At 44.1% G+C, this 72,089-nt stretch overlaps 2 protein-coding genes and 1 long non-coding RNA gene across 6 annotated transcripts; 2 read left to right on the forward strand and 1 right to left on the reverse strand.

Moving 5' to 3' along the window:
* Window positions 1-993: 993 nt before the first annotated feature.
* Window positions 994-39,875, forward strand: LOC311017610 (PDZ domain-containing protein 4-like). Of its 4 annotated transcripts, none has more exons than XM_084016057.1 (17): window positions 994-1,121; window positions 18,659-18,712; window positions 21,976-22,078; window positions 22,983-23,232; window positions 23,308-23,392; window positions 24,941-25,039; window positions 25,307-25,369; window positions 27,479-27,580; window positions 31,512-31,957; window positions 32,456-32,654; window positions 33,398-33,830; window positions 34,017-34,449; window positions 34,569-34,639; window positions 35,542-35,891; window positions 36,437-36,577; window positions 37,234-37,346; window positions 39,412-39,875. In XM_084016057.1, exons 1-17 carry the CDS (start codon window positions 1,062-1,064, stop codon window positions 39,644-39,646), a joined length of 3,237 nt encoding a protein of 1,078 aa, XP_083872183.1. In that variant the 5' UTR covers window positions 994-1,061; the 3' UTR covers window positions 39,647-39,875. The 4 variants fall into 4 exon arrangements, with proteins under 4 accessions (XP_083872183.1, XP_083872185.1, XP_083872186.1 ...); XM_084016059.1 differs by having other exon boundaries at window positions 34,017-34,443; XM_084016060.1 differs by having other exon boundaries at window positions 32,468-32,654.
* Window positions 39,876-45,262: 5,387 nt separating this feature from the next.
* On the forward strand, window positions 45,263-49,802 carry LOC311017065 (polymeric immunoglobulin receptor-like). The gene is made up of 6 exons (XM_084015200.1): window positions 45,263-45,417; window positions 47,275-47,622; window positions 48,299-48,625; window positions 48,786-48,830; window positions 49,015-49,154; window positions 49,495-49,802. The coding sequence occupies exons 1-6, from the start codon at window positions 45,363-45,365 to the stop codon at window positions 49,567-49,569; spliced, it is 990 nt and encodes a 329-aa protein (XP_083871326.1). The 5' UTR covers window positions 45,263-45,362; the 3' UTR covers window positions 49,570-49,802.
* Window positions 49,803-51,462: 1,660 nt separating this feature from the next.
* Window positions 51,463-52,417, reverse strand: LOC311016874. Its single transcript, XR_014597544.1, has 3 exons — window positions 52,372-52,417; window positions 52,226-52,295; window positions 51,463-51,822 (listed from the first exon to the last, which is right to left on the reverse strand). It is a non-coding gene; the product is annotated as an uncharacterized lncRNA (long non-coding RNA).
* Window positions 52,418-72,089: the final 19,672 nt, after the last annotated feature.

Here is a 72,089-nt window from a genome sequence, read left to right on the forward strand (position 1 = left end):
CGTCACCATCAGGGACAATTCTACTGGTTTTCTAGGACGACGCCCACCAACCCAAAGAAACTGAACTGTTTCCACATTTCAACAGTTTGAAGCACAAACTGAAGAGCTTTCCTCCCTCCTCCTCCTCCTCCTCCTCCTCCTCCCTCCCCCTCCTCCTCTTCCTCCCCTGCAGGGCTGAAACAATCTGTCGCACATGAATAAAAATTAATTTTTCACCGTGATGAAAAGACAGAGCATCGCGCCTCCTCGCCGCCTGCGGGACGGCTGATAAAAGCTGTTTACTGCGAGGTGCCGTCTTCTTCATGAAACAAACAAACAACAACAACAACAAAGCTGAACGATGTCGTCCTCCCGCCTTTGTGTCCCGTTTCATCACAGTTTTTTTGCCTGCGATCGCAAAACGTTAAGAAACAAGGAGCTGGAGACGTCTTCAGAGTGACAGAGGAGAGGAGAGAAGACGACAGGAAGTGGTTGAACTCAGCTTGACACTCGGGAGGGTTTTTTAATCAGAAGGGACACTTTGATGTCCACGCTTTGAAAAAAAAGCATTCAATCAACTTAATGAAGCACATTTGAGGGTTTTCAGATGAAGTGGCTTAATCCTTTGTGGAAAATGAAATTCCCTTTCTGAGTAAATATATGCATATTGCCTAAGAAAAACACTGACAGGACATTCCCTTTAATGGAGGATAGTCCTTTTTGCAGAAGAACCAGCGAACACAGATAATCCTGCGTAACAGCAGGACACGTTTGAATTCCACTGGAACTTCTTCTTCATGTTTCTCTGAGGATTTAGGATCATCGTTTCGAAAGGACGAGCATGACTCTTCCTACATGAAGGATCTCTGCCAGCAGGGATTACACATCTCACCCAACCATTCCCTCAAAAAGTTGTCTGGTTTATCTTGGCTTTGGAAAAAGGAGAAAGCAGACGGCGAAGACGCACCTGAGGACGTCAGATTTGGAGTTTAAAGGTCAGATGGACAAGCTGGATTATTGATCCGGAGAGCGAGACGTTTCTCTGAAGGACCTGCAGACGAGAAGAAAACACAGACGGCATCATGGGCTGCAACATGTGTGTGGTGAAGCGGCCGGAGGAGCAGTACAGGATCATGTTCCAGGTAAGATTCACACCAATGGAATGGGTTTATTATATCATTATTATTATAATTATTATAAGGAAAGACGTCTGCCAGTCTTCGTCCATCAACATAAACTTCATATTGCTTTTTAAAAATGTTTCATATCATTTCTGTAAAACTAGAATATTTATTGTTTTATTACCTAAACTTTCTTTACCAAAAATGATGTCATGTCACGTTTTAAGGAACCATTGATGAGCTCTTCTTTCACTCTCTGAGTTGTCATGTTCAAGGAAGCTCGGATATCTGAGAACTGTTTCAAAGCTGAAACAGATGACCGGTTTCATTGTCATTGCTGATTATTTTCTTGATTCATTAGTGAATCATTTTGTCTTTAGAATGTTACAAAAGGCATTTGTGGTTTTGTTTTGTTTTTTTTTATTTTTTTTTATGGCACATAAACATATTTTTTATGCTTTTTTTCAGTTTCCTTGGGTGACGTGAAAGGCACTTAAATGGAATTTATTATTATCACTATTATTAAAACAATATAATCTTGGTCTTAAAACCAGATTTTGACTCGGGGCAACTCAAACAGAAACAGGGCCTCAGTGTTGCCTCAGGCCGCTGTCGTCTCCGTTTATGATCTCCAGAAGTGCAGACAGTTTTTACCAAACACTGGACCTGCCGTCTGGCTGCTTGTCAGCCTGAAGCGAACATGGCTGCAAAGAAAAGTCATGTTTGATCACTTAGTGCCTTAAAAAAACATGTAGTCGACTCTGCAAACGGCTCTTAAATATCAGACGTCACAGGAAGGAAGTAAATCACTGAGGTCATGTCCTTCTCCTTTCTGAGGTTATTCTGCAGTTACTTATTACGCATGCTTCTTTGTTAAATATTTTGGAGAAAATAATCTAGATGTTTTGCTAAGGCTAAATAAATAAATAAGATTTATACTGTGTGTTTAAGAGACACGGATGTTCACCCAAGAGAAGAGGAAGTGAATGCAAATTCAGCAGGGTTTGGTTTTGGGGAGAGAAACAAAGGTGTGTGTGTGTGTGTGTGTGTGTGTGTGTGTTTCATATTGTAGAGGAAACCACTGTGCCATTCATCACTGCAGGTCGGCGTAGTTACTCTGTGTAAAGGTCACGTTGTTGTATATCTGCTGGGATTCTTTTTGTCTGATGGAGGCTGGAAGTGTGTGTGTGCGTGTGTGTGTGTGTGTGTGTGTACTTTCATACATTTATGCACAATGCTTCGGTTCATGTCATAAAATACAAAGAGTAGCCATGTTGTAACACATTTCCTTCTATCAATCTGCATACAGTACACACATTTATTTTTTTATGATGTTTCCTTGGCTGACTGACTCCTTTGAGCAGATTAATAAATACAACCACATCGTATATCTGTGATAAAGTATTATTGCCAACTCTGACCTCATTTGTTCTATTATTATAATTATTACACCTAATATGTGTCTTTAATCCATTACTCACATCACACTTACTTGCTCACTAATGCAACATGATTGCTAAATCACAGATGAAATTTTTTACCAATAATCTTCAAAAACTAAAAAGCCTTCATCAAACCACCCCACAGCAAAGTCACATGACTTATTGACCCCTCAACATCCTCAATCCCCTCCCTGTAGGAGAAATACCGTAGTCCCCGTTTTATGCTGTAACTGGTGGAGCTGTCCATGGTGCTGAACTCTGGTTGGAAGCTATACAACTACGCTGTTCTATACTGTAACTGGTGGAGCTGTCCTTGGTGCTGAACTCTGGTTGGAAAAGCTATACAACCACACTGTTCTATACTGTAACTGTTGGAGCTGTCCGTGGTGCTGAACTCTGGTTGGAAGCTATACAACCACACTGTTCTATACTGTAACTGTTGGAGCTGTCTGTGGTGCTGAACTCTGGTTGGAAGCTATACAACCACACTGTTCTATACTGTAACTGGTGGAGCTGTCCTTGGTGCTGAACTCTGGTTGGAAGCTATACAACCACACTGTTCTATACTGTAACTGTTAGAGCTGTCTGTGGTGCTGAACTCTGATTGGAAGCTATACAACCACACTGTTCTATACTGTAACTAGTGGAGCTGTCCTTGGTGCTGAACTCTGGTTGGAAAAGCTATACAACCACACTGTTCTATACTGTAACTGTTGGAGCTGTCCGTGGTGCTGAACTCTGGTTGGAAGCTATACAACCACACTGTTCTATACTGTAACTGTTGGAGCTGTCTGTGGTGCTGAACTCTGATTGGAAGCTATACAACCATTCTATACTGTAACTGTTAGAGCTGTCCGTGGTGCTGAACTCTGATTGGAAGCTATACAACCACACTGTTCTATACTGTAACTGGTGGAGCTGTCCTTGGTGCTGAACTCTGGTTGGAAGCTATACAACCACACTGTTCTATACTGTAACTAGTGGAGCTGTCCTTGGTGCTGAACTCTGGTTGGAAAAGCTATACAACCACACTGTTCTATACTGTAACTGGTGGAGCTGTCCTTGGTGCTGAACTCTGGTTGGAAGCTATACAACCATACTGTTCTATACTATAACTGTTGGAGCTGTCCGTGGTGCTGAACTCTGATTGGAAGCTATACAACCACACTGTTCTATACTGTAACTGGTGGAGCTGTCCTTGGTGCTGAACTCTGATACCCCTTTTCCACCAACGCGAACCTAGTTCAAGAGCCGGGCCGGTGCCATGCTGGTTCGCAGTTGGTTCAACTTGCGAACCGTCTGAGAACCTGTTTGCGTTTCCACCGGCTAGAGAGCCCAGAGAACCACGTCATTACGTCACTGTATACGTCTGAGGTTTCCCCGCAGCGCTAATTTCAAGCATAGCAGACATGTCTCTTCAGAAAAAGTGTTTATTTTGGTAAATAATACAATAACAATAAAATACACAAAATACTAAAATCACAACATTTTTTAAAGTGTAGAACAGTGTATGATCAATAGATCGGAGTGTTTGATGTTTAGTCATCTGCAGGTTGGACCTCCGTTCAGTATCGCCGATGTCCGACAGCTCTACAAACACAAACCAGAGAACAGCGGTTTAATCACAGACGTGTCCACGGCGCCGTGAACACAGATGTTATGTTACGTTGGTAGTTGGTAACGTTTAGTGAGCCAACGGCAGTCAGAAAGTGGCATGCTAACGTTGTTGTTAGCAATATCACGCTAGCTGGCTAGCTAGCCGGTCAGCTTACATTACCCGAGGATGCATAGCCACTAGTTGCTGCTGTTACGAACGTAATCACTAGCTTGGTAAACTAAACAGAAATGTGTCGTCGGTTTGCAACGAGGTGAAACATTTTAAAAGTGAAACTTACCGGGAACAGTAACGTTAGTAAAACTCCGCAGCGGCGTATTTTCCCCCGTTGCCTCGAGCGTTAACCCCGCCCCCAGCCCCTAACGTAAGCCGGGCCCAGTTCCAGCCCAGCAAAGAGTTGGGGCCGCTCTGGAACCAGTTTTCCAGGCCGAGAGCCGGCTCTTTGTCTATGGAAACAGGAAGAACTGGTTCGCGATTGGGCACCGGCTCCGAACCGGCCCTCAAAATGCCTCGGTGGAAAAGGGGTATGATTGGAAGCTATACAACCACACTGTTCTATACTGTAACTGTTGGAGCTGTCCGTGGTGCTGAACTCTGGTTGGAACTGTTGAGATGCCTTTGAGACGCTGTGTAACTGTGTGAAACTGCAAAATGTTACTGTGTTAATGTTGCTGTAAAAACTAGCAAGAAGCCCATCTCTTTCTGAATTAATTCAAACAACTGCTGAGCAACAGCTGAGGTTTGAGTTTTCAGAGCTGAAACTGCTCGGCGTGGAAGGAAATGTGTCAAGGAGTCACGTGAATGTGTTAAACCTCCAACTGCACATGTTTATGGAGGAGCTGCAGGCCTGAGCTCCTCTCATACATAAAAACACACATTGTATCTCTGTCACAACTGAGAATCATCACAACGGAATATTTTACAAATTTAGGCAAATTAATTGAATTTGAATAAAGCTAAATCACCATTCTAGCGGAGTCCTATCACGCATCAGTGCATCTTTTAAATCTCTTCCTCTCACAAATACATGAAGATGGAAATGAATTTGTGGCCCAGAACGGGTCCAGGTCCGTGGTGTTGAGCTTGACAACAGCGTTTTTATGTGGTGACCTGACTCAATGCTACGCATCATGCATGAGGCTTTACATGGTGGAGAGACACTGATTTGTAAAAGGCTCATGCGCGCGCACACACACACACACACACACACACACACACACACACACACACACACACACAGGATTCATATTCATTATAAAGCTGTTGTGTCCTGATTGATCGGAGCGCCCAGGGAGTCAAAGCAACCCCCAACACACACATCTTCTCTCTCTCTCTCTCTCTCTCTCTCTCTCTCTCTCTCTCTCTCTCTCTCTCTCTCTCTCTCTCTCTCTCTCTCTCTCTCACACACACAGTTTGGAATTTAGATTAAAATATAACTATAACTATTAACTGCCCTACTTATTTCTAGAGGTTGTTGGGTTCATGTTGAAACCTAAAGGAAGAACTGCAGGCACAAGTACTACCACCATTAGTACTGTAGTAGTACTACTACTACAGTGTGTAACATTGAGGGGAATCCTTTGGTAGAAATATAATATTAATATGTTTTACAGATGAATGTTAGATGTTCAGTTTAAATTCCTGCCATGTATAGAATCTGATTTACTTTCAATAATGGACAAAAACTTTTTCCTGTTTATCAGCGTGACAAAGTGTCTCATATGTAAACACACACACACACAGACAGACACACACACACCACACACACACACACACACACACACACACACACACACACACACACACACACACACAACACACAGATGGCCTCCTCTCCCCGAACAGCAGTTATATAGTTATAGTCTCACTATGCCAGACTCTCTCTCTCTCTCTCTCTCTCTCTCTCTCTCTCTCACACACACAGTGAGTGACACACTATCATATGTTGCCAAGGTGACAGGGGGCATTCATTGTGTGTGTGTGTGTGTGTGTGTGTGTGTGTGTGTGTGTGTGTGTGTGTGTGTGTGTGTGTATGTGTGTGTGTGTGATTAATGAGGTCTGTAATGGATTCTGATGACCTCATGAGATTTGAAGAGGAGATGATAAGCAATCACGCACACACACACACACACACACACACACACACACACACACACACACACACACACACACACACACACACACACACACACACACACACTCGGAGGTTCATTCAGTCTGAACGTGAAGCTAATTTTAGACGTGGTGTTGCTCACCAAATCAATGGAAGGATGTCATTGGATGCAAACGTGTTGCGTTTGTGGGTTCGCCCCAGGCGTAGGAAACTGAGGTCAAATCAACTTGAGTGAAAAAAATCCCTGACACCATTAAAACAGGAGTCTGGGGAATTCTGGCAGGAGGACCAAAAACAGAGCAAAAAGAGAGAATATTGGATATTGATTATATTAATCAGGGGAAACAAACAGAGCTCTGAATCAATGTATCCATGACTTCTTGGTTACGTCTGGAATGACGATAAAATACGGAACACACCTGACTCTTTATGCGTTTACTTCCTCAATAAGGCCTAAATAATTATATTTAAGCAAGTGCTGCCATCCAGCAAACAGCAGAGCCGCTGGTTTGTCCCACGCTGCCTCTGAGTATTCAAACGCCTCTCTTCAGGCTCCGTCTGTCTGACTGAAAGTGAACAACTGCTGTGAAGCAAAGAAAACCTTCACGATCAAACGTCACGAATCAAACCAAGCAAATCAAAGACGAGTGTGTGTGTGTGTGGGCATACATGCGTGTTGAAGCTGACAGGTCTAGAGGTTTATTTCATTCCATTTATTTTCCTCCCTGCCTGGACCTGTCTGGACATCTCACACACACACACACACACACACACACACACACACACACACACACACACACACACACAGACACACCACATTGTTACACACAAAACAATCGTTCCTCTTTTCTCCATCTCTATTCAGGTCGTCCTTCGTCCTCCCCTGACTTCCCTGCTGCTCTTCAGTATCTCTGACTCTTCTTACTCTCCTGCCACCTCCTTATTTATTTCCTCTCTTTTCCTCTTTCATTTTCTCCATATCTCCCCATCGCAATCTCTCTCCCGCGGTTGTTGTTTTGTGATTTTTGCATTGACAGATTTTCTCACACCTTTTGTCCTGCTGCTGTAATAATAATAATAATGATAAAAACTCCAGCTCGTCCAAACCGGGAGAAGCCGCCGACTCTACATTGGCATCCACGATGAACAAACGAGTCCAGCTAACGGCTCACAGAAGAGGCCGTCCGAGGCCGTGACGTCTGGGGGAGTGCAAGAAGCATTTTCTAGATTTTTACTAGACTGACAGGCTGATCGATGGACTGCCAAACGAATGGGCAAATCAATCGGTAATTAAAGTAATTGTTGATTGCAGCTCTTCAAGGCAATGGACAGGGAGAAGAACACAACAAACACACAACAAACAACAAACAAATCACCTGATCTGACAACAGCATTACTGTTGATGCTCCTCATGTTCATCCTTCTGTCCATCAGTCCACCTCTCACCCTCATCTGGTTTGTCTCCTTCAGTATACCCCCCCCCCCCCCCCACACCCAACACCACCACCTCGTCTCCTCACTTTGCTCAATGGGATGCTGTTGCCGCGGTAACCGGGGCCATTAGGGAAGCTCTATTTATGCTTTCTCATACTGCAGCTGGCGGATCCGCTGTAATGAGCGCGCACACCACACCACACACACACACACACACACACACACACACACACACACACACACACACACACACACACACACACACACACACAATAGAGAGGGAGAAAGAGAGCTTTACTTTGTCGCCGGCGTCCTTTACAGACAGAGAGATGAAACCGAACTGAAGGTTTATTCAGTCATTTAGAGTCAACTTTCTTTTCTGGGGCAACAATTAAAAAATAAATAAATAAATAAAAACTGAAACCATCATGACCCGGTTCACAACAGACCTCAGCTATAAATCGTAACCCGAATGTCAAACACACAACACTTTAACAACAAAGCAATAGCTGGGATCGGCTGCACCCCCTGAACAGGATAAGTGGTTGATAATGGATGGAAGGATGGATGGCAGCCAAGAAAACACGACACACGACTGGAAGCACAACTTGATGCCTCATTTCAGACTAAAAATATGACGTCTCTCCGAAGTGATGCCGCTCAGCGCCATCAGTCGACCTGCGACCGACGGCTCACAGCCACAGACAGGAAACAGCCTTTGTGAGGAGCGTTCCTGACAGTCAAACAGAGGAGAGAATGAATAAAAACATGTTTGTCCCTTAAGGACTCGCACAGTTGTCAAAAACACATTAGTCTTAATGGGCCATCGGCTCATTAGACCATCAGCAGCCCAGATGAGGAGCACTCGGGAGTCGGACTCGGCTCGTTTGCATTCAGCTGAACACCAGGTGGTAACGTGTTGATGCAAATCCCATGATGCACTGCTGCTGCATTCGGGAGGAAATGCTGAAGGTCTAGTCCAGAGTAGAAAACTTGACTGAGAGGCAAAACGGAACCTGACGTTTTAGCTGAAGATTTACTTGATTGATTAAAAGTAATTTATAAAGTCAACGTGCTACAAACAAACTCTCGGTTCTGTTTTATAATCACAGTCAACTGAGTTTTGAGTCATTAGTCAGGGAAAAAAAAACACCTTTTGAACAAGTTTTGAAGCCTTGAGTTCAACTTCTTTTGCAACCAGCAAAGGGAGTGACCATATTTGGACTGTGGAGGAGCAACGGGTGGATCTGGATCCTTGTGAATTCTGTTAACAAAGTTAGCTCCATAACTCAAGGTCAACTTTACAGCTAAGTGTTAAACTCATGGGTAGCGTGGTAGCAAGAGTACATCAAGAGGGAAGTAGGCTCATTTTCACATAGACTTCTATACAACCAGAGAGGAGTCGCCACCTGGTGGCCAGCAGAGAGAATGACAGTTTAAGGCACTTCAAGGAGGTTGTCACCTGTTCATAACCATCTAAAAGCTCCTCATCGTTAAAACTATAATTGTAATCAGGTATTTCTTCTCCAACATTAGCGATTCATCCACATACTGAATATTTACGCAATTAAAATGATAGACTATATATTTATCATGTTTACAGGTATATTGTTGAAAGAAATACGGTCAAAGCAACCGGGGCCGGTATTTGCTGATATGATATATTATATTACACTATAAAGGAAATGCTATATGGGAGGACACGAGTCCACAAACACGATCTCCACATAAACATCTGCATGAGAATGAGACACCGTCAGACTCCATCATCAGTAACGGCGGTTGGGGGGGGAGGGGGTCAGGGTGCAGTCGTGAATGTTAAAACACACCAGCGGGGGATAATCTGTGTGTTAGCATTCCGACTTTAGACCTCAGGCATCATTACAGCCGCCAACGACATATGGAATATAGACACATGAATGGATGCAGGAATTCATGGAAATCACAGGAAAATATTGCAGGTTGATGATTATCAGGGAGCTCCTGCCCACGAGCAAGGCACTAAACTGCTGTGATAAATGTCAAGTTAATAAAAGGCCCTTTTTATGAAAAACAAACTTTCCTAACCCTAACCCACTAACAAAAAAAAACAAAACACATGCCGGTGATTCATGTTTATACTCTGTGGATTTACATAATAGGCACATGAATGAAATAAGCCGTGGAATAAATGTGCTCTATAATATCTCATGTCGCAGCTGAAAGCCAATAACGGGCAATTGAAATGATTCATGCGTTCTTATTTACATGCTTTGTTGGCGTCTCCTGGATATAAAATGGTAATCACTTTGTGTGATGTTATGATGTCGAGGGGGCGGCAAATATTACCGAATGACTAAATCTGAATAATATCAATGTTTGATGGACAGACTGTATGAAAAAGAAAATAGCAGCAGGTTTTTTTGATTGGCTGCTACAGCTGTGCCCCTGAGATCTTAGATACACTATATTTGTTTTTTATTAAGAACACAAAGCAATGTAATTTCTTCTTTTTTTTTCTGCACCACAAATAAATGCAAACCAAGACGACTAACTTTATTACTCCTCTTACCTTTCACAATAAAAGCCCTAGACATTACCAGAGGAAACTCAATTCACTAAAAGGACTTTGCTGCAGCTTAGACTATAGAAGAGTTTAGTTTCACACAGGACACGAACAGCGGTCTCCTTTATGAAAGTCCTGTTTCGTTTGAACCTCCCACCTCCCCACGTTCTCATTATGTCTCTTGCTCTACCCATAATGCAGCGGGTGGGTGCGTCGCATACAAACATACGCAATAAATGTGCGACGGTGTCGGTTGCCAAGGAAACCTGATCACGCTGACTATTCAATGCCTTGCCAGTGAGAATGGGGTTGCATGTAACAGGAAGCTGCTTTTATTTCAGCGAGCTGAGAGAAACAGCTGGATTTCAAGTGGAGGACGCTGATTTCATACACATCACATTCAATGTGCTCGTCGGAGGAATTGTTGTGGATAGTAGTTGCTCTGAGTCAGAGATACCTGCGAGGCAGAAAAATTTACATGCGTTTGTATTATGAATCATAACAAAGACTGTTTTTAGGAAAAACCCTGGTGGTGAATGTGCGATGAGGCGTTTGAGGTGTGTGCGTTCTTTTCTCCGTTCTCTCTCTACAGCGGCTGCACGTCACACATGAAAACCTTCCCGTCTTCAAAATCCTTTTTTTTTTTTTAAATAAGAAAGAAAATAACCCCTTTATTGGGACGCTGATATATATTACTGGAGTTATCCAAACGTTTTTTTGAGAGGGTTGATTATAATTATTATAATTTCATAGTCTCGGCCAGTTTCTGATGACAGTCAGCTGGAAGAAACAAGTGAGGTATTTAATGATCCTCGTGTCCTGCTCCAGTTGGCTCTATTCCATTAAGATTATCTTCAGTTGATCAAACAGAATCATCACAGCTGGACGGTTAAAAAAATATGGAGGCGTTCAGCTCTCTGATTGGTTGTTTTTGGTTCGCTGCCTGTTGAGATCGTCCTCCTGTCGGCCTGATGTCGCTGAATCCTAAACGGAAGAACCAAATGTTGTCTCCCAGGTCTGTGGTCCCCCCAGAGGTCTAGATAGTAGCTCACATGAGTCCAGAGACCAGACTATGTGGAGAACCCAGAGACTATTAGCATAGCCTAGCATCCATCAACCAGACTCAAACCAGCGTTTTAAAAGTAGTTAGCTTGTGGTCTTGCAGACAGACCTAACAAAGCATGATTTCACACTTTTTACTGATCACCATCATTATAGAGTTATTTCAGCATCCTTTTTCATCTGGTTATTGATATTAAATCACAGATAAATGCTTTATTCTGGTTCCTCCAGCTGTGGTAAACCAGCCCACGTGAGTCTTGCTAGATCCAGTGAATCCAGTTTGGTGAAATCCACCGGGCACCTCTGGATGATGTCATGAATCCAGACAGGATGGGGTCTGGTTTCCTGTACAAATTTCAGCCAAAAAATCAAATAGTGAATCAGTGTCAAGATGTTTTAAAAGAATATGTGTCAGGCTTTGTATCCTCTCTTTTAGATATTTTGCAGTATTTCAGCTTTTCTTAATTCCCCCCCCCCCCCGCCCGTATCCATGGTATCCAAGGTCCTCAGAGGATGGTAGATGAGCAGACATGGTCTTTCTATCCGACACACACACTGTCCCAGGGGCCGCCTGGTCTTTGTAGTTTCCAGTAATCGTCACGCTTCAATCCTCAGTTTGACTCCCATCAGACTGTGAAAGTCCAGAGGACTGATGAAGGGGGTGAAGGGGTGAGTGGAAACAGAGAGAGCAGAGATCTCTCTCTAATGGTCCAGACGTTCCTCTTTTCTCCTACTTTCATCTTCCCTCTCTGGTGGTTTTGCATTCTCACCCCCTCCTCCCTCTGTTTTCTACCCTTTTGTTCTCGGTTTCTTCCCATTTCATCCGACTAGATCCAACCGTCCTCTCTTCCTCTCTCTGACCCCCCCCCCCCCCCCCCCCCTCTAGCTCCCCCTCTCTCGGGTATGATTATAGCATCTCTGCTTTCCCCTCGGCATGCTGGGAATGAAAAATGGATCTCTAGTCCGATGTCTTTCTCAATTCAATTTTATTTATTTATATGGCACCTTTCATGCAGGGAAATGCAACACAAAGTGCCGTACAGAAAATACAAAATTAGAAAATAAAAACAAAACAACAACAACAACAATAGAAACAACAACATCAGAAAGAAAGACCCGACCCCCCACCCGGAACACACTCGCACACTCACACTAACATGCACGCAACTCGGGTATGGACACCACACACACACACACACACACACCCACGCACTGCATTGGCTAAAACTGTAGAGACATGGCTCGGCACCGGTGAGTGAAAGGCCATCCACACCATGAGGGACTCTGGTTCCCGTCAGTCGACGGTAAAAGAGATAAAATAATGTAAAATAGAACAAGATAGCAGTAATAAAAATAAATAGCAAAAACTAGACAAAAAGCTAAATAGGATAGAATAAAATCAGTATAAACTACTAAAATAAGCAAACTTAAAATAATGGATTAAAAGTTGGGGAATAAAATAGCAGACTTAAAATAATAGAAAGTTAATTAATTAAAAGCCAGACTAAAAAGATGAGTCTTGAGCCGTTTTTTAAAAACATCAACATTCTCTGCGGCCCTGAGGTTCTGCGGCAGGCTGTTCCACAGTCGGGGACCATAATAACTAAAAGCCGCCTCCCCGTGTGTTTTCAATCTGACTTGTGGAAAGGTTAAAAGGCCGGTGCCAGAGGACCTCAGGGTCCGTGAGGGTTGATATAATAGGAGTAGGTCAGATAAATAAGAGGGCCCAAGACCATTAAGACATTTAAAAACAAGTAAAAGAATCTTAAAATCGATCCTGAAGCGGACAGGGAGCCAATGCAGCGACTTTAAAACTGGTGTAATGTGCTCCCGCCCTCTGGTCCTCGTCAGCACGCGTGCGGCTGAGTTGTGCGGCTGAGTTTTGCAGCAGTTGGAGAGTATGGATGCTGTTTTTAGGAAGACCAGAGAGCAGGGCATTACAATAGTCTAGACGACTGGAAATAAAAGCATGCATCAGCACCTCTGTACTGGCCTGTGAGAGAAACGGGCGGACTCTGGCTATATTCTTCAGGTGGTAAAAACCTACCTTTGTTACATTTTTAATGTGTGGAATAAAACTGAGCTCAGAGTCTAAAATCACGCCCAGGTTTCTCAGAGATTTCGATGATTTAAAATGATTTAATTTTGGTAAAAGTTTCTCTCTCTGGCCTTCAGGACCTATGACTAAAACCTCTGTTTTGTCCTGGTTGAGTTGTAGAAAGTTTGCTGCCATCCATGACTGGATATCTAAAATGGAATTAAAAAGGGCATCTAAAGGCCCTGTGTCATCAGGAGACACAGCGATGTACAGTTGTGTATCGTCAGCATAGCTGTGGAAGCTGATGCCGTGCCTCCTGATGACATCACCCAGGGGAAGCATGTAGAGATTAAAAGGGTTGGGCCTAAAATTGACCCCTGGGGAACCCCGCACTTAAGGTTGTGTGTTTTGGAGGAACAGGTATCCAGACTTACGAAGAAGCTTCGGTCAGTGAGGTAAGAGGAGAACCAATTTAAAACTGCACCAGAGAGACCAACCAGGTTCCTCAAACGGTTTATTAAAATGTGATGGTCCACTGTATCAAAGGCGGCGGTTAGATCTAGCAGAACCAAGACTGTGAGTTTATGATTATCTAAATTGAACCTGATGTCATTTAAAATCTTTAAAAGGGCTGTCTCTGTGCTGTGGTTTGTCCTAAAACCAGACTGATACTTCTCCAATGTATTGTTTAAATATAAAAAGTTATTTATCTGTGTAAAAACCAGTTTTTCTAAAATTTTGCTTAAAAATGGTAAGTTGGATACTGGACGGTAATTATTAAAAATGGTGGGGTCTATGCCACTCTTCTTCAGAAGGGGCTTCACCACCGCCGTTTTAAAGGATGTGGGGAAGACACCCGTCTGAAGAGAGCAGTTCACCATATATAAAAGCTGTTCCTCAAAAACGTCATAAAACGTTTTAAAAAAGCGTGTGGGAATTGGGTCTAAAAGGCAGGTTGTGGGCTTCACTCGGGAGAAGACTCGACCAAGTGTCAACCAGGGCAAAAGAGTCCAGAGTCTCCTCAGGTGGAAGCATTGATCCAGGAATGTCGGAGGTTGAGATTTGGTGAGATAAAAGACTGGATCTAATGTTTTTACTTCTGAAGTGGTCAGCAAACGCCTCACAAATGGAGTCTGTTGGTGTTATTGGTGACCTGTTCCGGTCACCGTTGGTTAAAAACTCAATTGTGGAGAATAAAAATTTGGGGTTATTTTTATTTTCGGATATTAGATTTTTAAAATGTGAAATTCTTGCCAGTTTGATGGTTTTATTGTATGTTTTGAGGTGTTGACGAAATATTTCGTAGTGTACTGTCAGCTTTGATTTTCTCCATCTCCTCTCAGCACTCCTGCACGTTCTTTTCAGTTTTTTGATTTCTTCATTTCTCCATGGTGGCATTGGTCTTGTTTTTATAGTTTTAATTAAAAGAGGAGCCACTGAGTCAAGTGTTGACCTTAGTTTGTGAATAAAATTGTCAATGATAAAATCACATGGTGCTGGTAAAATTTGTGCAGGAGTGTTCTTTAAAATCTGGATAAAATTTGCTGCCACTTCAGAAGTAAGATGGCGTTTCCTCACTGTTCTCACAGGGTCCTCCAGCTGGTTAAAACTGGTGATATTAAAAAACACACAAAAATGGTCTGACACGGCCAGATCCACGACAGAGGGCGCACCCACAGACAGGCCATAGGTTATGACCAGGTCCAGGGTGCGCCCCCTGTCGTGGGTTGGCTGGCAGACATGCTGTTTAAAATCCACGCAGTGAAGGAGGTTTAAAAATTCTCTAGATGCTAGGTCTGAGGTCTTATCAATTCTCCACAGTGTGTGTGAGTGAGTGCGTGCATATGTATGTGTGTGTGTGTGTGTTGATGGATGCGGAGGAAGTGTGTGTGTGTGTGTGTGTGTGCGTGTGTGTGTGTGTGTGTGTTGATAGATGCGGTGGAAGTGTGTGTGTGTGTGTGTGTGTGTGTGTGTGTGTGTGTGTGTGTGTTGATAGATGCGGTGGAAGTGTGTGTGTGTGTGTGTGTGTGTGTGTGTGTGTGTGTGTGTGTGTGTGTGTGTGTGTTTGTGTGTGTGTGTGTGTGTGTGTGTGTGTGTGTGTGTGTGTGTGTGTGTGTGTGTGTGTGTTGATGGAATCAGTAAATAGTTGATGAGTGGGGAGGAGCGGCGTGTTGAAGCCCAGCAGGTGATACTGATGAAGCCTCCGACACACTGAACACATGGCGACGACACGGGACACGAAAAGTAAAATCACCATCAGATCCGTACGTTCACGCGCCGCAGTAATTGCCACCGTTTAACGCCTGTGAGTCGTATCTATAGACTCAGCGGGCCTGTAAGCTGAAGACACGCCTCCTGTTCCCGTCCGGCTTTCAACTCGTCAATACTTTCATTTGAATCCATTCTGCTGCCGGTTTACGGGTCAAGTCTCAGTTCGAGCCGCCAGCGAGCTTCCTGGTGTTTACGATTTATGTCCGTCCCTTCCTGTGCGTGTTCGGTACCAGGATGTAACGCTACTCACGCTAGCAATTGGTGTTCCATAAGGGTCTATTCAAGGCACACTCTTGTTTAGCCCGTACATACATCTACCTTCAATCTGCGCTAATATTCAGATGTATGCCGATGACACCGTTGTCTATGTACATGGCAAACCTTATTTCAGAGAGTTTGATCATCAATGGCATGGAGAGGAAAATATGTTTGAATTTGTTGATATAAAAGATAATTCAAGGAAGTTGTATCGTGTTGAGACGAGAGTTGTAGTTCACTGAGTCGTTTCACATGAAACACATTTAGGTTTTCAATATAAAAACAGAAAGAATCACTGTGGACTCGAGGAGAAACGTTGAGGGATCATCAGAATTCCTAGGATTCATCTTGCTCCCATAAAATGTAAATGTTAAAAAATACACATTAACATGAATAGAACCTATACCAAGCATAAATCTTCCTGTTTGTTTAATATTATGTTAAATTATAAATTGTGATGTAGAAATGCCAAAATATAATTAAAATATGAATCAACAATTATTATTTAAATGGTTTAGTATGGTTTCCATCATCATTACAAAGTACTGTTATACATGGAGCTATAGGCTGCACTACACATTATTATTGGCCCGCTTTAATAAGCAACACAGTTTTATATTATATGTAGTAGGGGGTCCCTCCACCGGGTCTCTATAGGCCTTGGGGGTCCCTCCACCGGGTCTCTGTAGGCCTTGCCTTGTTGTTGAAAGGTGCTATACAAATTAAATTGCCTTGCCTTGGGGGTCCTCAGCCTGAAAGGCCTCTGATCTAAATAAACAGGCTCCCGGGATTCACAGGGGTATAATAGGTAATAAAGAAAAAGTTTAATTGACATGTGATTCAATACACTTGCAACTAACATGTTCAATGGATTAGATATCAACTCGCTGGCACTGATCAATACTGACTGAAGTAGTCAGGATCACAATGATAACACTGGTCTGGTCTCGATAACAATCAATATTCCACCAGTAATGCAGTCTCACCTCAAATTTATCACTTATCATTTAAATAACTCGCAGTTATGTGTTGTTTTTTTTAGAACTGATTGAAAATGATCAATAATCCATATCGATAGAAAAGACAACAGGCTCCTCCAACAGGAAGCTCCACTGGATGGAATCCAGCTCTTTTGTGGAAGGCAGCAGTCGAGTTATTCATTTCACACTTGGCTTAGCTGTGATTTCTGTCGGGCTAATGTGGCGGAGCCCAGCCGGGACTCGTACCGCCGTCGCCGTCGGTCGCCGTCCCTGTGCACGTGCACGGGTTTAATGAGCAGCAGCGCCGCAGGGAGACGTTGTCATTATCATCACACAGTCACAAAGATGCTGGAGTTGTGAATATTCAAATGAGCTAGTCCATTATAAATGCACCCGTTTTGACGACACCCGTGTTATTACCGTCAATTAGACCAGAGTTGAAGACGGATGTAAAGTCCCAGTGAGACAGAAGCGTCTTTAACTTTCTCCATGGAAACTGATTTTTTGAGCCAGTTTACAGTCACAAGAGGGATTTGAATCCTTCGCATTTGATTGGACCGCTAAAAAAGAGGGCGGGTTTGGAATGTAGCACAATACGGAGCAATGGAAGATCGTGGTTCTTCCAGGCCGCGACAACAGCGATTTAGAAATGTCTAATTCTGTTACTCTTAGAACCAACATCTCATGTTGCTTCTGGGTAAAAAAAAAAAAATGTGACGGCCAAAAACCAACATAGTGAAGTCAAAAACCAAGATGATGACCATCAAAACCCAGAAAAGTGAAGACCAGAAACCAAGATGGCAACCACCAGAAACCAAGATGGCGTCGGCCGAAATGCCAAACCCAATACTTCAAACTGTAGTGCACAAACCAATCGATGACGTCACCATGACTTGAATCTGAAAAAGGCTTTAAAAGATCATGTTTTTCTAAATAAAAGAAATGACTCGTCATTCATATTTAGTCCCGCCTCTAAAGACTCTGATCGGTTGTTTTTTTAACCAGGAACAAGCAGCGTATTTAAAAACGAGCACATAATGGCAGTAAACCCTAGTGAAGTATGTTCTCACACACACACACACACACACACACACACACACACACACACACACACACACACACACACACACACACACACACACACACACACACACACACACACACACACACACACACACACAGCCTGACAACAGAGGCCATGTAAAGCATAACAATCAGCTTTGAAACAACAAGAGGAGGGAAGGTGTGTTGGACAGAGCCAGACTGTGTGTGTGTGTGTGTGTGTGTGTGTGTGTGTGTGCGTGTCCCTCCTGCATGTCCGTCTGCAGGCGTTTCTATGATGTGATCATGTCGAGACATCAAGGTGATGATACACAGAACTCATAAATAATTAGCTCCACGTTCATTTGCAAGCAGGCCTTTCTTTCCCCCCCCATTCTCACAGCTGTATTATTCATGCTAATGAACTAACGCTACGATGCGCTGTTATGAGCTGTTGATTGAGGACGGGAGTGAAACCCTGCAGCATCTGCTCTGCCTGCACACGTGCCCTTGAGCAGAACACTAGCTGGGTTTTATACCGTATCTAAATGAGCAGAGAATCAATTCAAAATCTGGTGGTTTGACTTAAAAAGCAGTAAAAACAATGTGATTGTGGGCCTTTTTCCATTCTGCTTTTACTGGTTACGTTTAGGCAACAAAACCCCTCTTTTGGGGAAAAACTTAGTGGTTGAAAAACAATCCTGTACATTGGTCATGTGTATTACAATGCTGAATGTCTCTCTCTCTCTCTCTCTCTAGCAGAAAGGCTGGAGTGACTCCCTGCGGCCGATGGACCGACACGGGAACGTGAAGGTAGAACACACTGATGTTTCCATCCATCAGCCCTCAATGATCCTCCTCTTCCTCTCCCCCTTCCTCTCCACCGACTCCCGTCTCCCACATCCCTCCTATCACTCATCTTTAATAAGGTTCCACTCCCATAAAGCCGAGGATGGATAGACGGCGTTTCCTCCCCGACTGTCACCGATGCAGCTTTTAATCAGAGATTTATCTCGGGAAGCTTTGATCGAGTGTGAAGTCTCTTACAGAAACCACTCGGCCGTTTTTCATGTAAATCTCCATTTAAAGCGCTCCGTCGTTGCCTCTTGTCTAAATGATATCGCCGACATAACCTCACTAACGGCCGTTCTTCTCAGAGTACACAGTTCACATCTTTCATCTCGCCGCTGCTGGAAAGATAAATACAAACTGGAGATGAGAACTTTTGGAACTCATCATCCGCGTTGGCCTGAAATCTGAATGCAACCAGTCAAGAAGGAGGCATCTTCTACTAGCATGTAAAAGGCCGTATAGTAATTATGACGGAGCAAAGGAGGAAGTCAGCCGACATACTCGATTGACAGGAAGTTGTCTAGTGTGAAGCCATGAAAGGTCGCAGGTTCAGGGAATAAAACCACATAGTTAGATTTAAGCAATAAAACCACTTAGTTAAGTTTATCCTCACTAGAAAATAATCATAGTTATTCAGAAAAAAACGTCACTAATGTAACAAAAAAAAAGTCTGTGACACAGTCAGGACTACAGCTCAGGACTTCAGGTCAGGACTACGGCTCAGGACTTCAGGTCAGGACTACAGGTCAGGACTACGGCTCAGGACTTCAGGTCAGGACTACGGCTCAGGACTTCAGGTCAGGACTACAGGTCAGGACTACGGCTCAGGACTACAGGTCAGGACTACAGGTCAGGACTACGGCTCAGGACTACAAGTCAGGACTACAGGTCAGGACTACGGCTCAGGACTTCAGGTCAGGACTACAGGTCAGGACTACGGCTCAGGACTACAGGTCAGGACTACAGGTCAGGACTACGGCTCAGGACTTCAGGTCAGGACTACAGGTCAGGACTACGGCTCAGGACTACAGGTCAGGACTACAGGTCAGGACTACGGCTCAGGACTACAAGTCAGGACTACAGGTCAGGACTACGGCTCAGGACTTCAGGTCAGGACTATGGCTCAGGACTACGGCTCAGGACTACAGGTCAGGACTACAGGTCAGGACTTCAGGTCAGGACTATGGCTCAGGACTACGGCTCAGGACTACAGGTCAGAACTTCAGGTCAGGATCATGGGTCAGGAAGACGGCTCAGGACTACAGCTCAGGAATACGGCTCAGGACCAGTGTTTGGAATAACGCCGTTTCAAAGAACGCCGTTAGGTAACGCCGTTCTTTTTTCAGTAACGGGGTAATCTAACTAATTACTGTTTCCGTCGTTACAACGCCGTTATCGTTACTGAACGTTAAATGCGGTGCGTTACTATGAATTGAATTTGTCGGTTAAAAAAAAAGAAATCAGGATCGTGTTCTGCTTGCGCGCCGCTCGTGCCTGGTCTTGGCAGCCTGTTGTCCGTGGAGAAACGTGCAAACTTGCAGCGAGCTGGAGCTCCGGAGTTGGGGCTGCTGCTGGTCTGAGCGGCGCGCGAGGGCCACGCGGGCCCCGGTGCCCCGCCGTTCTGGTGTTGGACGGGAATCCGGTGCAGCTGTGGAGCGCGGATGGTGAAGACGGTGGTGATGGTGATGATGAACGGCCCGGCGGCTCGTGGAGGCACCGGGGTCTCGCCGTCATTATGTCTACTGCTGTGCGCTCTGACCCTGTTTTGTGATATATGACAGACACAGCGTCTCCCACTGTATAATTTCTCCTCAAGTTTTAATTATTCCCGCATGCGAGGTGCGGAGAATGCGATCTCAATTATTATACACAAGACTACGCTACGCGACTATAGGAGTAGACTACAAGACTACAATTTGCCATCTCATTACAAGAAAAATCCAAATTCTTTGACATAAAGCAACTTTTTTTTTTTTACAGTAACGCAAATAGTTACTTTCCCTGGTAACTAGTTACTTTTATTATAAAGTAATTCAGTTACTAACTCAGTTACTTTTTGGAACAAGTAGTGAGTAACTATAACTAATTACTTTTTTAAAGTAACGTTCCCAACACTGCTCAGGACAACGGCTTAGGAACACGGCTCAGGACTACAGCTCAGGAAGACAGCTCAGGATCATGGCTCAGGACTTCAGGTCAGGACTACGGCTCAGGACAAAGGGTATCCTGGCCGTCAGGATTGATGATGTAATAACGGGACCTCAGATGTTCAGACGTGACGAAGCAACAAACAGAACATCAAGGCTCAGAAACAAACGCTGCTATTTAAATAACGTTCCTTCCTTTCCTCAGACTAGAAACCACAGACGCTGAATTATGCAGCTCCCTTCATTCATTATTATCACCCTTTGACCTTGAATTTATTTTCTCCCCCTCCGTATTACTTTCACGTTTTTAATCATAATCCCCAGATGCCTGGATTCTGAACTGTGCTTTGATCCATTAATCATCATTTATTCTTCAGGTGCATTATTCCTGATATGCTTTTAGTCCTGCATCTGCTGCAGGAAACATTGGAACACGTTTCATTTTCACGGCCTGCTAGAATCTGATCTTTACAGCAAGACCTCAGAGCTGCTGAACAGATCTGCATTAAACCCGCTGTTGACATTCATAGTCACAAAGAATGAATCCTAATGATTTTTGTTGCCTCAAGCAACACCTTCAGGAATATAAATCCACTACAGAAGGAATGACTGAATGGGATATGCAGATTAGCATGAAATTAACTGAACACACCCGTGCTCCCCAGATGAAGAACCGCCCATGTCTATCAACTTTAACTCATAATCTAATATACTCAAATTATAAGGTATCTCACAGCCTAATAAACGGAGTGTTTGGACATTTTTGGGATAATTGGATGAGCCATGAACTTTCATCTCTTCATCATCTATACTACGAATATCTAAATCCCCGTTCTTTGCTCTGTCATCTATTTTACTTTGATTTATATTATTTATGTTCATCTTTTGGATCTTTTTATTCGGACTGTATAGAAGTCTATGAGAAAATTAGCCTACTTCTCTCTGCTGGCCACTAGGGGGCGACTCCTCTCTGAATGTATAGATATCCATAGTTCACAAAGTGATGAGGTGACTTCATGCCACTTAGAATATACATCCTGCTTATAAATAATGTTAAATCTGATCCCTCCTTTTCAGGTCAGAGGACGGAGGCCGTCTCAGCTCCCGCTAGACAGACCGCAAAACTCCCAGGAGCCTTTGCACCAACCCGGGTCGGTCCGCCGGAGTCACAGGAGGAAAGGTGAGCACACCTTTTATCATTCAGTCGGCGCGTCGACCTCCTTACTTTCCTCCTTTGAGCTGCTTTTTTCCCCATCTTTTATCATCTTCATCCTCTTCCTCGCCTTTCCCACGTTCTTGCGGCATTACATCTAATATTTCTTCTTCATCCCGTCGAGCTTCAGCTCCTCTTCCTCGTCATGTTTTCTCATCTCTCATCTCTTCCCGTCATCTCTCCTGACATTTCCTCTCATCTTCTTCAGTAATCAAATCGTTATCGTTTGACTTTTACCATCTTTTCTGATGTAACTGCTGCATTTTTTTTATCACTCTGCTTATCAGTTTCCATATCAGTCATAAGCCATCTGCATCCTCTCCTACCTTCATTTATTCAAGCTGCTGAGATAAACACACACACACACACACACACACACACACACACACACACACACACACACACACACACACACACACACACACACACACAGTAAATCATCATGTCACTAGAGGCAGCACTATGTTGAATTTCACCAAGCTGGATTCACTAGCAGGAAACACATCTGCTGGTTTACTACAGCTGGAGGAACCCAGAACTAACTATTTAGCTGAGATTTGCTGTGTGTTGCCGTAGCGACCCACAGGCCTGAGAAAGTCACGTTATCGTCTGTTCACGGGATTAAAAGAATATTCATGCTTCTCGACTGTGTGCAATACTCTTTTGATTATTTTTATTACATTGTTATGCAACAAACTATTCTTTGTATATGAAAACGTAGAAGTAAAACAGATTTACAGAGTAATTTTGATATTAAATGCTGAAAAATAATCTTTGAGAGCTAAAAAAAACGTATTTGTTTTTATTTGACTGCGTCTTCACAGTGTAAACTCAGTTAGGTCCTGCATGCTTTTAACCCTCCTCCTCTCAGGTACTTTAGTGTGCAGTGGTAATGGCACCGGCAGCAGCTCCGTCTACTCCGTTGCCATGGTGGCGATCCCTGACTGCGTCGACAACGCCACGCAGACGGACATCAGCTTCCAGAACATCGTGGCGCCGGGGAAGAGCAGAGGTCACCACCACCATCACCACGGCCGGGGTGGAGGCTCCTCCTCCCCTCCGCCGCCTCCGCCCTCTCCGCCCCTCCCCCACCTCTTGGGACCATATGGAATCAACGAGTTGTAAGTCGTGACCAGAATAATGACATGAGGTTAGATAATGGGGACTGACGGGGACCTCTAACTTCTCCCTTCCAGCTGCGTGTTCGAGTACAACGACCCCGATGACTACTTTGACGTGTCCAACCACGAGGTGGACCGACAGGACGACCTGGAGTACGAGGTGAGACCTGACTCGATCAGTAACATGCCTGCAGGAAAAGTGAGGAATGAATGAGAAGAAGGTAGGAAAGACAGACATGGATGGAAAGGGGCTGAGAACGGGAGGACAGAAATACTTCTTCTACAGTAAAACAATCCTCCTCCAGCCTTCAGAAACAATTCTGGAACAAATTGACTTGTCCAGGCCGTCGTGTTTGGTTGGAGGAAATCTGGATTGTGAGTGACGATCAGAGCGGCCTCCACCTTCTCAGGTCAGTTAATACGTCTAATGGAGCGCCGTGTTGAGTCGGAGGGTTCAGGCTTCGCCGCTTTGAGACAAACGCCGGACGTTTGTCCATTAAAGAAGTCAGTGAAGTGGAAACATTCGTGTTCTTTCTGGCTCGTGTAGCAAAGAGACTTCCTCTGCTCTTCATCCTCCACCTTCTCCTGCTGTGTCTCTCTCTCTCTCTCCTCATCATCATTCACTGCCCTTATCTCCAACCATCATTATATCCCTCTAAATTATTTCCTAATGTCCTTCCTCTTTTATTCCTTGAATTACATCCTTCATTTGCTTCCTAAATCACCTCATTTCCTCTGTCCGTTGTCCTCCAGCTGCTACAATGTGGGTTGTAACTGGTCTTTGGTAGCCCCGGTGAAAGGTGGTCTTTGGTAGCCCTGCTGTAAGGTGGTCTTTGGTAGCCCTGGTTTACAGTGGCCTTTGGTAGCCCTGGTGTAAGGTGGTCTTTGGTAGCCCTGGTGTAAGGTGGTCTTTGGTAGCCCTGGTTTACAGTGGCCTTTGGTAGCCCTGGTGTAAGGTGGTCTTTGGTAGCCCTGCTGTAAGGTGGTCTTTGGTAGCCCTGGTTTACAGTGGCCTTTGGTAGCCCTGGTGTAAGGTGGTCTTTGGTAGCCCTGGTGTAAGGTGGTCTTTGGTAGCCCTGGTTTACAGTGGCCTTTGGTAGCCCTGGTGTAAGGTGGTCTTTGGTAGCCCTGGTGTAAGGTGGTCTTTGGTAGCCCTGGTGTAAACTGCTCTTTTGTAGCCCTGGTTTACAGTGGCCTTTGGTAGCCCTGGTGTAAGGTGGTCTTTGGTAGCCCTGGTGTAAGGTGGTCTTTGGTAGCCCTGGTTTACAGTGGCCTTTGGTAGCCCCGGTGTAAGGTGGTCTTTGGTAGCCCTGGTGTAAGGTGGTCTTTGGTAGCCCTGGTGTAAGGTGGTCTTTGGAAGCCCCGGTGTAAGGTGCACTTTGGTAGCCCTGGTGTAAGGTGGTCTTTGGTAGCCCTGGTGTAAGGTGGTCTTTGGAAGCCCCGGTGTAAGGTGGTCTTTGGAAGCCCCGGTGTAAGGTGGTCTTTGGTAGCCCTAAGATAGACGAAGCCAAAAACCAAGATGCGAATGGCTAAAAATGCCGAACTCAAGGTTTCAAATCTGTAGTCCACAAACAGGGTGTCGTCATGGTGACTACGTCCACTCCTTCTATACAGTAAAGTCTAAGAGCAGTCACTACAAGGTGAACTCTGCCGAGACCACTTTCTGGTCTGAAGACCACCTAAAGACCTGCGGTTCTCTCTCCTCCAGGAGGTGGAGCTGTACAAGTCCAGCCAGCAGGAGAAGCTGGGTCTGACCGTCTGCTACAGGACGGACGACGAGGAGGATCTCGGGATTTACGTCGGAGAGGTGATGCCCGTCTACGCTTCATCCCTTCATTCTGCTTCTTCACTCGCTCATTTACAATCATTTTGAAAAAAAGGCATTTATGTTTGACTATTATACGACTTATAAATGGTTTTACTTATTCTACTTATTCCATTTCTTAATCATCCTTCTCATTTATTTATTACCTCCATCTATGAATCACTTAATTCATCCTCATTAATAATTCATCCGTTTCTTCATCCCTGAAGTGCTTTGTTTATATTCCTCATTCTCCCTCTTCACCTTCAGGTTAATCCCAACAGCATAGCAGCCAAGAACGGACGCATCAGAGAGGGCGACCGGATCCTACAGGTACGAAGGCTCTGATTTAGGGCTGAACCAATAAGACTCCAGAAAACTCCAGGTTACTGATATAGACACAATGTTATTGGTACTATCTGAATAAGATGTCTCATTCACACTCGCATGGTCAGAATTTTCTGCTCTGCTCCAAAAGAACTCCTGAGGAGGTCCAAGTACGGTTGCTTTCAGGGGGTCCAAGTACTTTGCCGCTGGATTTTGGCCCTCTAGACTTGCCGTTAGTAATGCCCCTGTCCGATTAGCTGCTGTTGTCGGCCGAGATTCAGTAAAAATATGCCGAAGAGGTTGCACTGTGATGCATTCAGGCTCTATTCCATGACAAATAGTATTAAATTATAATGTTATGACGATGTGTTCAAATGCACATATTCATTCTTAAGAAGATTTGTTTTCTTTCCCGTCATTGGGTCCAAACTTTTCCAGTTTGTCGTACAAACTCCTCCTCCCCCATGTTTGGACCCTCTGTCTCCTCCTTGAGCTTCTCCTTCCAGACAAACTTTAGACTTTTAAATCAAAACTTTATTGATCGTGACCCTTCAGACCTTGAATACATTTTCTGCAGAATGAGAACAGAAACGTGTTCTCTGCTAAACAAACTGGCTCCACGAGGGTCAGAGATAGTTTCAAGTCAATCTATGTAGATTTATACCTGGAGCCCCGTGGGACAGTTTTTGTCCAATCAGAGCGAGTCGTCGGCAGCCCAGTTACTGCTGTCCTAAAAATAGCCTGAGAGGGAGTTGGAGGGGGGGTTACGCTGCTCAGCTCCGCTCCTCAGACGATAGAAACCAGCGTTTACAAAGACCAGTCCAGATATACATCACAATGAACTCCACGAACCGCGAGACATTCTGATTGGACGGCCACGATGACGTCACTTCCATCTGACGGCACGCATTCGCAACTTGTGCTGCTATGTGTGCTTGAGCCCAACTTGGCCCCGCCCACATCCCAAACACATATCGTCTCATTCTGAAGAAAACAGAAAAAAAACAATTTAAATGTTGTTTTGTAATTTCAGAACTACTCGCAACTTTAACCCTGATTTTCCACCGCCAACCTTTAAACGTGTAACAGTACACGTGTTCCTAGCGGAACATCCTGTCGGGTCGCACACGCAAAACAGAGATTCAGTTTTACCCGTAAAAGTTTTGGCAACCAGATGTCGTTAGCTGTAGCATGCTAGTTTGTTTAGTCCAGTTAGCATTCTAGCTGGTTTAACCCAGTTAGCATGCAAGCTGGTTTAGCCCAGTTAGCATGCTAGCTGGTTTAGCCCAGTTAGCCGAGTTAATGAAGCTCAGTGGACGAGGATTTGTGTCAAACTATGTTGCACTTAAAGTGAAGTCAGGTTCATGTGTGGACACACTCCAGACATTTACTTTACAATGACATCTGAATACATTCAGATTCATGTTGATGAGCCGAACGGAATGAAAACAGATGGCGACAAAAGTCCCAGATCATCGGCGTTGGTGCTCTCGAATGCTCGAGCATCATGGGAACTCTCAGTTTATAAACAGATATCACACATTCCATGTTACAAAATGGTCATCATTTCAACCTTTCCAAATGATCTGTCATGAATAAATTAGTCACTGCAACAAGCCGTTGATTGTTACTAACAATGAAGCACTTCATATTGTCACGTCTCACAATACATTTTTTAATTAATTTAGATAAAATTTAAAAAAATGACCCTCTGACTGATGACCTCACAAAAACCCTGTCAGAGGGAAAAAAAGAAAAAGGGTAAAGTTGTAGAAGGAGACGAGAATAGACCGGCCGCACCTGGCATCGCCATGGTTACCGGGCAGTGGATGAATGATGTCAGCACCGGTTCCCATGACAGCCGTTGCCACAAAGATAAAGCAGGGGCCTTTTTTTTTGGCCAGTTGTGGTATCTCCCTGCTAGTCTGAGGAACAAACCCGTCATCATGGCACATTGCAACCCAGACTAGACGGTGAAGACATGTTTTATCATTATGAGGCCGGTTGGTGGCGGGTGGTTATTGTGATGAACCAGAACAATTATGGGGTTTTTGTTCCCATTTGTATGATGAAAACAGAGTGAGGACTTGGCGTCTCCTTGTCTCCCCTTCCCAGATTAACGGCGTGGACATTCAGAACCGAGAGGAGGCGGTGGCCATTTTGACCCGAGAGGACAGCATCAACTTCTCCCTGCTGCTGGCCAGGCCCGACATCGAGGTGACGTCACACCACACAACATGACACCAACTTGAATTTGACGTAACCGTGGAAACAACATTTTCGCCCCTCCCCAACACGGCCCCTAATGCCGATGCTCGAAGCTCTAGCTTCTCAGCTAGCAGCATATTTTGGGACGTGTCAGGGACGGCTTCTCAGTTTTCCACTCATTACGTGCATGGTGCCTTTTCAAAATAAAACTTCCTTCTTCACAGGAAGTGAGGTTTAAGCAACAAAGCCACTTAGTTTACAACACTAATGACTGATGTGTCAGCTTTACTCTTATTTTCACATCGGACACCAACAGCAGTCTCCTTGACTAAAGTTATTTCCCCCCTATGTGGACTAGTGTCTTTTCATAATAAACTTCCATGTTGACAGGAAACATACGGTTTCCACTTGTTACATGCATAGTGTCTTTTCAAAATAAACGTCCATGTTGACAGGAAATGTACGGTTTCCACTTGTTACTTGCGTGGTGAAGCCAATCTTCCCGCTGATGGTCTCGTTTGCTTATGTGGGTCACATTGAGGCGTTGGTGTTACATTGAGACTGTTTCATAAGCAGTTAAAAGTTCATCATAGTGACTTAAATAGATTGTAAAATAAAAGAATTCTAAATAGCTGTCGGTGATTTTAGACTAAAAGATTAATCTAAACAGTCACTTGTGATGGATTTCTTCATTTTACGGTCCAGAAATAGTCCCCACATCCATAACTGCAGGTCTAACAGAGTCTCTGCCGTTTCATCACTCAGCTCGCCTGCAGCTTTCTTCCCTAACCTACTTTCTCCTCACGCTGCCGCCGCCACTGCAGCCGTGGGCGGCCGGCAGAACGTTGCGTTTGTTCACCTCCTTCTGCCCTTTTCTTACCCCAGAACATGTATGAAGCACTAACAGCTAGTTTGTTTCCCCCATGCTTTGAGTTTTGATTGAATTTGGAGACCTGTTGACCTTTCCGCCACCCTAAACTTAACGATTGGTTCTCCCGACCTGACAGCCGTAAACGCATTCAGACTCCGAGTATTGACATTGGTGACCTCACAGCGTTTCTCTAAAGGCCACCATCTGGACACACGTTATCTCCACTCAGTGTAATGTTGACTATGAAGCAAAACTTACAGGGAAGAGGTAGAAAAGAAGTGCAGATCCGTCGCCTCAAGAGATCCGAGCAAACACAATGTGTTCAAACAGGCAAACACAGGACTTTCACCCAGCACACCAGTGTCCGTGTCCCATGTAAAACTGGTCAAAAAATAGTTATTGTATGTATGTTAACGTGAGCAGCTTAAGTTACGTAGTAAAATAATTACACATGTTTCGACAACCTTAATGATCCATTAAATAAAACATCCCACCCATTTCATGAGGAAAAGTCTCAAAAAACCCTCTTTTTAGAGACGTCAAACATTGAATGGAGTCATCCAGAGGATAACAGGAAGGTTAAACAACATGTTGAAGTCGATCAGGTCTCGTCTGCGACTAAAGAGGGTCAGAACAAAACTCAGTTGGTTCCCCAAAAAAGGCTGAAACCACTGTTACGGCCTTGAGCCGACCGCATTGTCTCCCCTCCCTCTGCATGCCTTACCCCTCCTGTTTTCCCTAAAGCAGCTCAAGTGGGCGGGTCCTTCCGTCCCCGGAGTAGCCCTAGCGGCTGTGAGGTGCGGGGCCCAGCCAATCAGAGATCGACAGCGCCGTGGAGGCGTATAAAACCCTGACGCGCCTTACACTCGCTGGCAGACACCTGTAGGATATCAAGGCGTGTAGTCGCATCTGTTTGAAAGAAAGAGTTGGCATTTGTGTGTGTTCCCAGAATTGGGCCAGGGTAAGATATCTGTCGGTACTGATATTGTTCACTTGCACTCATTTAGGTTTGTCACTGTTTAGCCACACTAGGTTTAGGGGGTGCTGATCACTTGTACTTATGTTTCGTTATGCTAGAGTAGCCAGTTAGGGTTTTGTTTTAGGACTATTCGGGTTTAGTTATTAGATATGTAGCTCTATTCTATTTTGAGGAGTTCTCTTTTGGTTATAATTGTTTCTTTGCTTTGACAGCACCTAGCGGCCCTTTTCTGTTTGTTACCTGTTATTCCTTGACGGGTTATAATAAAACAATACAATTACAAACCCAATCCACCGGGTTGTGTGTGTTACTTCCCTTTTTCCCCCTTAACGAGTAGGGGTCGTAACACCACAAAAAAGGGAAGAAAAGGAAAACATCATGTACATTTCTGAGGAATCGTTTATCGTGCAACGTAAACGTGGATGACCCATCGTGTATCTCAAAAATGCAGCCTGACGTTAGCATAGGCTCCGCCCTCTCTTTGATATTAACCGTACGTAATAAATCACGCCTTGATGATCTCGCTCTCGTTAGAAGAGCAAATGCAAAATCTCTCCTCCTGTAGCTTTAATAGTTAGAAACCGGACACATTCGTAGTCAGCCGTTCTCAAACGGAGGAGATAAATGCTGCTAGCATAACAGCAGGAGTGTGTGTGTGTGTGTGTGTGTGTGTGTGTGTGTGTGTGTGTGTGTGTGTGTGTCCAACATCTGCTGACAGAGGAGAAACTGCCGTATTCAAAAAACACACACATGCATATTTACTGATGAACGCAAGCAATCACATGACAACCAGACAAATGAGCCGCCACTCAGACAACTGGGAGAACAAATTGGGAAGCGATGGGCGAGCTGCTATGATGATGATGATGGAGAGAGAGGGAGAGAGAGAGAGAGAGAGAGAGATTGTTTTTTCATAATAAAAAAAACAACAGTTATATCAAATAACCAAACTGCCATTTAAAGGGTTAAAATCCTCAAAATGATTGAATGTTAGGTAGTTTGGAGTTGAAGTTGTTTAAGAAATTTATGCAACAAAAAGCAGAAAAAAATAGTAATCTGTGAAGTTTTTATGGCAGTTTTTGTGAAGTGGACACTTTTGCCCTTAATGACTCGGGGTAGTAAATTAAAGAAACGCCTGAAGGTTAATGAACTAAATTTTACTGAAGATGAAGAAAAAATATATCTTTTTTCTAAAATGTAGATGTTATTCACTGTTATCCACTCCCATACGAGCGGATATTAAAACAATTCCGTTAAGAATATTAATGAACATCCTAGGGGCAGATCGATGTTCAGAACGCTCTCTAATGCTTATTTTTATTGTGGCATTTTTAAACAAAACATTTTATTAACAACCTGCCTTCTGTAAATACATGGAGGGGGAGGGGAAAGGTGTGGGAGATGGATGAAGTGATGAAGAGGAGGAGATTTATCAAAATGTGACCTACTTTTTTCTGTCAAGGTCACACACACACACAGGCTATAGTTTCATTATTAATAAAACGGCCCAGTCATTTCCTGAAACAGTTGGTCGCTGTAGCAAAATGAAATACTGTGGAAAAGGGGAACGCTAAAAGATGCTGTGACGCTGAACTGCTGATGTGTGAGAAGGTGAAGTCGTGGTCATATTTGCTGCTTCTTCTCGTCAGTTAACACTTTTCAAAACTGCGACCCGAAAAAAAATTATTATCTGGAAACCAAGCAACTTGTTTATCGGCTATGACAACAAGTGAAAGCTACGGCTAGCATCTTAGCCCAACAATCAATAAACACCCATAAGATGACAATTTGGCCTCATATGAATAAAACCAACAATAACCATAAACATCATCATCCTAAGGACCTTAACGAGGCGTTGTCACACGTTGTGATGGATTCATCAGAAACATAAATGAACGTTGATTCATGGGAAGTTAGCTAGCATAGATGCTGCTTGTTAACATCGTAATAAACAAGCATATTTGCCACTTTTTTCCTCTGAATATTGCCCCCCTCTCTCGGCCAGGTTTTTGTTTTTCTACGCCGTCGTACTGATGTGATGGAATCGTAACAATGTTTGTAAGTAAGCCATCACTTTTGCTTCCTTCCAGAATGACAACCCTGTCGATCCAGAGGAGGACCTGCAGCCGCCTCTGGACGGAGGAGGCTTCCACCCTGCCGGCTATTACCGCCTCTGCCGAGGAGGAGAAGGAGGAGGAGGCCCAGCCTGCCCGGAGGGAGAAGGAGGCCCAGAGGTTGCGGGGGGTGACATGGATGTGGAGGAGGAGGAGGAAGAGGAGGAGGATGGGGAGGAAGGAGAGAGAGGAGAGAAGGAGGACTGGGACCCACCGGTACCCCTCCCCCCTCTGCTCAACCTGGCTCCCCTGCTGTCCAACAGCCAGGAGCTGGACAGCGGAGTGGGCCGCACCGACGACAGCACCCGCTACGAGGAGTCCTCCGAACACGACCTGCTGGGGGACCAGACCAGCGCCTGCAACACCAACACCACCAACACGCCAGGCAGCACCCGGAAGTTCAGACCGGGACCCAGCCCCAGGTACGGTCCACACCAAACGCTGAAATCCTTAATGGGGGAAACCAAATGTTGTCACCTGGGTCTGTGGACCCCCTGAGGTCTAAATAGTAGCTCACATTAGTCCAGAGACCAGACCAGACTATGTGGAGGAACCAGAGACTGTCTGTGGTCCAAACAACAAGGTCTCTGCTGTATTTATGTCTAGATGACCTTATTTGGAGTGTTGATGGAGCAGCTACAATGTTAGCGTAGCCTAGCACCATCAACCAGACTCCATTTAGAAAACCAGCGTTTTAACAGTAGTTATCTTGTGGTCTTGCAGACAGACCTAACAAAGCATGACTTCACACTTTTTACTGATCACCATCATTATGGAGTTATTTCACCATCCTTTTCATCTGGTTATTGATATTAAATCACAGATTAATACTTTATTCTGGGAGAGAACTTTCAGCTTCATGTGCATTTTGATGTTTTATTTTACTGCTGCAAACCCCCCTCCTCGTGTCCTACACACAGGCCCAGTCCGAGACCCAGTCCGAGACCCAGCCCCGGCCTCGGGCCCAGCCCCGGCCACGGCCGAGGAGACACCACCCCTCCTTTCCTCCACGTGCGAGACCTTCAGCTGAGCTCTGACTCCCTCCCCAGCCTGGACTGGGCAGCTGGAGGAGGACCAGGAGGGGCGGCGTACAGCCCCCACCACCATCACCACCACAAGGTACACCAAAAAGGATGCAAGGATGCCCTTATTCTGCTTTTCACTTACTGACAAATATTGCGTTGGTGTTTGATGTTTGGACACTTTGTTCTACAGCTGCAGCACTGAGAAAACCCTCCATTATCTGGAGTGGTGCACTTCAGTCGGGGCTGTCAGTCGTCTCATAGCAACAAGAGATGTGACCGGTGCTTTCTCTGCATCACCCGTTTGATATCAGCTGACTGAGTGGGCGTCTTCTGCCTCATAGATATTACATAGATGGTAGCTTCAGACCATATCACATAACAAACATACATATTTTAACCTAAACCACAATCTTTTACTAAATCTAAAAGGTTCTCTATACGGCATTCAGAGTATTACGCCCCCCCCGTGTAAACACTGTTGCTGCCGTTTGCGCTGTTAGCTGCATGCTGTTGGACTAACTGGATCAAACTCAGGACTTTCAACCAGGAGACCAGTGTTGTTGAGTTATTTTAAACCCAACCAGGATGTACTAATAATCACAGTAATAATAATAATGAAATATAATGATTGTAGTAATAATAATAATAATAATTATTATTATTATTATTATTATTATTATAATAAACATTGAAGAGGGGAGGGGGAAAAAGTGGATCAAAATATCAAATCATACTAATAAAAATGTTAATTCTTAAGATAACTGGATAGCTATGAAAGAACCTCCTTGGCTTGATATTGATTTCCGGCTGCTAATGCGTGTGACCTCTGACCTGCAGCAGCACCACCACCACCACTACCACCCGGCTCTGACGATGATGATGCCCGGCCTGACAGAGGAGGAGTGCCAGCGCTACCAGGAGCTGCTGGAGGTCAAGTGCCAGTACGAGAAACGCAACGAAGCGCAGAAGTCGAACGCTGAAGCCGAGGCGCAAGACCGGGAGGAGAGACACAAGGCAGAGCGAGGAGAAGTAGGAGGAGATTCTTCTTCTTCTTCAATGGCGGTGGTGGTGGACGTGAACTGCAACGCAACGCCGAGCGAGCACGAGATGGCGCTGCTGGAGGAGGAGCTACGCCACCTGGAGTTCAAGTGCCGCAACATTCTCCGAGCGCAAAAGATGCAGCAGCTGAGAGAGCGATGTCTGAAAGCCTGGATGATGGAGGAGGAGACAGTGGCGGCCGGAGCGGGACGGCCGGGCCCTCCTGACGCAGGTAACCATGGTAACGTTGGCGGCCACGTTTCGGTTCTGCAACCCCGCAAGATGTGAATGTGATTATTTGTGCTTTGTTTTTAAAATATTGTTTTATTCTTCTGTTTCACTGCTTAATGGACGGTCCATCTCTTCATTCAGATTTTAAGAAAATGGAGATATAATAAATAAATATGTGTACTTGTAGGTGTGAATAATGACGAGGACGACGACGACAACGACCCTCATCGTCACGAATTGTCCGCCATCAATGAGCTCCCGGAGCGAGAACGCTCGGACGACAAAGACAGCACCAGCGCCTACAACACCGGCGGGGAGAGCTGCCGGAGCACGCCGTTGGTCAGCACAGAGCAGATCCCGCCCCTCCAGGAAGAGGAAGACGACAGAGGGAGGCGATTGATGTCGCCGGCACCTCTTCTCCTCCCCCTCAGCGGTCGCCTCCCGCCTTTGAACTCCCCTCTCACCCCACGGCGCCACGGCCGCGACCGGGACAGAGAGCGCCGCCACTCCAACCTCAGCTGCTCCTTTTCCCCGAGCGCCTACAGGAAGTACGATGGAACGGCCAATGGAAATGTGGCACACGGCTCAAGCTCCACCCCCTCTACGCCCTCCAAGTTCAGGTCCCTCTTCGTTGGTTTTGCTTTCAACACATGTTGATAGTGTAAACTTTGTAAAGCTGCATGTATATATATGTTAAGAATAACTTTGGCTATCATGCTGGGTTTGTCACCACCATCAGGTCTCTGACCAGAGAGGCGGGATCGTCTTCCAGAAGAGGCGTGGCTGACGGAGGCCGGGGCTCCAGAGCAGGTACAAAGCTCCTCTAAAGGTGCTTTCAACCGGAGTCCTTCAGGGGCCTAGACTACCATTACTGGTGCTCAGGAGGGTTTTGGACCTGGGGTCAAGTCTAAGCAGGGTGAAATGGTATTTAGCCACTTTGCTGTCTACTGTTGGAAACTACCAACAGAAATTAAATCTGCCCTGACTGTAGCTTCTTTCAAAAACAAACTGGAAACCCACTTATTTTCTATTGCTTTTAATTCATCTTGTCCTTTTTTAGTTACTTACATGAACCTTTTTGGGTTTTTTTCTGTAGGTTTAAGCTGTTTTACTATTGTTGGTTTTATTTATTATCCATCCATCCATCCATCCATCATCTACCGCTTATCCTGTATTCAGGGTTGCAGGGGGGCTGGAGCCGATCCCAGCTGTCATTGGGCGAAGGCCGGGTACACCCTGGACAGGTCGCCAGTCTATCACAGGGCCGACATGTAGAGACAAACAACCATTCACACTCACATTCACACCTACAGGACATTTAGAGTCATCGATGAACCTATCCCCATCCTGCATGTCTTTGGACTGTGGGAGGAAGCAGGAGAACCCAGAGAGAACCCACGCACTTTGAATGTCAACAGTGGATGATATTGTGCTATATAAATAGCACAATATCATCCACTGTTGACATCCAGAGAGAACCCACGCACTTTGAATGTCAACAGTGGATGATATTGTGCTATATAAATAGATTTGACTTTTTTCCGGCTTCCTCCAACAGTCCAAAGACAGGATTGATGACTCTTGGTTGGTTTATCATAAAAATAACAAGATTTATATAATGCTTCTTGGTGACTTATGTTGACTATTTGCTAATAAAATATTAAATGTAATAATAATAATGATGACTCTTTTAACTATTGCTATCATCACAGGTGGTGCCGCCGACAGGCCCGGAGGTGGAAGTGCAGAGTCCAGTCCCTACTTCACCAGAAGACACCACGGCCACAACAAACCGTTAGAGCGCTACCAGAGTTGCATGACGCTGCCCTCCGAGGGCCTGGTGGACCCGCTGGACCGCGTGAGGGACAGAGCGAGGGCCGAGGGCGAGGAGAGGGGGATGGGCACAGGCAGTAGTGGACCCGGCCGCCCCAGGAGCGTGAGCAGCGCTCCCTGTGGTGGTCTCGGGGACCACCAGACGGGCGCCTCGCGGTTAGGACTGGTGCTGCCGCTTGGGCTGACGCACTCGTCGCCGACGGCCTCGCCACAACGCATGGAGTGGAAGGTAAGTGGAAGTCAGCAAGGCGTGTCATCAACTGAGTCACCGTCCCGGTTCTATGGACCGGATCAAGTCCGGTTGTAGAACCGGACTTTCTACAATTAATTGTAGAAATGTTTAAAGTTTTCCTTTTGATGTCTTTCCTAGTAGTAAATACAGAATCTATGCTATCACGAAGGCTTTGGCAGGAAGCCCGTCTTGTTCTGTGGTGTTTAACTTCAGTCTCCTGGTCCACTAGTGCCTCTACTGGCTATATGTGGTAGCTCTACGTACTCCGAGTATGACTCAAACACTCACTATAGCTGTCCACAAGACCGAGTCCATGGGACTGATGCCACGGGACCGAGTCCACAAGACCGAGTCCACGAGACCTAGTCCATGAGACAGAGTCCACAGCAATACAGCAGCACTCGGTGTCCACTCATAGCTCATTTGCCGAAACGAAGGCCGGGTTTATCAAAATCAAAGCCATTTCCTAAATCCAGGTCCGGGACTTAAAGGACACAGGTATTGATCCTCTAGACTCGATCGCTCCTCTTTGTGTTGTCAAGGTAAAGATCCGGAGCGACGGCACTCGCTACGTGGCCAAGCGGCCGGTCAGGGACCGACTCCTGAAGGCCAGAGCCATGAAGATCAGAGAGGAACGCAGCGGCATGACGACGGACGACGACGCCGCCAGCGAGATGAAACAGGTAGAGTCCCTCGCCGTCACCATGGCGATGGCAGCAGCAGCGAGGAGGAAGAAGCGTCGTTTCTGGGTTTATAATCACTGCTGCATTCATGTGCATGTTTAAATCCCTGTGTGGTGTTATGTCTCTTTGCTTTTCTCTTTTTCTTCTGGCTCTGAGTCTTTGTGTCTCTTTGCAGCTGTTATATATATATATATAAATAATTCTTTGTTTTATGTCACCTTATAATTTTAGTCTCGTTTTTGTTTTTGTTAGTGGTTGTTTTTAAATGACATATTGTAGGTGAAGGCCACAAGCCCCCTGACGCTTAGATTTTTATTGTGTGTGTGTGTGTGTGTGTGTGTGTGTGTGTGTGTGTATATATATATATATATATATATATAATTATTTTTTTATGTTACACTTTCAGGCCCTTGGCCTGGTTCAGTGTTTCTACTCAACCTTTCAGTTTGTCTTCATAACTTCCTGCCAATCACAGCTGCCACTAACTGATACTCAGCGGTAACACAAAGAAATAAATATATTCTGTTGCCCATTTTAACTGAACTATTCACCTCTGACCTTTATTTTGATCTCCCCCTTTCCGAGTTCCTCATTCGACTATCTACATCTCACTTTGTCCTCGTTGCTGCTCACCTGTGCGACACTGTTCCCGACAGGGCCGATACTGGAGCAAGGAGGAGAGGAAGCAGCAGCTGCTGAGGGCCAGAGAATACCGACGGAGAAGAGAGTTCATGATGCAGAGCCGCCTGGACTACCTCAAAGGAGACCGGTACGGTACAGGGTCCCGCCTCAAGGAGAACCCCCCCTAATGCCAGCCTCACTAACCCCCCGCAGCGTGGAAAAACGACTGTTGCATCCATTTGAAGTCGTTTCTGTGACACATAGTAACTGGTGCAATTACAATTAGTGGTGTTCGTACAGATGAGACATGTTTAAAACATTTCTATTGCTTTAAAATGCTTTTGTTTGTCACTTAAGCCTGATCATGATTTTTATGTCAAGTGGAAAATGCAATGATAAGAAAAGATTATGATGACGATTTTATCCTGTGGGTAATGGGGGCGGGACTAGATAAGCCTTGGCTTCTCCCGCTTTCCCTTTCGGCCATGTGTATTTTACTATGTGAACAAAGATGTGTGATGATGATTTAACGGACATGCCCGAAATAAACAAATAAATAAATAAATAAATCATAACTTTAAACCCATCAAATACATTTCTTTAAAAAAGCCCAAAGAGGGCCGTGTGAAACCATCAAAATAGGTACATTCAAAATAGAAATCACATAATAATCTTCATATCTGCATCATATAACCATGGATAACATGTTGAAACAGTATCACAGCCCACAGAGTGCAGTCAGACAACCAAATGCACAAATTCTCACGATTTAATACAGCTCATGTATGAGCGGACACAAATAACAGGGCTCCTAAACCTTCTCTAAAGTCAAATTCAAGCACTTTTCAAGCATTTCAAGGTGCATTTCCAGCACCTTCCAGCTTTGGTAAACTACATATTGGTATCCAATCCAATCCTCAGTGTTCATCACATTTAATGAGATGTTATTGTATAAACAACCAACATGATGTTTGGAGACAGCTTTTTACAGAAGGACCACAAATGAAAGGAAAACTAATTCCACTAACAGATCCACAGAAATATAATCACCAACTATTTTCATCATCTGTTCATCATCAAAAGTCATTTTTCATAAAGAAATGTCAGAAAATGCTGTTTTCAGTCCCTCAAATATGGAGATCGTCTTTCCTCTGTTCTATCATAGATGTCATCACATACAACACACATTTCAAGCACTTTATTCTAAATCCAAGCACTTTTCAAACCTTGAAAACCCCACACTAAAACTCAAGTGTTTTCAAGGACTTCCAGCACCCTACCAACCCTGAATGAAGCTTTTGTATCTGTGTTTTTGACCATAAAATGGCAGCGTTGCCCACTTTTCATCTGCCAGCCCAACTTAATCCAAGCAACACTGCCCTCAAACACTCCGCCTGTGCTCACCAGCACGTCATGAAGATTAAAAGTCAACAACTGAATCCTCTTACCTTCCTCTGCTGATAAGAAGCCGTGCAGAGTGAAATGTCCTCGTTAATCCAACCAATCATCCGCCCTGTGAATTCATGGGGGGGACACAGTAAACAGTGAACTACCTCTCGTGTGTTGGTGCTTGTGTTCACCCTGAGACCATTAATCAGCAGCATGAGCTTCACCTGTGAGGGCTGAAAGGAACAACACAGTCGTTCTGTTAGTGTTATCAAAGAGTCATTTTCTTTTTATCCGAGGCTGCGAGAGGAAACCCGTAGGAGCCATAAACTTACTGAGCACAACATAGGATTATTTCTCTTCATAAAGCCATGCAGAAATCTGCAAATGTAGCAAGAATACTTTCAACTTGATATGAACAGAAGTCAAGTGTGAACAGTTTGCTTGCTGCCTAACAATGAAAAAAATTTGATATATTTACTTCAAACTATTCAATGTGCATTGAATTAAGACGTATGAAGACCTCAAGTCTTGAACGTTATACATTTTTCATTTTGTGCATTAAAGATAAAAACTCATAGTAACATGATGTTGCCTATATGGATATTGTGTGTACATATGTTTTGCAGCTTTGTAGGAATTAGTCAACATTAAAAAAATGTATTTGAGTCAATGTAAAATACGGAGCCGAAATATATTTTTATTATTAAGACGAGTTATTATCATGTTCACCAGGACACTAGAGCTAAAATTTGAACTTAAAGTGTAACAGCACCCCAGGTGAAATACAGACTGTGTTTTAAATCAGTTTTTGGTTTTATATCCAGGGACGCTTCATCATCAGCTGGAGGCGCTGAAGACCCCCGTTCATCCCAGCTTTACCCGCGACACGACTCCCCGAGCAACAACATCCTGCTGCTGAGCCAGAAGAAGATCACAAAGAAGAGGAACCGCCGCATCCTCGACAACTGGATCACCATCCAGGAGCTGCTGGCTCACGGCTCGAGGTCGCCAGACGGGAAGAAAATATACAACCCTCTGCTGTCCGTGACAACGGTGTGACAAACACACGACAGGACGCACTTGGAACTATAAAATCAAAATGTTTAGCTTTCCTTGATTAAAAAAAAATGTTGAAAAGAGTGAGAAAACTAAAGTCTACAGGGATGAAACATTTTTATATATATGGCAAAGATCTGCTTCCCTGAACTGAACCGGTACGTGCAGAATGACAGAAAGAGGAAGTAAAAGGAAACGAGATGACGATAAAATGTCGTCAAATAGGCCTGAAAAATAAGTAGAGAGGAGCTGTTTAATTTAAACCTTCAATGATCAGAACTTCTTTGATATAAAAAAGAAAAACTGTTCCCTTTCAGTCCTGGTAGCCTTCCTTCAGACTACGGGAACAAAAGCTCTCCTCCTGGGCCATGTTAGCATCATTGCTAAGCTAATATTAGCATTCAGCAAAGTGTAACGTGTGACACGGATCTCAAGACGCAGGAAACCCCAAGACGATCTGGCCGTCGACCAATGGGAGCACAGAACAGCTGTTAACAATGGAAGAAGCGACAGAGGAACGCGTAGTGAAACGGAGGAAACATTTCCTGTAACTATGGCGACAGCAGCCCCGCCTCTTGACGATGGCGAACGGAGTGAAGAAAGAAAAGAGCCATGATTGGTCTCAAGTCACGACGTGGTCCGAACCAGGAGTTAGCGTGTTCAGGCAGAACGTAAGGTGACTTTATATCCGCCACAGTTGGATATAAAGTCGAAGGAAAGACACGAATGGACGTGAAGAGACAGCGAAGACACGTCTGTATGATTTCAAAAATAAGCTAAAAAATTGTGCTTAGCCCAGACTGGTTGGAAACACAGCAGAAAGAAACCCCCTGAGCACACACACGCATGGTTGGTTGCTGGTTAGCTCACCGCTAACATTCAGCGTTGTGTGTTCTATCCTAAGGGGCTTTTGAGCAAGACAACGAAACGCCAACATCGCCTCTTCTGGTTGAACTCCACATTGACTGCAGTGTGATAGGAGAATAATCCAGTTTCACGGTGTGAAGATCGGAAGAAGAATATTGGTTTGAACAGAAACATTTCTGGGGGTTCGGAGAAAGTCGATTGATATTTCTTTTGCAGGTTTTCACGTCTAAGTGACTTTATCCATCTGAGGACAACGAATGTACAATAAAACGTGAGTCGGTGACGCTGGTGCAGAAACATATTGACAAAATAGTTAAAAGTATTATTGACTCACACAGTGAGCGATTGTATGAGAGATAGAGGTGAAGTCCAGCCCCGTCCTGCATCCACCATGGGACCTTATTTTGGAAAAAAGTAGAGACACACATCTGTTTGATCCTGAATTGTGCCATGAAATACACATATGATGTATGATTCAAAAAGATAATGTTTTAAGTCTCAGTGTGTCGTAGGTTTCTCGTCGTATCTCCCACGGCGTACGTCACCAACACGACCGTTAGCTCGTTAGCCGTTAACTTAGCTACGTTCCTTCACCGTTATCTTAGCTGATGTGTTTTATCCAGCGACTCTTTTTATCAGCTGGGAAGAGAAAGAAGGAGCTGTTGGGAATGTGAGTGAGCCTTGAATTGACCCTTGTGGAACACCAATTGTTAGTGTGAACAGAGAGAGGGACGCCACTTACCTCCCTGTTGGTGGATTTAAACGGTCTGACACTTCAACAGTTAGACCACGAAATAAGGTCCCATGGTGGTCCACATGGAGGGGGGGGGGGGGGGGACACTTCACCTCTATTGACTAGAGCTGTGATGCAATGTCAGCAAATTAACTGAAATGTCATGCTACAACGTTTTGCTGCAGTTGTCATATTGCCTTTTAATTTACAGGTGCATCATTTGTAAATCACTTTCCCAGAATGCCTTTTGAGAATCTCGAAGGGGGGGTTGGGGACACGTTACATTTTTAGTTACTATTTCCTTCTCCTGTGAGAGGAGAAATTGGTCTCTGTCTCTTCTTGGAGGATTTCTTCCCATGTGAACGATTCTTTTTTAATTGTTTTAATATATATATAGATTGTTCATATTAAGTCTATAATACTGTGTTGATCATGAGGGTTTTTTCACGGCGTGGTTGTGTCCATCGTTGTCTTGGACCTGTATTAAAATGAGATATTAACGATATGAAATGCATGAATTAAGTATTGAACATTGTGGATTATTGGACATAATTATTGAATCTAGAGTGGTGTAGTAAATTAAAATGAAGTTTAAACAGATGTGTGATGTCTTCATTGGCCTTTCTTTGAGTCACATAACAAGTGAGTCAGCACATTTACGTTGTATGAAAGCTAGATAACAGGAAGTGAAGGATCGGGACCAACACCCAGAGGAAGGAAGTCAAACTTTACTCTTACCCTTCCACTTTCTGTATCTCCATTCTCAAAGTTCTCATGCCCGATGTTGATCCGTTTTCTGACACGGCCATCATCAGTCGGAGTTGTTTTGGTAGATCTCTTAACTCTGGCAGCATCATGCACCAGTGACGTTGACTTGACCGACATACCGATCCATTCCGTTTCACACAAGCTTTGATATTGGTTCAGTCATTTTTTGCAAGAGCAACAAACAGCTAGCAAATGGTCTGTGTTTTTAATGAGTCCAGTGAGCTCCTCCAGAGCTAAAGTATAGACTGGCTTCACCGCTGGGTCACCTACCATCAAATTTATTTTTGAGGTTTTATGCAGAGTTTTCTTTTGCGGGGAATCAGCCATGTTAATGACAGAGCTCGAAGTTCCATCCAAACAAGTTTCCTCCCGACACTATTTTGCTGCCGCACCACAGCGGCTTCTGAAGCTTAGCACCCAAAGATGATTTGCTGAAAGAAATACAAATGAGCCAGAGCGTTTTTTCCCAGATCCCAGAGATGCGATCACTGTAGCCAGACCCTTCTACTGTGGAGACAGGGTTGGCAAAGCCAGACTAAATGAAAGCAGGCAAAAGGAGAATCATCACATCAAGCATAGCGTTAGTTCTGGCAGGCCACGACGTCAAGCTCTAAATCAGCAGCAACAGCGTAGCTGTCAAAACCGAGGAAATCAGCTGACGGCTCAGCTGACTCCCCGTGCTCGCTTCCTATTGGGAAATTGCATTCAGAGCGCGCTATTTAAACTGCTCTAGCCTGACCTCCCTCGTTACCTCTGCCAGCGTTTTCAACCCACCTCCACCCCAGCTCCTCCTGTCATCCGTTATGTACCTTACCATTGTTCTTGTTGGTTGCTCTGCTCTGTCTGGGGTTTTTCTTTGCTGCTACGCTCCCTGCTTATGCCGTTCATGATGGCTCATGAAGGGCAGGAATGTGCTCTTCCTGCCTCAGGCTTTCCACGCAAGCGCGTGGAAGAGCAGGGAGTCCCAGAACAGTACCATACCGCCAAATGAAACTTGTGCAAATAAATAAAGATTATTTTTGACAAAGTGGTCCTGACTGAAATAGATTTAACATCTAACATAGAAAAAGACTAAAAGATTCCCACAAAACTGCAAACAAACTGGAACTTCCAGGAAATAGCCACAGCCTAGGTCAACATGATCAGAAAACGTGATTATCAAGCCATTCAGAGTTGGCTTCCCTCTCCTATGTCACATTCTGGCTCATCACAATATACCAGTCGGCAACCTCCAGTCGTGAATCCAAAGCTGGCATACTTAAAGCTGCACATTCTCTCCGCTGGCCATCAGGGGGTGATTGTATAGAAGTCTATGAGAAAATCTAGCGCTCGACATTTTTGGGAATCCATGATGGATTAAAATGTAGCACATTTGTCATCTGAACATTCATTTGGTGAACTCCAGGGTTAGGGTTAGGGACAAAAATCTGTGTGACGCCCCATAATCTGTATTATCAAGAAAAAAGTAGGCGGACGGAGCAGTGAAGAGCAAAAGTGTTTCTTGAGAAAAGGGAACTGGGACAAATCCTGGAAAAAAATTACAAATAAAATAAATAAGGTCAAATAACAGAAGAAAGTCAATAAGAGGAAGCAAAACAACATGTAGGCCAAGAGACTTTGACTTTGACTGAGAGACTCAGCTGTTTGTCTCCACCCATCATTTACACTTTAAGGGATACTTCTGGTCATATTCTTAATGTCTTACCAAAACCAAGAATTCATTATTTCCAGACTAAATGTGTTAGAAGCTTTAAACAATGAATGGCAGCATCTAAACGTCTTGCCGTTACATGTTCGGTTGCCAGAATCGATATTCCAACAGACTCAACTTCTAGAGAATCCAGACAGTATCATTTCAGAGCAACAGGTGTTTCAGTGACCGTGCTAACTGGTGACTTTCAGCTCGTAGTAACTTCAGTAAATAGTCGGTGTAGATCATAAACAGATGGATTCAAAACTGATTGATGTTCAGTATGTCCAACAGTCGCGTAGCTACGAGCAACCACAGTCCACAGACGCATTCAGCGCCACCAGTTAACACGGTCACTGCTTCAACCTAAACACCGCTTTGACGACTACTCGACTGTTATCGACCATTTTCAAACTCAATCAAGTCAAACCTCTGAGTCTCTTGGTGTTTGATGTTCTGTACTTGATCCACGGACGTAATTTGGGGGGGGGGGGGACACAGGGGACATGTCCCCTGCACTTTTTCAAAAGGCCGTTTTAGTCCCCTGCACTTTTTACGGTCCAAAAAACGATGTTACGCTTTAGTAAACAAAGCGTAACAACAAGTAAACAACAAGCTCCTCGATCGGCTCTGCCGTTTCTTGTGTGATTGGCCGTCCCCGCTGTCACTCCATCTTGCTTGCACACCGGTCTGCTAGTCTGCGGTCAGGAGTCCTACAGGAGTCCGCTACTGTACGTTAGTTCACGTCAGCTCGAAGGATTGTAATATCAGAGGTTTCATTTACATTAAAGTTTGAATCGGTGTCCGTATGCGTATGTGCGTGTGTGCGCACGTGCATGTGTGTGTGTGTTTGGTAATTAGACGCAGCCAGGATGTCTAAAAAAAGAGAGAAGTGGACATAAGAGACTTCTTTAGAAGTAAAAGTGTAAGTTACTCAAAGAAATGCGTTACACCCATCCTGCAACACCGGTTCCCAATAAAGCAGCATAAGCACTTCAAGATCCTCCTCATCATTTACAAAGCTCTCAATAATCTGATCAATAAAATGTATTATTATTATTGTTGTTATGGATTAGAATTGGGTGATAATTTTTTGCTACATGCTTTACAGTCAAACCAAAAAAGGGAACAGTAAACTTAAAAGCAATAGAAAACTAGAAGAACTACTAGAAAACACAGTGAACTGAAAGAGTTTTATTAAAAATACTTGTGTCCCCCCCCCCCACCTCTGAAATGAAAATTTCGTCCTTGACGTGATCTCTGATCAAGTGACATTAAGCTTGCGTCAACCCTTATTGCTGCAAATAACATTGACCTTCTTGATCTAATTTGCAACAGAAGATTCATTTTGAGAGAAATTTATTGATGACGATTGCAACTTTTGGCGATGTTTGTCTCCGAAATGTTTTCAATTGATGTGTCTGCCAAGTGGATCAGCGCAGTGTTTCACACACTGACCTGTGACCTGTGACCTGAAGGATTCTAGGACTCAGAAACGGGATTTTGGGTAGAGAGGAAAAAAAACTTGCTGGGCATTTTTCTTTTCGTCAGAACCAAAGCAAAAAAAAGAGGAAGTGGCACCGATCATCAATATAAAGCAACTTCAGCTTCCCGACCTGATCAGACCAGACAGAGAGTGGAAGGAAGGAGTGAAGTCCATCATGGTCAGATTCACAATGAACGTCCACCATGTTCTCCTTTTCTGCTTTGTATCAGGTGAGAACTGATTACCTGTCTCTCTGCTTTTACACATCCTTGGTGTAATTGTTGCCCAAATGTTCAGTGTTTCTCAGATGCTGTATACTCGGATGTCTCTTTCTGTGATGCCTTCTGTTGTTTCTGCTGCAACATTTCCACGATCAAGTTTATTGTAATTAAACCTCAACCCAATTTAATCTTAAAGATATACTGCACACTTTTTCTGCACTGTTTTATGAAACACAGCAATGCTGGTGATTTTTTTTCAAATACATTATTTTATATTTACATTATTATTGGGTTATATTTGATAAACAAGTACATTTGTTATGTCGTTGGTGTTAGTAACGTACAGAAGTTATCGGAACATGGGTGTTGAATGCCAAACTTTGAACAGCATTCGCATATGTGTTCCTCTGGTCCAGGTGCTTGATAGTCTGTAAGCACACTGAAGTGGGTCTAGTGAGTCAGCGTGATTAAAGATCTGACTCACCGTTAGAAGCACTTCATGACAGTGGAGGTGAGTCCTACTTGGTGGTACTCACATAGGAGGGACCTTCTGGGCACCTCTCTAAAGGTGACGAAGGTTCATAAACCTTTACAGAACGTTGGGGATGTTTGTAAAACGTCTTCTTTTAATTATGAAAGTGTTGCGGTTCAAAGTTCCTAATATGCCTTTTTGCTTCTTTTTTTTTTTTTTTCTGGTCACATTGCATCATTACAAAGAGGACATTTGGGACCTTAAGAGACGATTTCACATTTTCCCAGAATGCTTCGCTGTTGCTCATATGCAAACGTCTTATTGAGGACTTAATTGTAGTGTTTGCATCTTTGTCATATCTCAACGTTTTTGATATGGCTTTAGGGGGATGTTCCATTTTGATTATTTTGTGGTCACATTGCAATGCTGCAAAGAGGACAATTGAGACATTAAAATTATGATTCCCCTGTTATTCACATAGGGATATTTCATTCAGAGCTGCATCTCAGTTGGTAGGCCTACACAGTATGATCCCTACCACGCTGAAGCTGTACTTCCATTTTCCTGTTATGGTAACATAGAACATAACTTGCATTGCCTCTTTATGTTCTATGTCTTTATAGTCAGTTGGACTATTTGGGTGGGTTTTGTTTGCACATTGAGTTGCATTATTTTTTGTATGGTCTCCATTTTGAATTCCATGGTTTATGTTAGATTGTTAGATTTTCATCTTGTTAATGGTCAAATTAGTCTGTCTATTGACTGTGATTATTTTAGAAGTAGAATTTCTTCAGGTCCCTGATGGTGCTACTAGAGTGCTCCTGCATGGTCCTCCCGCAGGCCTGGGGGAGCACTGCACAGATCCAAGGTTTCACAGCTGAACTTTATTGTATTATAATTACTGGGATGTGTCTCTTGTCTGCATACACCCTGAGGAAGGCGCAAGCCGACACACGTTGGTGTTTTTTTTTTTATTACCCACTAAAATAAAGGGTTTTTAACTTTTTCAAACTCACCTGAGTGCCTGTACTTTTTTCTTTTTGTTAAATTACCCTTAGCAAGAGACCAGTAGCCCTCCTGTGATCCTTTATAGAACATAACTGTTTGGGAATATATATGTATATCTGTTTTAATAAAAAGAACATTGACATCCCTGCACCCTTTAAAAACTCCACATCATTAATGTCCAGGAGCGTCCCATTATAATAGTCCCGGAACATTCCCAGAATGTCTTAAATGTTCTTTGAAAGTCCACTGAATATTCCCACAACCCTTCAAAGAGCTCCACATTGCGAGCGTGCTGGAACAGTCTGAGAACCTTGCAAGTGAAGTTTCTATCTGTGTATTTAGTAAGTGCATTATCCCTTCCTAATCTTTGTTCTTATTCCCAACAGCACTGTATCATGGAAACACTCGGCTCGTCAGTGCAAAAGTCTTCATTTTTACAGGAGTTGAAGGAGGAAGTGGTACACTAAATTGCCACCCAGCTGTGGTTGGAAACACAAAGTTCTTCTGCAAAAATGAATGTAAAGCTGAGGATATTATCATTAAAACAGAAGGTGTCAGCAGTCACACTGGCAGATACAGCATGACATACAGGAACGATACTTCTGGATTCGGAATTCTGTCTGTGACCATCAGAAATCTGAGCAAGTCTGACTCAGGATACTACAAGTGTGGTTTGGGCAAAAATTTGGTTCCAGATTCATACCAGGATCTTGACATCAGAGTTTCAGTTGAAGGTGAGTTTCTAAAGTCATTAAAGGTGCAATGTATAAGATCTGGCTGGAATTGTTATTTCAAACATTTAATAAATGAACAGACGTCTATGTATTGTGTTGCAGAGATATCTATTGAAATTAGTATGCTAATATTTTATCTTCCCCGCCACCGGGAGGCGGCTTCCTCAGGATTCAGGGACGAGCATAGGCTCCAGTAGACTTAGCTGTAGAGACTATTTAGCCAGCGCATTGGATTTTAAGTTGAAGTGATATGAAAAATGCCTTTTTAATCCATTTCCATCAAACCCAAATATTTAAAAATATGCACTGAAAAAAGTGACCATTTTCTGAGTACTTTTATATCAAAATCCAATATAAACATGACGGGCTTACATCAGCCAGCACCAACCAATTTCAACCAATAACATCAAGACATCCATTCATCCATCCATCAATCTGTAACTTTAAGCAGCACAGAATTAGATAAGTTACTCTTTTCAGGCACCTCCCAATGTCATGTCCCGCCTGCCTTTCCTGTTTCACTTGGTAATACCATACCATATGGAAGGTAGGCGCTCGTGAAGTGCAGCTCAATGAGCTCCCAATGTGGATCCCTGTTAATGTGAAGCATGAACTCTCAGACTGCAGCATTTTCCATGAAGTACAGACAATAACTAACGATTCTTCATCTTTTCAGAGGCGCCGTTGGATAAAAATTCTGGATTTGCCATGACAAACGTTGAAGGAGAAGTGATCACTCGTGGATGCACCAATACTGTCTTTGGAAAGCACAAGTTCTTCTGTAAGGGTGAATGTACGAAACAAGAAGACATTCTCATTGAAACAGACGGCATCAGAGCGCAGAGCGGCAGATACACCATTGAATATATCGCAGGATCAATATACGGACTGTATATGACCATCAATCAGGCGACCAAGTCGGACACCGGACGGTACAAGTGTGGTTACGGCAGAGCTTTGGCTCCAGATTCACAAAACGCATTTCCAATTATTGTCATAGATGGTGAGTTTTTGCTTTGTTGAATGTCATGGAAGTATCTTCATAATCCACGTACAGCACCTTCTGTTAACATTAGAGAGGAAGTTAACCCCAGACTTTTGGCTTAAGTGTCAGCACAAGCCGACACAATAATCCTAAATGGTTTTCTTTCACACGTTTTTAGACCCACAAGGAGAAGTGGAGCAAGCAGTGAACAACCAGCTTTCAGGTACAGGAGGAAACCCTCTGTCCCTCTGCTGACTTTAAGTCAGTTGTGGTGGATTTGCCAGCACTTCATTTTCACATTAATTTGACTATATGTTGAATTGTTTTCTTAAAAATGGTGTATGTGAGGACGTTTACACGATGTAAAGCACATCAGGTTCCAATCACGTCTGTCTCTTCCTTCCCAGCCACCAGCGATCCCCCTCCCCATGCAGGTTACTTCTTGCCTCTGGTTGTTTGCGTGTCCCTTATTGGTGTGATGCTGTTGGTTATTTTTCTGCTGCTCCTCTACGTGAGGAAGACGAGGAGGATGGACAACAGTGCCACGGTGACTTTCTCAGAAATAGACTAAAGCAGGTTCTCATCTTTAATCGGCAGCTCTTGATTTAAATGTCTAAGATTATACGTGTCCCTCTAAAAACATCTGGTACTTAACATTCAGCGATGATGGTTGCATGCTGCCCTCTGCTGCATAACACTTGAACACACACGCTTTGGCTCCTGTGTTGTGGTTGGATTTAAATGTGGCACAGAAAATTCAATTCACAATGCAAAGCAATGCATCTGGTTAAGCAACAAGTTTTTCATTTAGTACATAAAAATATGCCCCATGGGTTCGACCATGGCATGTAATCTGATCTGTTGTCACTTGCCTGTTATATTTTCAGTTCCCTGTCATCTATAACAAGTTCGCTCCGGCCTCCACCTGTGACGACAACACCCACGAGACCAGCGATTATTAGGGGCCAAGCTGCTGCACAGATCACGTTTCCGTTTTGGATCCTTCTCCATAGAATCAGTGGCCGATGCTTGTGGATTGTAGAAGTGGCAGCATCAGTAAGGACACAGCGGTGGGAAGGGGGGGCTTTCATTCAAGATATGATAATGTATTAATCTGTGTGATCAGTTGGCCTAGTCTGCTCATAATATGTGTGTTAACATCTCATCTGCATTATTTACAGCAGGTAAAGTAATAGAACAATAAACAATATTTTTGATTTAACTGTTTTTTGTTTTGTTTAAAATGCATTAAAGAGACAGTGTGTAGGAATTACTCCCAAAATCCTGGTGAAATTGTATTTTGCATTCAAACGAATAGTGCTCTCTAGCGCGTCGCTTTGTTGCAACTACGGTAGCTGTTATGTACCAAGAAGCTATGACAACATGTCATCCAATACCACTTCAAGTAATTACTCCTGGAGCAAGATAGTGATTTATGTTGCCATGTTGATATTGGTTTAGTTTTGGTAGCCTTCCATTAGTAGCCTATAGCATCGGCTAACAACAACAACAACACACAACAAACACAAACAAATGTAACTAAAGCGCTTATATTGCTCTACAACACTGACTGTTAAAGGCAAGAGGTCATCCACCACGGGCAGAAAACAAAGCTCGGTAAAAGTCGCTCTCTGGGAGCTCCAGGGAGAACAGCGGGACGTGGGTGCGCCAGTATCCGAGATCTGTGCCCCACAGGCGAAAAAAAAGTCAGTCAAAGTCACTGTCCACTCCAGGGGGGAGAGCCGGTTCCGTGCACGCACCCTACGTGTCTGGAAGCGCCTCTCGCTGATGTGATCTCCTTTCATTCACGCTGGCTCTGAACGAAATCGGTCCAATGTAAATACAAATAAGAAATTCTTTGCTTACGAGGATAAATCAGATTATTGGCAGAGGTAATTATACACTTATGAGGACCTATTTATGAATGAAGATATTGATTTTAGCTAATAAATTACTTAAAATGTTACACACTGTCCCTTTAAAACCTCTGTGTAATGCTGTGCCGTGTGAAAAATAATATGATTTTGAAATGGCAGTAGAGGACCAAGAAGGCCTTGGTGCCAAGAACAGAGATATGGGAGAACCTGAGACTTTTAGAGATGCTTGTCCCGCCCCTTCCTGTGTCCACCATGGTAGCTAATTTTTCAGGCAGAAATATGTCAACTGTGAGAACAAGTGAGAAAATACTGAAGACTCCCAGGGAAATATATATTTTTTAAATTAATAAGATTAAAAAATATGTTTATCGATCATATCTGCCAATATTAAAGGGACAAAATTGAACATCGTAAACTGAACAGTATTCAGGTTCAAATCCAAACATTAGCATTTTTGCCTCAAATTACAGTAGGTTTGGTCTGGATCCTTGCTGGCTGGTTGGAGGCCGTGGTAGATGGGGTCTCCACATGTGGAGGACGAAGCCATGTTCTCATAGATGGTAGACTCCTGGAACAGAGAAAACATCAAACCTGAACTAGAGAAAACATAAAACCTAATCAGAGAAAACATCAAACCTGAACCAGAGAAATCATCAAACCTGAACCAGAGAAATCATCAAACCTGAACCAGAGAAAACATCAAACCTGAACCAGAGAAAACATCAAACCTGAACCAGAGAAAACATCAAACCTGAACTAGAGAAAACATAAAACCTGAACCAGATGTAGCACCCACAGTAAATAACTCAAGGCCAGGACTAGTACCCGCAATACAGCATCACAATAGACCCGCAATCAGAAAGCTAGGCTACGCTCTGGGAGGGAGTAAACGAGAGGCTGAGGTTTGCTTTTTAGAAGAAATATATTTCACACCAACCATAAGACAACCAACAACAGTAATAGTGCAAATATTGTACAGTGGAAAAATGTATGTACACTTATTATGGACGGCCAACTCCAATTAATCAATAGCTACTATCCATTGCATATAGACAAAAATTCAATAAGACAAGACCCCCAATGTTCTGCTCGCTACTAACAGGTCACAACCCGGCTGCCCACCCACAGTTCATGAACAACCCACGTCTGGGTTGAAGTTGAATCCAGGGGGAGGTATAGGTGAGGGAGTGTATGGGACAAAGTGTGTGTGTGAGAGTTGGGGTGAGAGTTCGATGTAGGCTACAGAGAGCCCCCTACCGGCCTGGCAGGAGGGGGGGCTGCAATCTTTTCCAGCGGTAGGCTCTAGGCCTGCTCCTTAGCTCGCCATCATTCCAGAACCTGGCCTGAAGAACAGGACCACAGTTCATACGTACAATATACATCAATAAATAGTAATCCAGTGTGCACATAATTTAATCCAAACTAGTAGCACTAGGGTAAATTACTTCAAATATTCATGATTCAGCAATAGGAAAATAAATAAACATCATTTGCAAATCATAAACGACATTTACAATATAATTTAGCCATGATCCAACCACATATCATCAGTACAAATGCCATGATTCAAAATCTTAAAACCACATTAATTACATTGCAGCAATACACTAACACAATTCATTCATTCCAGGACTCAGCTTTAGTTTTGGAGAAACCAGACATGTTTAGCAACCCAGCGCTAACCGCGTCTATTAAAATGAATGGCGTTGGCTAGGCTAATGCTACAAACAATTGGACTCACCAGTCTCCGCGCAAGCTACGCTCACTCATTCAGACATCCGCACGGCAAATCTCGGCCCGGCAAGAGGCTCCTATAAATTAACAGATCGCTTAACTGTCAGCCATCATAAAAATGAGAAAGCAGCGGTTGAAATAGTTTTACCCGACCTGTAGCGCGTCTCTCCTGCAGCTTCCCCACCGCTCTTACCGAGACTGAACACCGCGGTTCTATACTTAAACGCGGTTGGTCGCGCCCACCAACCAGCGTCACAACCGATTGGTCCACATGGACCACGCGAGAACTGGCCCTAAAGTCGCGAGATTTTGACTTGACTTAACGGGGAGGGAAAAAAAGGAATAACCTGTCACCTGGGTTACACAGAGAAAACATCAAACCTGAACCAGAGAAATCATCAAACCTAATCAGAGAAAACATCAAACCTGAACTAGAGAAAACATAAAACCTAATCAGAGAAAACATCAAACCTGAACCAGAGAAATCATCAAACCTGAACTAGAGAAAACATCAAACCTGAACCAGAGAAATCATCAAACCTGAACCAGAGAAATCATCAAACCTGAACCAGAGAAAACATCAAACCTGAACCAGAGAAATCATCAAACCTGAACTAGAGAAAACATCAAACCTGATCCAGAGAAAACATCAGACCTGAACCAGAGAAAACATCAAACCTGAACTAGAGAAAACATAAAACCTGAACCAGAGAAAAAAATCAAACCTGAACTAGAGAAATCATCAAACCTGAACTAGAGAGAACATCAGACCTGAACCAGAGAAAACATCAGACCTGAACCAGAGAAAATGTCAATCCTGAACCAGAGAAAATGTCAATCCTGAACCCATAGGCGTAATTTATGGGGGGGATGGGTGGGTTGTAACCCACCCAATAATCCAAACCAACCGCCACAACTCACCCAATATGATATCAGAATTATTGATATTGAATGTTAAGCATTATAATCACAACAGTGTGGTAGATTTTCTCAATTTACCAGTAAAAAATAGTGACGTTTGTCTGTGCCCCCTCCCGCTCTGAGATTTGGTTTCGCCCATCTTGCCGGACCTGCGCTTCTCTACTGTCTCTCCCCGCATCAGCAGTGGTATGAAGAAAGCATGCGGAAAAAAGCAAAAGAATAAAAGAATCTTCCCAACAGGAGGTAGCTACTGCTAGGGCTCCAGTGCCACCACTCACGAGTCAAATCATGTTACTGAACAAAAGTTAGACCCCCCCCCAGCCGGCGAGTTTGACAGTGCGTGCGCGTATAGCCCCGTTCACATACGTCGCTACTCGCCCGTCACTCGCTTTCTCGCTGAATTCTACTCGCTGCCAAAAAAAAGCTCACTGCCGCCGGCGGCGACTTCAAACGGAAACTCTCTGTGGAACTCTCTGTTGACGTCCACTGTCAATCATCTCTATTCTACATTGTGATTGGTACTCGCTTGGTACTCACTTCACTCGTATCGCAGAAAGTTAAAATTATTCTATCTCCGATCGACCACATCGCATCGCCTGTCCTGGCCGCATTCCACTAGAACACATTCACATTCATTGACAGCTTTTTCTCAGAGATGGGCGAGTGGCGACGTATGTGAACGAGGCTTCAGTCAAAACCAAAACACCAAGGAAGGCTGAGGAATACTCACCTACTTTTATTATTATTATTATTATTATTATTATTATTATTATCCATCCATCCATCCATTTTCTTCCGCTTTATCCGGGACCGGGTCGCGGGGGCAGCTGCCTGAGCAGGGACGCCCAGACTTCCCTCTCCCCGGACACTTCCCCCAGCTCCTCCGGGAGGACCCCGAGGCGTTCCCAGGCCAGCCGGGTGACATAGTCACTCCAGCGTGTCCTGGGTCTTCCTCGGGGTCTCCTCCCGGTGGGACATGCCTGGAACACCTCCCGAGGGAGGCGTCCAGGGGGCAATTATTATTATTATTATTATTATTATTATTATTTAAAATACAATTAGTTTATTATTATTGTTTTTATTATTTGTGTTCTCATCTTTTCTTGAATGCTTAAACTCCTCAACCCCATTTAGTAGTTTGATACATTTATTTGTATCAGTACCAGCAGTTTGTAAGAAATTGGTCAGTAATTGATATGTCATATTTTGTTTCTCAGAATTCACCAAATTGATGCATTAAAATGAAATTATTCAAAATTTTCTCCCGGGGGACCCCCCCTAGAGGATCGCAAGCCCCCCCACCATAGTCTCCAAAGATCCTGTGGGAAATACAAACCCATAATCGGGACAAAATACTTAAAGTTAGAGGTAATTAAGGACCATGAGTCCTAAAAAAAACACTTGCACACGCTTTAATGTGTATTCTGTACAAGTTCAAGAACCATTCTTATGCATTTTTACATTTTACATTTAGGTCATTTAGCAGACGCTTTTGCCCAAAGCGACTTACAATAAGTACATTTGTCAAAAGAAGGAAACAAGGAAACCACAACGAATCATTGCCGATAAAGTAAGAGCTAAAAGTAGAACAAGTGTTAGGTCCTCATCTGAGTAAACTAGTAGTTCAAGAGCAACAGTGCTACGATCAGAGTGCTATAGGTAAGTTTTGTTTTTTTTGTTTTTTTTTGGGGGGGGGGGGGGTCATGCTAGTCGAGGTGAAGTCTGAACAGGTGAGTCTTGAGCCTTTTTCGGAAAATGGCAAATGACTCAGCTGTCCTGACATTAGTCGGGAGTTCGTTCCACCACTGAGGCGCCAGAACAGAGAAGAGTCTGGACTTTGCTGAGCGACATTTGTTTGATTTCAGCGATGGTGGTACCAGCCGGCCAGCTGAAGTAGAGGAGCGAAGTGCTCGCTTCGGGGCATGAGGTTTGACCAGTGTTTGAAGGTAGATGGGTGCCGTTCCATTGATGGCCCTGAAGGCCAGTGTCATCGTCTTAAATTGGATGCGTGCTGCAACAGGGAGCCAGTGGAGGTCACGGAGGAGGGGGGTCACATGGGAGAATTTGGGTAGATTGAAGATAAGACGTGCTGCAGCGTTCTGGATACGCTGCAATGGTTTAATCGCAGAGGCCGGGAGTCCGGCCAGGAGAGAGTTGCAGTAGTCAAGGCGGGAGATGACCAGTGCTTGGACCAAGAGTTGCGTTGCGTCCTTTGTGAGGAGGGTCCGAATCCTGCGGATGTTGTAGAGGGCAAATCTGCAGGATCGGGCCACAGCAGTGATGTTGGGGGTGCAGGATAGTTGGTCATCGAGGATTACACCCAGGTTCCTCGCAGTTGACGACGGCAATACTGTGATGCCCTCGACAGTGACCGACAGGTCCATGCGAGGGCAGTCTTTCCCTGGGATGAAGAGGAGTTCGGTTTTATTCAGGTTAAGCTTGAGGTGATGTGCAGTTGTCCAGACAGAGATGTCAGCCAGACAGTCCGAGATGCGAGTTGCAATGTGGGTGTCAGAGGACGGGGGAAAAGAGAGGAACAGCTGGGTGTCATCTGCGTAGCAATGGTAGGAGAATCCATGCGATGTGATAACAGAACCTAGTGATCTGGTGTATAGTGAGAACAGAAGCGGTCCTAATACTGAGCCTTGAGGGACACCCGTGTCCAGAGAACAGGGTTTGGACATAGAGCCATTCCATGTGACCTGAAAGGTGCGATTTGTCAGGTATGATGTAAACCAGGCGAGAGCAGAGTCAGTTATGCCAAGTTCAGCCAGAGTGGAGAGGAGGATTTGGTGATTGTCTGTGTCGAACGCAGCAGATAGGTCAAGGAGAATGAGAACGGAGGAGTGGGACGAGGCTCTGGCGTCTCGCAGGGACTCGGTCACTGTGAGGAGGGCCGTCTCAGTGGAGTGAGCAGTCCTGAATCTTGATTGATTAGGGTCTAGGAGGTTGTTCAGCGAGAGATAGGATGACAGTTGGTTGTAGGCGGCACGTTCCAAGGTTTTCGAGAGGAATGAAAGAAGAGATACAGGTCTGTAGCTTTGGATGTCAGTAGCGTCTAGGGTGGGTTTTTTAAGGAGAGGTTTCACGGTTTTCTAAGTCGGTCATCTTTATTTTAGGCACAAACTATATATTTGGGCTGGTAAACCCAACCTGTCACAGTATATCACAGGCGGAAATCTCAACCCCCCCCAATGTTCAACTCAAAGTTACGCCCTTGCTCATATCCAACCACAGCTTTGAACTAAAAGTGATCAGTACTATAATGCTAACCTGATAAAACATAAATAGCGTATTGCTTAAAATATCCCCATAAAATACTAACATAGGCCTAGACAAATCACACAATCGAATGAACAGCTAAAATAAACACCACCTCACTTCATTTGTTGATATTATTATTTCCCACAAAAAAAACTTGAATATATTGTAGCAATAACATGTCATAATAACTTCAACTCAACTCACAAATTATAAACACAACACATAATACACATAGATAAACCTTCTACAACACAACTCATAACAACTCAAAACATTCATTTACTAATTCTTACATTACTATGTGTTCTAGTGGAATGCGGCCAGGACAGGCGATGCGATGTGGTCGATCGGAGATAGAATAATTTTAACTTTCTGCGATGCGAGTGAAGTGAGTACCAAGCGAGTACCAATCACAATGTAGAATAGAGATGATTGACAGTGGACGTCAACAGAGAGTTCCACAGAGAGTTTCCGTTTGAAGTCGCCGCCGGCGGCAGTGAGCTTTTTTTTGGCAGCGAGTAGAATTCAGCGAGAAAGCGAGTGACGGGCGAGTAGCGACGTATGTGAACGGGGCTATACGCGCACGCACTGTCAAACTCGCCGCCTGGGGGGGGGTCTAACTTTTGTTCAGTAACATGATTTGACTCGTGAGTGGTGGCACTGGAGCCCTAGCAGTAGCTACCTCCTGTTGGGAAGATTCTTTTATTCTTTTGCTTTTTTCCGCGTGCTTTCTTCATACCACTGCTGATGCGGGGAGAGACAGTAGAGAAGCGCAGGTCCGGCAAGATGGGCGAAACCAAATCTCAGAGCGGGAGGGGGCACAGACAAACGTCACTATTTTTTACTGGTAAATTGAGAAAATCTACCACACTGTTGTGATTATAATGCTTAACATTCAATATCAATAATTCTGATATCATATTGGGTGAGTTGTGGTGGTTGGTTTGGATTATTGGGTGGGTTACAACCCACCCATCCCCCCCATAAATTACGCCTATGGATATGAGTGTAATGGGTTGTTTTAGTAGTGGGAAAGGTAGCGTGTGTTTCGTGTCAGAGTGTTGTGGAGAAGATATGCTCTGTAAATGAAACAGTATGTGTTCTCAGTAACGATGCCGTTGGACTGTGGTTTATCGTTGTTTTGGGGTTTAGAGCTTTGAGTTGGTACCGTTGGTGTGCGTGTTTCGGTTAAAAAAAACATTTAGTATTTTCACCGTCATGTCTGGCTTCATGTTGCTTGTACTGTTCTCTCTGTGTGTTTTGCTCTTGCGTGAACACAGATACACAGCCAGCCAAACTCCTTATTCAAGAGCCAGGGACGTGAGCGCCTTGCTCCTTTAATGTATTTTCACACATAAGTCAGCATTTCTGACTGCATTGAATTCGGTGTAAAACTAGAAAAGAAAGATACAAAAATGTCTTAATAAACAGCCATGTAAATATCAGTATCAATGTATCAACTGCTTAATAATAACTCAACAGGTATTAGCACAGCAGGCTAGAAAACAAGGCAAATTAGCGGACAGTATACACACTGCTGTCCCACAAGCTACGACATTATACTGTTACTTTTATACACAAAATACCCACAAAGTTCGTTAACACATCTTATCAAACTGTAAACAATGTGTAACACTTACAACCATTGCTTTCTGAAAGATTAACTGCATTGATGCGGCCCTGAGAAGATGCACATACACGTTTTTCGTCTTGTTTACGTTTTTACTTCCTACTTCCGGTCGGGAGATTTTCAAAATAAAAGCGCCGCAAATACATATAATGATAGAAAAACAGTAGATCAACATTTTAACGTCATTTTGAACATATTAATACATTAAACATATTCAGGGCAGAACATTGCTGGTTTACGCCGCTGGTGAAGATGTAAACAGCAGCACATGAGGGGTATTCCACCAAACTCGCTAATTAAAGCGGCGCTTACCTGGTTAAGCCTGGTTAGAACTAACGCCAACTTCCACTTGCGGCTAAACCCGTTCCATTAATGCATTTCAGCCGCACCTTGTTGAGGCTTATTCAAGCCAGGCTAACGTTGTCGTGTGTTACGCACGTTCACGGGATATGAAGCCAGACCAGGGCCCTCATTTATAAAACTGTGCGTAGGATCCTTACTAAAAGTGTACGTACGGCAAAAAGCCAAAGTTTGCGTGCGCCAAAAAAAAAATCGGATTTATAAAACTGTGCGCACGCAAGCTGTACGCAATGTTTCCTTTATAAATCACAGGATCACCTACAAGTGTGCGTACCTGAGTCCCGCCCTGTACACGCCCACATTTTACTATGTTAATGAGCCGGCATGCAATCGTTTCCGTGTGGTGAATCACGGCGACAGGTCAGAAAAATAGCGAAGAAACGTAACTTTTCAGAAACGGAGAAAGAGACACTTGTTGGGGAGGTGGAGGCACAGACAATAATTTAATTTAGTGGCCACAGCAGCGGGATCACGAATAAAAAGACGCAGTGCGAGTGACAACACACTGCTGCAGTCAACGGCGTCAGCTGGACGGAGCGGACGGTGATCTGAAGGTAAATGACATCTTTCCGCTCCTAACATGTATTTGATATATTGTTTGAGTATTTGAGGAAGTTTGATTTTGATGTGACTTTGACGGGGATTGTGTCCGAAAAGGAGGGAGACACAGACGCGACTGAGACCAGCTGGATAAGGGTGAATAGATTTTAAACTTTTATTGTATATAAAACAAAACGTTAAATCGTTTCTGTCCTTCCAGAGTCTGCAGCGTTGGGCTCAGAGGAGGGTGACGGTGAGGAGGGTGATGTGAGGAGGGTGAAGGTGACGGGCCGCCGTCACCTTCACCGCCATCAACAACGTTGCAGATGAGCTACGGCAAACGCGCACTGTGATTAATAAAATAATACGTTTACAATGAACATTGATTGTTGTCTTCCTTATCTTACAAACGCAGCATGACATCCTCACGGATTCTTGCGCCCTGTTGATACCCCTCCAGTCGGGCAGGGGGCCGTGGCTCGGGCTCATCATGCTGGGGTCTCTACCACCTTTGCCGGGTGGTAGATTCTGCCTCCTGAAGTTCGGTAAAGTTGCGCTCTCCACGCTCCACGACTGAGCGCGCACGAGCGTGCCACTCATTATAGCGCATTTCCTCTGCGCTCTGGTGGTTTAAAAACGAGGATAAAGTGTAACAAGTATACGATGGCTTAATGGCTGTATGTATGTGTGTTGATGATATATGCACATAAATAAGGAGAATATTTAGTTATTCCCGCTGTGTTCTACAGTGATCTAATGGAAGGTATTGTATTACATGCATTTGGGCCGTCTCCTCCTCCTGCGGTGACAGCGCTGATTCAATATTTCAAAATGATTTTGATTTAAGATACAAGTCAGATTTTAAAAGAAGGTGTTAATATGAAAGAAACTATCACTCATTAAAAGCGTCAAAAACATTGCTGGAGTTCATCATGATAACAGATCTAACGTATGATATGGAGTATAATTAAATGTGTGCCAGTCATCAAAAATATATAGTTCTTCTCACGTTTACTGCTGATTCCCTTCCAGTCTCCAGAATGTGCGTACCGGTACGCATGCCTCAGAGTTTGCTTACGGGTACGCACACTTTCCCGTCAAGTTTGGTTTTTATAGATCACAACATTTGCGTGGAAAGTGGCGTACGCACGTTTCCAGCCCCGTTTTGTGCGTACGCAAGCTTTATAAATGAGGGCCCAGAACCGTGAATGTCGAATCATCGAGAAAATGGCAGAAAAGACCAGAGCAAAAATTATTGATGGAACTGTATGAGGAGTACAAACCCATCATAACCAATAAAGGGAATACTGTAGTGATAAATAAAAATCGCGAGGCTGCTTGGGCAAGAATTGCCGAGCGATTTAATACGGAAGTACCGTCAAGAGTAACATGTTCTAATATAACACTGACTACATTTTCTCTGATGTGAGGATAGTGTAGAGGTAACGTGCCGGCTTTACATGCGGCCGCCCTTGGTTCAATTCCCGTCCATAGTCGTTTCTTTTTCTTTCTTTGGCCGGAACTCTCTCTCTCTCTCTCTCTCTCTCTCTCTCTCTCTCTCTCTCTTCTCCCTTTTTTTTAGATAGGCCTAGTAAATGCATCTACCTTGACCAACTCATTTATCGCAACAATTTAATGAATACATTCAATGAACCTATTAATGAACTCACCTGAAAGGAATTTATGTGGCTGAAAATTGCATGCAGCAATGCCTTTGTCATTGGGATCTATAACATGCTATTAATAATAACATCATGTTTTTGCAAGTTATATTTGGGTTCTGGGGAAATTGTATGACATATTTATCATAGTTAAAGTAAAATGTTGGTCTAATTCTCTGATCTACAGAGAATTATGCAATCAAAAAAAATTATTTGTAAGACGTCCTGGCCGGGATGTGAACACTGACTGCCTGCACCTGGGGGCAGGTGCATCACCACTCACCCAACTGGGAGACTAGCAACACAAGAAATAGATATGTATTTAGATAGTCGGTGTTCAGGAAATAAACGATTTATTCATATTTTTTAATTGCAAGCATGTATTCTTAGACACTTGATGCAAATATAGTTTGTACTTCATATATGTAATTTTTGGTCTTTCACGTGATGAAATCACAAGGACTATAGGCTTGGCGGAACCTTCTGCTGGTACAGTTGTTTCCGACAGACGGACTTCTCTGAAACCCCCGCTAAAGTAAGCCTGATGTTTAGCCTGCCCCGGAGCAGGCTAGTTTGGTCGGATAAATTCCCATGGTTACTTAGCGGAGAGTCCCTCAAGTCACGTTGATGGAACGCAACTCTCGCTAAAGGTAGCGAGGCTTATCGAAATTAGCCCGGCTTTGCGCTTAGCGAGTTTGATGGAATACCCCTCTGGTTGCTTGTTGTGCAGGCGTAGTGCGTGTGTGGGTGTGTACGTAACGGCGGTTACAGTTCATTGGTTGGACGTTTTTTCTTAACCCCGCCCTTTTATATTTGCCGTTTGTGATTGGCTGTCATGTGTTTAACTTGTGTTGCGCGGGTCGGCTTCGGTAATTCTGTAGTGTTTCTCAGAGACTCTGCACGGATTCGTGAGCGCGAGCGTTTCGGTCTTTTTTAAGAGATTGCTGGATTGCAAGTCTTTTCAAAGAAGTCGGATTTTCGTTTCATCATCTTTCTCACGTAAGTTCATTTATTTATACTATTATAGCGATATTGTGCAATATGTTGTTGTGTGCGGTAGTTTTTTTTTGTATGTACGTATTGGGTTGTATTGAAACGAAGGTTACGATGTTTATTTCCAGGTGCTTTTTGTTTAAAAATGTGCGGTGTTTGGGGACAGAATTAAAAATCACACATAATTATGTGTGTTTTCTATTTATACGCATTTATTGAAACGGAGTTAACGTAATTTAGTTCCATGTTAAAGTATATGGTGGCTTGTTTAATGCGGCTTCTTGTTTGGAAATGTGTGGTGTTAAGTTGGAGAATTAGAAAGCACACATAATTATGTGTGTTGGTTTCTAATATACGCATTTATCGAAACGGGGTTTACGTAATTTAGTTCCAGGTTAAAGTAAATGTTGGTTTGTTTAATGCTGCTTCTTGTTTGAAAATGTGTGGTGTTAACGGATAGAATTAAAAAGCAGTCATTTTAATGTACGCATTTATGGAAACGGGGTTTACGTAATTTAGTTCCAGGGTAAAGTAAATGTTGGTTTGTTTAATGCTGCGTCTTGTTTGAAAATGTGTGGTGTTAACGGATAGAATTAAAAAGCAGTCATTTTAATGTAGGCCTACGCATTTATGGAAACGGGGTTTACGTAATTTAGTTCCAGGTTAAAGTAAATGTTGGTTTGTAGGCCCTATATCGTGTTTCAAACCACACGTTATTATGTGGGTTATAAGTTTGATGTAGGTTGCTGCATGTGAAGTTATTAGGGCCCGAGCGCCGACAGCGTCGGGCTGCGAAGCCCTATTGTTATTCAAATGTTTTTTAGGGCCCGAGCGCCGACAACGTCGGGCTGCGAAGCCCTATTGTTATTCGAATGTTTTTTCTTATTATTCTTTCACGAGTTCGACCTGCGTTTTGGGGGTCTTCGCCTGAAAAAAAACTAACGCAAATTGGAGTGTCTATAGGGCCTGGCGAAAAATTTGAGAATTTGGCGTCTTCGCATTCACCCACGAAAAAGTTGCTCGCTAGCGCCACCTAGAGTGGAGAATCGCCAGCCCCGCCGCACCGTAACACCGATTGACATGAAACTTTGCACACATGTGCAAACATGTCTCCTCTACAAAAAATCCTCTTGGAGTACCAAAGTCCGCCTGGAAAAATGTTCCGCCATCTTGGATTTTATGAAAAACAGGACGTTGCGCATTTCTCGGACACCGTTGGTCCGAAATTCGGTACGCATACTCTTTAGACCTAGCTAGGGCTATGTTCCGAAAAGGTTTTGAAAATATGCATTTAATCAGGAGATATCGGCCAATGAACATTAGAGGGTGTGGCTACCAAAATTCAATTAGCATAACGCTATAACCTTTGCCCCTAAAATTACGAAACTCGAAACCTATGTTGCCATCGCTTGAAAGAACATGCATGTCAAGTTTCATCTAAATCGAGTCATATTTTAGTCTGGTTTTCACCATACTAAGGTCAATCTTTTAAGATTGAACATTAGTCTGGGGAAGCTGCGCTTTGTTTCTACTGCTCAAGAGGCGGGATCAATGGGCATCGTTCAAATGACTCCGTACGCAATTGGATAGTCCTACAACCAATCAGAGCGTGCCAGGAGAGAATGGCCGTTTCTGATTGGAGCCAAAGATTCTGGCAATGTAACAGCGAAAGTAAGCCTGAGGGTGTCCAGCCTAAACTGCCGAGCGAAATCCAAATTTCCCGGAAGTTCAGGCAGGGTTCACCCAGCCTAGTCATATTTGCCACTTCCAGAAAATCCCAATTATTGCAGTTTTTGGGTGATTTTGGCTGTTTTTGGCCATTCACAGGGGTCACACAAAATCAAAAAATCATTATACCGTTGATCTGATAGATACCAAAATTTGATATGTGGTTGGAAAGGCCTAAAGGAGAAAACGCAAGTTAAAGATGTCCAGAATATTTAGGGGCGTGGCCACAACGACGCCTTGACTGCGCTACTATTTTCATCCTTCGCCATTGGCATTAAAGCTGTTATAACTTCACCGTTTCTTCTCCGATCTGCTCCAAAATATTCATGCTTGTTAACAATCACGTCCTGAACACAACTGCAATGCAATTTTAACTGACAGGTAGAGCGCCACCTAATGGCAAAATGAAATGTGACCGATTTTATGCCCATCTTCTCAGCAACAGCCCCCCCTCTAGGTAGGGCGTACACGCATGAAATATTTTTTCCTAGATAGCCCCAGTGCAGCTGTACAAAAAAGCCTCTTGGACCCACCGCCTAAAGTCATGATAAAGTAGGTAAAAAAATGTTTTTAGCCAAGTGTGTAAATCAGCCAGGTTTTCACTCAATCTTCACTCGGGGAGCATAGAGGGGAGAGACACAGGCGCACAGCGACCACCAGATGGAGTCAGAGATCTATCAGTGACACATGGAGATCTGTGAATCTCACATGCAGCTCAATCTGCCTCACACCAGATCAACAGCCATGCCACTTTTAATTCCTTTTTTTAAATTCCTCTCATTTCAGCCTGGACACAGAGAGGAGGAGAGATGCACACTTTACATGCATCTCACACAGCTGTCAGCTGAACTCTGTCATTAACATCCAAATTATTAAAACTTCAGTGTTTCTTCTCTGATCTGCTCCAAACTTTGCACACTTGATTAGAGTTCCTTCCTGAACACATCTGCACTTTGATATTCACTCACAGTCAGAGCGCCACCTACTGGCCACAGGAAATGTCATTGATTTAGTCACTTTTTCCAAGTTAAAGCCACACCTGATTTTTTTTATAACTAATTCCTCTCATCTCACCTTGCAAGGAGGACACAGGGAGAGGAGGAGGAGAGGTCACACTAGGGGGAGGAGGAGAGATGTCAGGAAGGCATGAACATGTGTGTATGTGACAGACAGATGGCTTTAAATGTCAATTGCTTGTGTCTAAACTCACGCCACGAGGAGGTGGCTGCTGCACAGGTAGGCGGCTGCCACGCGTGTGAATGCAGGCACTCCACGACCGCACGTGACAGACGGATGCCTTTCGGTGTCCATCGCTTGTGTCTCGACTTGCGCCAGGAGAGGCGGCCGCGCCAAGGGCAGCGTCCACGACACTGCCCTGTGACCGCAGGCACTCCACGACCGCATATGAGCTCGGGCCCGTCACGATACTGCTCGTTTTTTCTTCTTCTTATTAGGGCCCGAGCGCCGACAACGTCGGGCTGCGAAGCCCTATTGTTATTCAAATGTTTTTTATTATTCTTACACATGTTCGAGCTGCGTTTTGGGGGCCTTCGCCTGAAAAAAAACTAACGCAAATTGGAGTGTCTATAGGGCCTGGTGAAAAATTTGAGAATTTGGTGTTGTCACATTCCGCCACGAAAAAGTTGCTCGCTAGCGCCACCTAGAGTGGAGATTCGCCAGCCCCGCCGCACCGTAACTCCAATTGACATGAAACTTTGCACACATGTGCAAACAAGTCTCCTCTACAAAAAAGCCTCTTGGAGTACAAAAGTCCGTCTCGGAAAATTTTCCGCCATCTTGAATTTGATGAAAAACAGGAAGTTGCGCATTTCTCGGACACCGTTGGGAAATACTCGTTAGACGCATACTCGTTAGACCTAGCTGGGGGTATGGTCCGAAAAGGTTTTGAAAATATGCATGTTATCAGAAGATATCGGCCAATGAAAATTAGAGGGTGGGGCTACCAAAATGCAATTAGCATAACTCGATAACTTTTGCCCCTAAAATTACGAAACTCGAAACCTATGTTGCAATAGCTTCAAACAACATGCATGTCAAGTTTCATCAAAATTGGGTAATGTTTGGCGCTGCCACAAATTTCCAAAAAGTGCAATTTTTGGCCGTTTTTGGCCATTCACAGGGGTCGTACAAAATCAAAAACTGACTATACCGTTGATCCCATCTATACCAAAATTGGATATGTTGTTGGAAAGGCCTTAAGGACAAAAAGTTATCCAAAGATGCTCCAAAAGTCTAGGGGCGTGGCCACACCGACGCCATGACTGCGCTACTATTTTCAACCATCGCCATTAAAGCTGTTATAACGTTTCTTCTCCGATCTGCTTCAAAATATTCATGCTTGTTAAGAGTCACGTCCTGAACACAACTGCACTGCAATTTTAACTCACAGGTAGAGCGCCACCTAATGGCGACAGGAAATGTGACTGATTTTAGGCCCTTTTTCTGAGCAACAGCCCCCCCCTCTAGGTAGGGCATAGACGCATGAAATATTTTTTCCTAGATAGCCCATGTGGAGGTGTACAAAAAAGCCTCTTGGACCCACCGCCTAAAGTCATGATAAAGTTGGTAAAAAAAATGTTTTTAGCCAAGTGTGTAAATCAGCCAGGTTTTCACTCAATCCTCACTCAGGACACATAGGGAGGAGAGACACAGGCGCACAGCAACCACCAGATGGAGTCAGAGATCTATCAGTGACACATGGAGAGCTGTGAATCTCACATGCAGCTTACAATCTGCCTCACACCAGATCAACAGTCATGCCACTTTTAATTCCTTTTTTTCAATTCCTCTCATTTCAGCCTGGACACAAAGGGAGGAGGAGAGATGGCACACATCTCCACATGCACCTCACACAGCTGTCAGTTGAACTCTGCCATAAACATTATAACTTCAGTGTTTCTTCTCTGATCTGCTCCAAACTTTCCACACTTGATAAGAGTTCCTTCCTGAACACATCTGCACTTTGATATTCACTCACAGTCAGAGCGACACCTACTGGCGACAGGAAATGTCATTGATTTTGTGACTTTTTCCAAGTTAAAGCCACACCTGATTTTTTTAACTAATTCCTCTCATTTCAGCTTGCGAGGAGGACACAGAGGGAGGAGGAGAGATAGCACACTTCACATGCATCTCACACAGCTGTCAGCTGAACTCTGTCATTAACATCCAAATTATTAAAACTTCAGTGTTTCTTCTCTGATCTGCTCCAAACTTTGCACACTTGATTAGAGTTCCTTCCTGAACACATCTGCACTTTGATATTCACTCACAGTCAGAGCGCCACCTACTGGCCACAGGAAATGTCATTGATTTAGTCACTTTTTCCAAGTTAAAGCCACACCTGATTTTTTTTATAACTAATTCCTCTCATCTCACCTTGCAAGGAGGACACAGGGAGAGGAGGAGGAGAGGTCACACTAGGGGGAGGAGGAGAGATGTCAGGAAGGCATGAACATGTGTGTATGTGACAGACAGATGGCTTTAAATGTCAATTGCTTGTGTCTAAACTCACGCCACGAGGAGGTGGCTGCTGCACAGGTAGGCGGCTGCCACGCGTGTGAATGCAGGCACTCCACGACCGCACGTGACAGACGGATGCCTTTCGGTGTCCATCGCTTGTGTCTCGACTTGCGCCAGGAGAGGCGGCCGCGCCAAGGGCAGCGTCCACGACACTGCCCTGTGACCGCAGGCACTCCACGACCGCATATGAGCTCGGGCCCGTCACGATACTGCTCGTTTTTTCTTCTTCTTATTAGGGCCCGAGCGCCGACAACGTCGGGCTGCGAAGCCCTATTGTTATTCAAATGTTTTTTATTATTCTTACACATGTTCGAGCTGCGTTTTGGGGGCCTTCGCCTGAAAAAAAACTAACGCAAATTGGAGTGTCTATAGGGCCTGGTGAAAAATTTGAGAATTTGGTGTTGTCACATTCCGCCACGAAAAAGTTGCTCGCTAGCGCCACCTAGAGTGGAGATTCGCCAGCCCCGCCGCACCGTAACTCCAATTGACATGAAACTTTGCACACATGTGCAAACAAGTCTCCTCTACAAAAAAGCCTCTTGGAGTACAAAAGTCCGTCTCGGAAAATTTTCCGCCATCTTGAATTTGATGAAAAACAGGAAGTTGCGCATTTCTCGGACACCGTTGGGAAATACTCGTTAGACGCATACTCGTTAGACCTAGCTGGGGGTATGGTCCGAAAAGGTTTTGAAAATATGCATGTTATCAGAAGATATCGGCCAATGAAAATTAGAGGGTGGGGCTACCAAAATGCAATTAGCATAACTCGATAACTTTTGCCCCTAAAATTACGAAACTCGAAACCTATGTTGCAATAGCTTCAAACAACATGCATGTCAAGTTTCATCAAAATTGGGTAATGTTTGGCGCTGCCACAAATTTCCAAAAAGTGCAATTTTTGGCCGTTTTTGGCCATTCACAGGGGTCGTACAAAATCAAAAACTGACTATACCGTTGATCCCATCTATACCAAAATTGGATATGTTGTTGGAAAGGCCTTAAGGACAAAAAGTTATCCAAAGATGCTCCAAAAGTCTAGGGGCGTGGCCACACCGACGCCATGACTGCGCTACTATTTTCAACCATCGCCATTAAAGCTGTTATAACGTTTCTTCTCCGATCTGCTTCAAAATATTCATGCTTGTTAAGAGTCACGTCCTGAACACAACTGCACTGCAATTTTAACTCACAGGTAGAGCGCCACCTAATGGCGACAGGAAATGTGACTGATTTTAGGCCCTTTTTCTGAGCAACAGCCCCCCCCTCTAGGTAGGGCATAGACGCATGAAATATTTTTTCCTAGATAGCCCATGTGGAGGTGTACAAAAAAGCCTCTTGGACCCACCGCGTAAAGTCATGATAAAGTTGGTAAAAAAAATGTTTTTAGCCAAGTGTGTAAATCAGCCAGGTTTTCACTCAATCCTCACTCAGGACACATAGGGAGGAGAGACACAGGCGCACAGCAACCACCAGATGGAGTCAGAGATCTATCAGTGACACATGGAGAGCTGTGAATCTCACATGCAGCTTACAATCTGCCTCACACCAGATCAACAGTCATGCCACTTTTAATTCCTTTTTTTCAATTCCTCTCATTTCAGCCTGGACACAAAGGGAGGAGGAGAGATGGCACACATCTCCACATGCACCTCACACAGCTGTCAGTTGAACTCTGCCATAAACATTATAACTTCAGTGTTTCTTCTCTGATCTGCTCCAAACTTTCCACACTTGATAAGAGTTCCTTCCTGAACACATCTGCACTTTGATATTCACTCACAGTCAGAGCGACACCTACTGGCGACAGGAAATGTCATTGATTTTGTGACTTTTTCCAAGTTAAAGCCACACCTGATTTTTTTAACTAATTCCTCTCATTTCAGCTTGCGAGGAGGACACAGAGGGAGGAGGAGAGATAGCACACTTCACATGCACCACACACAGCTGTCAGTTGAACTCTGCCATAAACATCCAAACTATTATAACTTCAGTCTTTCTTCTCTGATCTGCTCCAAACTTTCCACACCTGATAAGAGTTGCTTCCTGAACACATCTGAACTTTGATATTCACGCAGTCAGAGCGCCACCTACTGGCGACAGGAAATGTAATTGATTTTGTGACTTTTTCCAAGTTAAAGCCACACCTGATTCTTTTTAACTAATTCCTCTCATTTCACCTTGCAAGGAGGACACAGGGGGAGGAGGAGAGGTCACACTAGGGAGAGGAGGAGAGATGTCAGGAAGGCATGAACATGTGTGTATGTGACAGACAGATGGCTTTGAATGTCAATCGCTTGTGTCTAAACTCACGCCACGAGGAGGTGGCTGCTGCACAGGTAGGCGGCTGCCACGCGTGTGAATGCAGGCACTCCACGACCGCACGTGACAGACGGATGCCTTTCGGTGTCCATCGCTTGTGTCTCGACTTGCGCCACGAGAGGCGGCCGCGCCAAGGGCAGCGTCCACGACACTGCCCTGTGACCGCAGGCACTCCACGACCGCATATGAGCGAGGGCCCGTCACGATACTGCTCGCAGTTTTAATTAGGGCCCGAGCGCCGACAACGTCGGGCTGCGAAGCCCTATTGTTATTCGAATGTTTTTTCTTATTATTCTTTCACGAGTTCGACCTGCGTTTTGGGGGTCTTCGCCTGAAAAAAAACTAACTGTTAGTTAAGACCAATCTGTTAGTGATTCCCAGAGTAAACAACAATCACGGGAGAGCATCATTTAGTCACTATGCAACAAATGGCTGGAATAAACTTCCTGAAGATGTAAGACTTGCCCCAACTCTGACCACTTTTAAAACTAGACTGAAAACTTTTATGTTCACCATAGCTTTCTGCTAAATCTTTTAATGTCTGCACTGTTTTTAATTATTGCAAATATGTTTTTAATCTATTTTCTTTCTGTAATGCATTTTTAAAATTTTTATTATTTTCTTTTAATTCTTCTATTTTTCTTTTCTTTTTTCTTCTCACTTTGTTTTATGATGTGAAGCACTTTGAGTCTGCCTTGTGTATGAAATGTGCTATACAAATAAAGTTGCCTTGCCTTGCCTTGCCTAACGCAAATTGGAGTGTCTATAGGGCCTGGCGAAAAATTTGAGAATTTGGCGTCTTCGCATTCACCCACGAAAAAGTTGCTCGCTAGCGCCACCTAGAGTGGAGAATCGCCAGCCCCGCCGCACCGTAACTCCGATTGACATGAAACTTTGCACACATGTGCAAACCAGTGTCCTCTACAAAAAATCCTCTTGGAGTACCAAAGTCCGCCTGGAAAAATGTTCCGCCATCTTGGATTTTATGAAAAACAGGACGTTGCGCAGTTCTCGGACACCGTTGGTCCGATTTGGACGAAATTCGGTCCGCATACTCTTTAGATCTAGCTATGGATATGGTCCGAAAAGGTTTTGAAAATATGCATTTAATCAGGAGATATCGGCCAATGAACATTAGAGGGTGTGGCTACCAAAATGCACTTAGCATAACTCTATAACCTTTGCCCCTAAAATTACGAAACTCGAAACCTATGTTGACATCGCTTGAAAGAACATGTATGTCAAGTTTCATCTAAATGGAGTCATATTTGCCACTTCCAAAAAATCCCAAATATTGCCAGTTATGCCTGTTTTTGGCTGTTTTTGGCCTTTCACAGGGGTCACGCTAAATCAAAAACTGATTATACCGTTGATCCGATCGATACCAAAATTGGATATGTTGTTGGAAAGGCCTTACGTACAAAAAGTATGCCAAAGATGTCCAGAATATTTAGGGGCGTGGCCACGGCGACGCCTTGACTGCGCTACTATTTTTAACTTTCGCCATAGGCATTAAAGCTGTTATAACTTCACCGTTTCTTCTCCGATCTGCTCCAAAATATTCATGCTTGTTAACAATCACGTCCTGAACACAACTGCACTGCAATTTTAACAGACAGGTAGAGCGCCACCTAATGGCAAAATGAAATGTGACCGATTTTATGCCCATCTTCTGAGCAACAGCCCCCCCTCTAGGTAGGGCGCACACGCATGACGTATTTTTTCCTAGATAGCCCAAGTGGAGCTGTACAAACAAGCCTCTTGGACCCACCGCCTCAAGTCATGATAAAGTAGGTAAAAAAAAAGTTTTTAGCCAAGTGTGTAAATCAGCCAGGTTTTCACTCAGGCTTCACTCGGGGAGCATAGAGGGGAGAGACACAGGCGCACAGCGACCACCAGATGGAGTCAGAGATCTATCAGTGACACATGGAGATCTGTGAATCTCACATGCAGCTCAATCTGCCTCACACCAGATCAACAGCCATGCCACTTTTAATTCCTTTTTTAAAATTCCTCTCATTTCAGCCTGGACACAGAGAGGAGGACAGATGACACACTTTACATGCATCTCACACTGCTGTAAGCTGAACTCTGCCATAAACATTATAACTTCAGTGTTTCTTCTCAGAGCTGCTCCAAACTTTGCACACTTGATTAGAGTTCCTTCCTGAACACATCTGCACTTTGATATTCACTCACAGTCGGAGCGCCACCTACTGGCCACAGGAAATGTCATTGATTTTGTGCATTTTTCCAAGTTAAAGCCACACCTGATTTTTTTTATAACTAATTCCTCTCATTTCAGCCTGGACACAGAGAGGAGGAGAGATGCACATTTTACATGCATCTCATACAGCTGTCAGCTGAACTCTGTCTTTAACATCCAAACTATTATAGCTTCAGTGTTTGTTCTCTGATCTGCTCCAAACTTTGCACACTTGATTAGAGTTCCTTCCTGAACACATCTGCACGTTGATATTCACTCACAGTCAGAGCGCCACCTACTGGTGACAGGAAATGTCATTGATTTTGTGACTTTTTCCAACTTAAAGCCACACCTGATTCTTTTTAACTAATTCCTCTCATTTCAGCTTGCAAGGAGGACACAGGGGGAGGAGGAGAGGTCACACTAGGTGGAGGAGGAGAGATGTCAGGAAGGCATGAACATGTCTGTGAGCTCTGTGACTGAAATGTAGTTTCACTTTGGATCACACCAGATCAACAGTCATGCCACTTTTAATTCCTTTATTTAAATTCCTCTCATTTCAGCCTGGACACAGAGAGGAGGAGAGATGACACACTTTACATGCATCTCACACTGCTGTCAGCTGAACTCTGTCTTTAACATCCAAACTATTATAGCTTCAGTGTTTGTTCTCTGATGTGCTCCAAACTTTGCACACTTGATTAGA

Source organism: Eutrigla gurnardus (assembly GCF_963514095.1).
Source record: "Eutrigla gurnardus genome assembly, chromosome: 8".
Lineage (NCBI taxonomy): Eukaryota > Metazoa > Chordata > Actinopteri > Perciformes > Triglidae > Eutrigla > Eutrigla gurnardus.

Coding starts and splice junctions, on each gene's coding strand:
- LOC311017610 (XM_084016057.1), top strand. CDS start 1,062: ATGGGCTGCAACATGTGTGTGGTGAAGCGGCCGGAGGAGCAGTACAGG. Junction 23,233..23,307: donor CCATATGGAATCAACGAGTT/GTAAGTCGTGAC, acceptor TCTCCCTTCCAG/CTGCGTGTTCGAGTACAACG. Junction 25,370..27,478: donor AGGGCGACCGGATCCTACAG/GTACGAAGGCTC, acceptor TCCCCTTCCCAG/ATTAACGGCGTGGACATTCA.
- LOC311017065 (XM_084015200.1), top strand. CDS start 45,363: ATGGTCAGATTCACAATGAACGTCCACCATGTTCTCCTTTTCTGCTTT. Junction 45,418..47,274: donor CCTTTTCTGCTTTGTATCAG/GTGAGAACTGAT, acceptor TATTCCCAACAG/CACTGTATCATGGAAACACT. Junction 47,623..48,298: donor CATCAGAGTTTCAGTTGAAG/GTGAGTTTCTAA, acceptor TCATCTTTTCAG/AGGCGCCGTTGGATAAAAAT.